At 39.8% G+C, this 69,622-nt stretch overlaps 5 protein-coding genes across 6 annotated transcripts; 3 read left to right on the forward strand and 2 right to left on the reverse strand.

Moving 5' to 3' along the window:
- Positions 1 to 6,723: 6,723 nt before the first annotated feature.
- On the reverse strand, positions 6,724 to 8,648 carry LOC111229823. Its single transcript, XM_022756295.1, has 3 exons — positions 8,562 to 8,648; positions 7,701 to 8,173; positions 6,724 to 7,569 (listed from the first exon to the last, which is right to left on the reverse strand). The coding sequence occupies exons 2-3, from the start codon at positions 8,163 to 8,165 to the stop codon at positions 7,360 to 7,362; spliced, it is 675 nt and encodes a 224-aa protein (XP_022612016.1). The 5' UTR covers positions 8,166 to 8,173; positions 8,562 to 8,648; the 3' UTR covers positions 6,724 to 7,359.
- Positions 8,649 to 12,312: 3,664 nt separating this feature from the next.
- Positions 12,313 to 27,504, forward strand: LOC111229609 (neuroplastin-like). 2 transcript variants are annotated; one of them, XM_022756002.1, is made up of 10 exons: positions 12,313 to 12,669; positions 19,132 to 19,479; positions 21,281 to 21,449; positions 21,540 to 21,634; positions 22,390 to 22,523; positions 23,497 to 23,770; positions 25,483 to 25,504; positions 26,270 to 26,346; positions 26,514 to 26,544; positions 27,338 to 27,504. In XM_022756002.1, the coding sequence occupies exons 1-8, from the start codon at positions 12,579 to 12,581 to the stop codon at positions 26,328 to 26,330; spliced, it is 1,194 nt and encodes a 397-aa protein (XP_022611723.1). In that variant the 5' UTR covers positions 12,313 to 12,578; the 3' UTR covers positions 26,331 to 26,346; positions 26,514 to 26,544; positions 27,338 to 27,504. The 2 variants fall into 2 exon arrangements, with proteins under 2 accessions (XP_022611723.1, XP_022611724.1); XM_022756003.1 differs by lacking the exon at positions 19,132 to 19,479 and having other exon boundaries at positions 12,323 to 12,669; positions 26,514 to 27,504.
- A 5,450-nt stretch (positions 27,505 to 32,954) lies between these two features.
- LOC111229813 (potassium/sodium hyperpolarization-activated cyclic nucleotide-gated channel 1-like) lies at positions 32,955 to 46,389 on the forward strand. Its single transcript, XM_022756285.1, has 8 exons — positions 32,955 to 33,610; positions 37,843 to 38,266; positions 39,132 to 39,293; positions 40,231 to 40,449; positions 41,596 to 41,742; positions 42,322 to 42,562; positions 43,667 to 43,831; positions 44,822 to 46,389. Exons 1-8 carry the CDS (start codon positions 32,955 to 32,957, stop codon positions 46,387 to 46,389), a joined length of 3,582 nt encoding a protein of 1,193 aa, XP_022612006.1.
- A 3,547-nt stretch (positions 46,390 to 49,936) lies between these two features.
- Positions 49,937 to 57,243, reverse strand: LOC111229769 (pyruvate kinase PKM-like). Its single transcript, XM_022756239.1, has 11 exons — positions 57,215 to 57,243; positions 55,705 to 55,883; positions 55,490 to 55,581; positions 54,041 to 54,172; positions 53,728 to 53,914; positions 53,349 to 53,619; positions 53,106 to 53,256; positions 52,860 to 53,012; positions 51,663 to 51,829; positions 50,625 to 50,806; positions 49,937 to 50,494 (listed from the first exon to the last, which is right to left on the reverse strand). The coding sequence occupies exons 2-11, from the start codon at positions 55,853 to 55,855 to the stop codon at positions 50,388 to 50,390; spliced, it is 1,593 nt and encodes a 530-aa protein (XP_022611960.1). The 5' UTR covers positions 55,856 to 55,883; positions 57,215 to 57,243; the 3' UTR covers positions 49,937 to 50,387.
- A 4,226-nt stretch (positions 57,244 to 61,469) lies between these two features.
- LOC111229755 (poly [ADP-ribose] polymerase 6-like) lies at positions 61,470 to 69,290 on the forward strand. The gene is made up of 22 exons (XM_022756224.1): positions 61,470 to 61,541; positions 62,527 to 62,604; positions 62,974 to 63,068; positions 63,160 to 63,220; positions 64,748 to 64,838; positions 64,926 to 64,992; positions 65,127 to 65,297; positions 65,370 to 65,511; positions 65,692 to 65,823; positions 66,775 to 66,870; positions 66,988 to 67,080; positions 67,170 to 67,295; positions 67,400 to 67,465; positions 67,584 to 67,651; positions 67,758 to 67,806; positions 67,961 to 68,073; positions 68,189 to 68,261; positions 68,395 to 68,464; positions 68,550 to 68,629; positions 68,743 to 68,806; positions 68,920 to 69,004; positions 69,143 to 69,290. The coding sequence occupies exons 1-22, from the start codon at positions 61,470 to 61,472 to the stop codon at positions 69,237 to 69,239; spliced, it is 1,989 nt and encodes a 662-aa protein (XP_022611945.1). The 3' UTR covers positions 69,240 to 69,290.
- The last annotated feature ends 332 nt before the right edge of the window (positions 69,291 to 69,622 follow it).

Raw genomic sequence — 69,622 nt, forward strand, 5'->3', positions numbered from 1 at the left:
ACAGATAGTTTAGTAAGACACAGAATCTAGATGTACTGTCATATAACATCAGGTTATATTACAGTATTACTGATGCTCCTGCATTACAAATTAATTAATGACGTTGTGCTTAGACAAAATATATTTTTCTCACCTGAGACAAAACAAACAGTCTGTGTGATTTAGCCATGAGTTCTTCTGATGAGTGTATTGTCGTGTTGGTTGGTGTGCACCATTTCAGGTAAGTTTTATCAACAGTAAAAAATGTGCCTGTCCAGTCTGTCATTGCACAGACAAAGTATTGGCCATCAAGGAAAAGGAGATCCAACCATACCACGGGAGGGAGAAAGCTGTAGAAAAAATTTTTATCTTCTGTTGAATTACAGTTTCTATAGATCGCCATCATCAGCAGAAAAGCTATACAGGCAGGAATTACAAAAAATGCAGCTGCAAACAGAGAGTTCCACTTTGGGTCGCAAGGGCAGGCAAATTCCACTTCCACTATCTTCTCTACAAGAGCCAGGATGAAGGCAAAAACCATGTTTGACACAATAGGACTGTGTCCGAGCTCCTCACTGATTCTTGATACCACCTTTGTCATAACCTCTCCTCCTCCCATAATGAGTCCTGCACAGAAAAGACAAGTGCAGATGTAAAGTGAGAGAAAACACCTATAATTAGAACTAGAGTGGATACATAAACTACTGCCTCAAACCCCCCACCCCCACCCCCCACTCCAATCAAGAATTTGGACTTTATTTGTGCTTCAATGACTTTTCTCCCTCAATGGAAGAGTCAGACAAAGACTCATTTTGGTGGATGGTCAAAATTAGCAACATATATTTGCACCATATGAACATTTAATCTCTCTATAAGTGAAGCTCTATGAAGTTAATCTCATTTTTTAATTGTGTAAAATAAAACAAACATGAGAGGAAGTAAATACTTTTACTATCTTATTTTAAAGATGTGCCATGGCATTATGTTATTTTCATATTGTATTTTGTTTGTACATTGTGTCTCCATTTTCAGTTTTTCATTTGTCTTATTTCACATGTATTAACTACTTTCCTTGTTCCATTATATTTATATTTTTACTTATATTTTTTGGGGTTTTCTGGGTTTATATTATTTGTTAATAGGTTCACCTTTTTGATAACTTACACTGATAACACAAGAATTTAACAGAATGTAACTCTACTGACAGTTTAAGATACTCAGATTAACCAGTGTGTCTACAGATTAGAGTTTGTGCAGTAGGTGGCAGCATAATGTTCTGTCAGGGGATTGAGGAAATTACACAAAGACCATGAAAGAGTGCAAAAACACCTTTACACACACGTTTGTCATAAAGTGATATAAAAAAGCTGATGTCAGTAATACAATGAGATTATTGGATTTTCACACAGCAAGAAATAGATTGAACTAATTCATATTTAAAAATAAAATGTTTTCATTGTTAAAAAAGATTTATTTTCACCTTTTCAATTGAATAAAGAAAAAAAGATCTAGAAAAATATAAACTTTGTATAATTTGAGACTAAATTGAAGTTTAAAGTGTTACTGTAGACTAATTTTAAGATTTTCAAGGATTTCTAAAGACTTTCAAAAACCTGGAACCAATCAACTATAACTGTATCTGTAAAGTAAGATTAAAGTTTTAACCAACCTTATAATTGAACTTGAGACAACCTTGAGAAATGTGCTCTTTGAAGAAGAAGAGAAACTGTCTCAAGCAGTTTTCCCCCTTTTATCCTCTGCTTTGGTTCTTGTGTGGGAGTTTACTTTCGTTATTGTTTGTTAACCGGTGACTCCTCTGTTGTCCTCATCAAGTAGTTTTTTTGTTTATGTTGTTCCAATCTGAAAAGTAATTTAACACTGAAAAACAACCACGCTTATAAATAAAATTGGTAAATGATCTACTACAACAGGATGACTGGGTTGTACGTCTAAAACCCAAATGCTTGCTCATATGATTTCATATTATTAGGATCACTTATTTATGTGCAAAATAAGAAGATGACGTAGGGATGTTTTTTCTAAAACCTTTTCATGCCGTATAGATTTAATTATATCCTGGGTGACAGTCAAAGTGGAGGGTGTGATTGCTGCAGTAACCTGTGGGCTCTTCCGTACACTATACATTAGCTTTGACAATGAAGCATTTGATTCATGTTTAAACTGATGCCTTTGCTGTTAGAGTTTGGTTTTCATGCACCCTAGATAGAGACTTTATAGAGATGTATGATAAGTAGCTGTCCAGGATGAACGTACCGTGAAAAAATCTCCAGATTTTGCTGCAAGTCACTAACTACAGTATCATGTCAGTGATTGATCAAATGTGTGGTGTTGACCTGTGTGTGCGTGTGTGTGTGTGTGTGTGTGTGTGTGTGTGTGTGTGTGTGTTGTAAGTGTCGTTGTGTTGTGGTGCAACTGACTGATAAACACAAGGCAGCAAAAGATTTTTAGTGACACTTGGTAATATGAAGCTTGAATGTTATTTCACTATATTACTTTATTAACCAGACCTCCCAGCATCGACATGCTTGAGAGTTAAAACTCAGAGACTTCTCATAGTTACAGACCGGATGGAGCTGTGTGTCTTTAATACATGTGAAGGTGAATCCATGTTGTTTTCTTTCCATAATATGAAAAACAGTATTTAACAATGATGAGAGCGGTGCAAGTTCTGCATGTGAAACAAAGGACCTAACTCTTCAACCTGAGAGAACCCAAACAGACAACAGGCCACAGAGGTTGTGTTGAAATAGATGTTTAAATTTGAAAGCATTACTAAAGGAGTTCAATCAAATTAATCATAAATTTCAATCAAATAAACAAGACAAAGCTTTACACAACTTAAAGTTTTTTATTAAGCTGAACTAGATTTTTGAGCTCAAAACTCCTACTTAAGCAGTTAAGACATGAATAGACCAAACTAAGACAAAGGTTTACAAGAACAGCTGATATTCATCAAGATAACATGCTGGTCGGTTCAGAAGAAGAAATTGTACGCGTTGACTTAAAACATTTTAAACAGCAGCTTTTTCACTCATATTGTCAAGTTTAACAAGAGTTTACTGTTAATGCAAACAAGCAGCTAGAATACCATATAAGAAAAGAAATGCATCACAAGATCTAGATATGTGAAAGAAAAATCTCCTATTTATTATTAAGCATAGCACTTGAAAAAATAGGCCTATATTACAACACTAAACACTATATTTTGTCAACAATACACAGACCTAAAGCATTTCCAACATTTTTGTGTATGTGTGTTCAATAGACACATATTTGCTGGTGTATTAACATGCAAATGCTCTCAGTGTTGCACAGAGATTACCCCATCATACCACAGGACCATACGGTATTTTGGGGAGAGTAGGCTCCATCATAGCACGTAAAGTGTTATAATGATGTGTGTTCAATGGACACGTCTTTGCTGGCGTGTTGATTGCACTTCCTCCTACTGAAAAACCATGGAAATGCCTGCAGTAAAGAAAAAAGACTAACTTTCTTCCCCTTTCCCGTTCCCATATTTATGCACATTCAATACATGAATCACAACATACAGCAGCATGCTTTTTGATGGTAAAAGTGATAAACATTTGCTTTTTACAAATGAATACCGTGGACTATGACAGACAAGGAAAGGATTTTTTTTATTCAGTATCTTGAGAATGACGACACTATGAGGTGTGGAAAGTTTAATGTGGCAGGTTTTTCGTAGTTTTCGTTTCCACTATTTATATTCAGCATAGCATAAGCAAAAAAGCCTACATAAAAAAATAATATAACATATATAATTAAATTAATATATCATTTGTCTTTGTGAATTGAGCCATGAGTTTTCTGATGAGTGTATTGTCGTGTGGTTGGTGTGCATCATTTCAGGGTAAGTTTTGTCAACTAGTAACAAAATGTGCATGTTCCAGTCTTAGTCAATTGCACAGACAAAGTATTAGCCATCAAGGCAGAAAGGCGATCCAACCATACATAGGGAGCGGTGGTCGGTGTCAGGTACAAGAAATATGAGCCACACCTCGTTTGCTGTGTATGTAATAGCCAAATGGCTCCTCAGTGCGTGCACAGAGCTTAGCCCATTATTACCATAGGACAGGGGTGTCCAAACTACGGCCGCGCGGTCCAGTTTTTATTGGCCCGCAGCAAATACTCTGAAATATACAATATAATTGAATATGGCCCGCACAAGAAGCTTGAGCTCAACTCTGTTGCACTTCTCAGTTTCAACACTAGATGGAGCCAGCCACGGAAACGGTGCTTCTCCACTAAACAAAATTAAGCAAAGAAAAACTTTTACCGCGAGTCACCAGAAATGACAGCACCGAAGAAACGCAAAATAGCAAGTGAGTGTAGAAGATTTCAAACACGGTGGGAAAATGAATATTTCTTGAAAGAAATCAACGGAAAGTGTGTCTGTTTGATTTGCAATGAAGATGTTGCTGTGATTAAAGAGTATAATCTCCGTCGGCACTATGAGACCAAACATCAGAGCTACACATCGTACACTGGTGCCGAACAAACACAGAAAGTCAAGCAAATGGCAGCTAGCCTGCACGCTCAACAACAGCTTTTTTTTCGTGCTAACAAAATACAGGATACAGAATACCACTCTGATGTGCGCTGGCTCAGCTCTGTGCTGTAGCGGTTTTATTCGCTGAGGTCAGAAATCGACCAGTTTTTGAAAGAGAAGGGCCGACCTCTTCATGAACTGAGTGACCCTCTGTGACTGGCACACCTGGCATTTTTAGTTGATCTTACTCATCTGCATACACTGAACAAGAACCTACAATGCAAAGAACAGCTGGTGCCACACCTGTATGCGCACATGAAAGCCTTCTGTGTAAAGCTCCGCCTGTTTGAGACACAACTACGAAGCTTTAATGCTGCACACTTCCCTGCGCTGTCTGAAATCAAGTCTGCTTTTCCAAAGGCCGACCTTTCTGCTAAAAAGGAGAAATATGTGTCTGTGATTGCATCTCTCGTGACAGAATTCAACCAGCGTTTCCAAGATTTTTCTGTCATTGAAAAACAAATCAAGCTGTTCTCGACCCCCTTCCTGGTGGATGCAGAAGAAGTGGAAGAGAGTCTGCAGTTAGAACTGATTGAAATGCAATGTGATGATTCTCTGAAGAGTCAACATCAGCTTCTCTCCCTCCCTGACTTCTATCAGAGTTTGGATAATGCCAAGTTTCCTCTGATGAGACGCCACGCAAAATGAATGATGAGCCTGTTCGGCTCAACATACATATGTGAACAAACATTTTCTCTGTTAAATCAGAACAAAAGCAGACTGAGAACCAGAATGACTGATAGCCATCTCTGTGAAGTCCTTCGTGTCTCAACCACCAAACTTTCTCCTGACATGTCAGCCATCCTTCAATCCAAAGGACAGCATCACTGCTCCCACTGAGTGCAATGTTCTTCACATTATAGGTGAGTTAGAAATACACACGGTATTCATCGGTCAATATCTCACCTCTAGTGTGTGGCCCGGCCCTTTGTTTATTTTTCTGTGTTTGGCCCTCACTAAAAAAACTTTGGACACCCCTGCCATAGGACCATGTGGTATTTTGGGGAGAGTAGGCTCCATCATAGCACGTAGTGTGTTATAATGATGTGTGTTCAATAGACACGTCTTTGCTGGTGTGTTGATTGCACTTCCTCCTACTGAAAAAACATGGAAACCATGGAAATGTCTGCAGTAAAGAAAAAAGACTAACTTTCTTCCCCTTTCTGTTTCACATATTTATGCACATTCAATACATGAATCACAACATACAACAGCATGCTTTTTGATGATAAAAGTGATAAACATTTGCTTTCTACAAATGAATACTGTGGACTATGACGGACAAGGAAAGCACCATATGAATATTTATCTCTCTATAAGTGAAGCGCTATGAAATTAAACTCATTTTTAAATTGTGTAAAATGAAACAAACATGATAGGAAGTAAATATTTTTACTATTTTATTTTATTTTTTTATGTATTTAATGTGCCATGGCATTAATGTTATTTTCATATTGTATTTTGTTTGTACATTGTGTCTCCATTTTCAGTTTTTCATTTGTCTTATTCTACATGTATTAACTACTTTCCTTGTTGCATTATATGTATATTTTTACTTATAATTTTGTTTTTTCTGGGTGTCTATTCTTTGTTAATAGGTTCACCTTTTTGATCTGTTCAAAGATAAACTACTCCCTAGTTTATACCGAACAGTACCAGATAAGGAGCATACATGTGAAGCAAATTCACGTTCATGGATATACAAAACCAGGCCACACAAAGCCCAAACCAGGTTACACAAAGTGCAGAATATGATTTTTCTGTTACAAGTGGGTGATACCGTCCTTTACATGCTCCACCGGGCCATTCTTACTTGGATGCCATCAGGCTGTAACATCTCAGTCAAAGGAAGTGGACTAATTTAATAATTATCGATTTTCATTATTAACACACATGAATATTTCCCTAGGGGATAAATAAAGTAAGTATCTATCTATCTATCAATCTATCAATCTATCTATCTATCTATCTATCTATCTATCTATCTATCTATCTATCTATCTACCTACCTACCTACCTACCTACACAGTGAACACTGAGTGATACAGAACTGCAGTATTCTTAGTGACTGCAAAAGTGAGGTAAAAGGGGCAAACAAATGAATTTCATAGGCACAAATCATAAAGAGAAAAATGATTAATTGTTATTACAGAACTTAAAATAAGATGAGAGAAATACATACAAATATGTCAAAAATGTCAACAACAACTGGCTGATAAAACAATGTAATACAAAACATTTACTCAGACTGGTTACAGGAAACTTTATATTGACAGTTTTTGCATGGAGTTAAGCATAGTTTACAAAATGAGACAGATACAGAAATCATCTTTACAATTCTACTATTTTAGTTTGTTGTGAAAGCAGCTATTAAAGAGCTAAACTTCATTCTGAATCCTGAAAAGCTCAAAACAAAACATGTCTTCTTAATTAACAGCCACGTGGTGTAGCTCTCTCATTCCAGAACTTATTTAGTTACACAATATATTTGTTTATTTAAACAATAAAGTTTATTTATACAATATTAACACATATGGAAGTATGGTTTGCGTTATGCAGCCTGACATATGAATTAGCCATACTTAGACATGCTTGGAGACACAATGTTTATTTTATTTTACCATAACAGCCCAATGACTTACTGCCATCAACATGACCATGTGAAACTGCCAATCAAAAGTTATTCAAAGGTTTAGCCATGATTTTTACTTTTGATCGTATGATCAGATCAAATCCTCCAGCCTCGTCCATTTTTGAAGTTGTATCTGTTTTGTTTTCTAGAAGGCCTACTGTTCTGCAATTTGTCCAAGTTGAAGGCCACCAGAAGGAGAGGCACTGATCAAAGAACCACTGTTGTCCTCATTTTTTGAAGCTTCAAGATCCTGACGTTGGTTCTCTTGAGGGGGTACGTTTCCCTGGGTCTTGTTGCAAGGTTCGATTAACATTAATATAACTGATATTATGGTGATAGAGATCATAGCCCACATTCCAGCTTCCTAAACCGCAACCATAGGTCGAAAAATAAAGAGAGAAAAAGACAAGGGGAATAAAATTTTTATCACAAGTGTTAACAAATTTTGTAGAAATGTGTTATTTTTCACATATGAGGCATCAGGCTGGTGCTTACCTGAGAATGGGCATAGGTTTTCTGGGTGTTGATCAACTCTTGTGATGAGTTGCCGTTGTACGGTGTGCACAATTTCTGTCGAGAAGCATTGTCCACCACTACAAACCTTCCTGACTGGGATGACTTTGCACAGGCAATGTACTGGCCATCCAAAAGCAGGAGGATCCACCACAAAAAGGGGGGAACAAGGCTGGAAAGCACAAGTTTTATCCACTGTTTCCAAGATGTTTTACCCTCACACTTACATCCCTGGATTCTTATCATCAGCACAAAGGCCAGTAAGGCAGGATTAATGAATAATGAAACCACAAGTCGAACATTGCGGTTGGAATCACAAGGACATGCAAACTCCATCTCCAGTAACTTCTCCAAGCCAATGAGGATGAAACCAAAAACAGTATTTGATCCAAGAGGGCTCTTTTCCATTAGACTCCTCAGTCTAGAGCTGATGCTTTTCAGTGACATATTCAATTCTGCATAAATGGAACAATAAAGATATAATCATGAAAATAAAGATTTTCGAGATGCATCAAGTAATATTACAAGTGGTATTGTGAATGTTTTCGTCACCCCCACTGATACTGTCATGAATGAAAAATGAAAATCTATAGAGAGTGTCTGTCAGATTTTGTACACGAATTTTTTTAACTTCTGTTGCCTTGGGAAATTTTTTACAGACTGATCTGACCTGAGAACCATCTCCTGAACAAACAAATATTCACACAACTACCTCCATAAAGCCACTGTTTACTGTAGGTGTAATTGCAGCTTATGAAATTCCATTACGTTTGTTTGCACTATAGAATCAATCAGACATAACTGTCTCTCAGTAGGATAGTGGTTGTTCTAAGTTTCACCTACCTTATGTATTTTTCTCTCTCATAAAATAAGTTTCAACTAAAATACTTGACGTCCTCAGCGACGCTCGTTCTCAGCTGCTCAGTTCAGGGGTATGTGATAGAAAATTGACATCCTGCGAAAACTTGTTCTTGTGACCACACCTTGCTCATGTTTCCTTTTCCTTTGGCATTGTCAGTTCTGCAAATGCTACAATGTACAATGTGTTTACATCAGCAGTTAAAAAAGAGTCCATCTTTTTCCTCAGGAAACCTTTCACAGGAAACCTCTTGAGGAAAAAGATTGACTCTTTAACGTCTGCAGTGAAATGCTGCATGTTTTATCAGTCAGGGATATCCGCTATATTAACGCTGTCACACGCTGTTTTCCTGGTTCCACAGTCCCAGTCATTTTGGACAAATTTCTTAATTTACTGCCCTCACTCCCAAGCTCCATCACAAGAATCGTGCTGCAACGACACATCCCATGGGGAGTCTGAGTGCAGCAAAAATGATTTTAATGTCCTTTTTAATGTTTTAAAGGACTGTGGAAAGTCTGTTTTTCTTTCTGGCCCCATTCCCACCTTTGGTCATGGAGCTGAGCGCTTCAGCCGTATTCTCAGCCTGCACACCGGGCTTCAGTCAGCATGCAGGATTATGACCGAGTCTGTATTATTGGTGATTTTAATATTCATATATGCTGCCCTGGTGATGCACTTTCTTAAAGTCATTTGATTTTGTTTTATGTGAACTTTGACCTCCAAATGTTGTCTATGTTTATAATTGTGTTTGTTTTATACAAAATGAAAATACTAGTCACCATACTTAAGCACCACTTAGCTTAGTATTGAAAGATCATCTATGTGAAACCACTTCCATTTATCAGGTTTCACACAGCTCCCGCTGGAGCCACAAACAGCTTTATACAACTTTTCTCACATGCAGTTGTACTCCCTAATGGCTGTACACAGACTTTGACCCCTTTAAGGAAGGTATTTGCTGTGTGAGCCGTGCATAAAATTACACTCTTGTAGTAAATTAAATATACCCCTGCTAGAGTAAGTGATCCTCAAATTCAAATGCTACGAACCACAAGAAAAAATGTAATCAAGCTGCTTATCAGTACTGTTCACGAAGCAAGATAATTTTCCATAGTTCATAGTTCCTCTCCCATCTTCCCCATCCTCCCCATGTGAAAAATTATTTAAGTTGGCCTCTGGCTGATATCTTATATGTAAATATTACATTTTCATCCTATATTGATCAGATCTTGGTTTACATTTACATTCATTTGAGGTTTCAGTTAAATCTATGTATATGGTTCTATGAACAAATATCCCAAACCAAAAAATACTACAGTTAGTTAGTCTGTCAAAAAAACACAAAAACAAAACAAAAAAAACCAAACAAACAGAATGCTACTCTGTATTGGTGGGATTTGATTTACGTGTTTTAATCTAGACCAGTTGATGTCTTTTGAGTACTATTAAGTCTCCATTTGATTTTAAAATAGTTTTAATTTTACTTCATTTGACTCAGTCAACTCAGGAAACAAGGGTTTGGAAAAATGCTCTATAAATATTAACAGTATTATTCAATAGTAAAGTTTAGGATAATGTTTTTTTAATGGTTTCTGCTCAGATTTCTAAAACTAACATATATGAATTATTTCAGGACATGGGTGCAGCAGTTTTATATGGACTGGTTACATACACTGCTCTGTACAGTTAAACAAACCTGGGCCATTTCACAGTGTGTGCACTGACTTAACACTAGATGGCAATACAAGCGAGACAGGTTATCATGCCGGTGAAGTTGGCTTAAATAAGTTTTAGTTGTTAAGTATATGCTATGTTCTTTAACATGTTGTAAAAATGATATAATGAATCAAGTAGCAGCATCAGTCTTCAGCAAACAGCTCACATCTTGTGGAGGAAATGATTGTTGCAGTAGTTTACATATAGCTTCTGTTGGTCACATCTGTGGGTTCTGTGAAGACAAACATGCTTTAAAGGTGCTATATGTACATTTTCTCTGCTATCAAACATTGTTTCTTGCTGGGAGGGGGTGGTGGTCATGGTGGTGATAATGGTCACTTGCCAAGAGCTTCAGCCATTGTTGCATTTACAAGACAAGAGGTTAGAATACGCCCTCTGAGCAGGGCTACTTCTTCATCCTCTCTGCTGAACTAAGCCCCTGATCAGACCTAGCATTAACCTCCGATGTGAACGCATCCAAGATGCATTGAGGATGCATTTGAGATCCGATCATTCAGACCACATTCAGAGGTGGTCTGGGCCACGTGTGTCCACATTCCATCAGCAGTGTGAACACACACATTGAAGGACAATCACAAGTGGTCAATTGAGACACATGTTAATGCCAGGTCAGAACAGGGCCTAAGGTTAAACTAGATGCTGCAGTGAATAGTAAATGGAAGCAAAAGAAGAGCTGACATTGGCATTGTTTTCCACCACTGGAGACAGCTCCTGGCAAGTAGAGGAATGGATCTTGATACTGAACTCTCAATGTTTCTTCTAGACTAGTGAATAAACGTTAGTTATTTAGCAATAGCAAAAACTTGCATATAGCTCTTTTAAAAAGCTTTAGTGAGAATTAGCAAACAACAACATGGCTGACAGTGTATAGGCTTACTACTTTCTATGTTCTAAGGTTCATGGTAAGATACTGTACATTAGTGGTGGAAGTATTCAGAAGTAAAAATAGAAATACCAACCCATACATTCAGGTCCGCTATTCAACATTTTACTCAAGTAAAAGTACAGACGTATTAGTAGCAAAATGTACTTAAAATGTTAAAATTAAAAGTAGGCCTACTCATTATAGAGACTCTTATGTTAGTAGCTCACCCCAATAACTTACTAGTTTCATTTTGTACATACAAAAATGGCAAAAACAGCCTATGTGAGCACTATCTTTTTGAACTTTGTTGTCTCACAGCCATTTGTTGAATTAGACGGTTTGTATAGGTAGTGAAAAGGAACTCACCAGATAGATAGGCAGTTGAACATATCTGTCATTCACTTATGGATATTCGGACTAAGTGTAATGAGAATTTATTAATTGTATTTTGGCTTATATATTCCTTCATTATTCAATTTACAGTGCTCCCATAACTAATAATAGGCCTGCATTGAAATTAGTAAAATAATTGGTGTGATAGCTGGAATGGACAAAGAATATGGCTGTTAAATAGAACATGTATATGTGGCAGATATTGTGTGTTGTAGATGTGAGCGTGACCTTACCCTAAATTAGTTCAAAGAGAAATAGGATTAAAAGTCTGCTTAAAGCCCATGGAGGAGCTGCTGAGGTCAAGGCTTAGTCAGCCTGAGAAACCGCTTTGACCCACGACACAATTTAAGGCCTGATGAGGGTTTGTTAGGCACTGAATACTCTATATTTGGAGGATCCTTTAGCAACACCTGAGAAATACCTCTCTGATTGGTTGACAGGTGTGCCGTGAAAAAAAATCACTGTGCTATTCAAATTGCAGGTAACCACAGTAACAGGATTTACTTTACATTAATTCAGTAACTTCAGGGGAAACTAGTTTGACCATGGTTGTGCTACAAACAATTTTAACAAAGTTATTCGCTGGTGAATGACTTTAGTAAAAACTAATTGCGTCCATTGGTCCATTGTTTCAATGTAATTGATTTCTGCTCCACTTTATGATTGGACGTTGTGTGAAGTGCCTGCTTGTCTCCGCGCTCCTCCAAGATCTCGCGGGATTTGGGATTAAACGGGTGGTTAAAACAAAGGTGGTTCCTTCGCTGCACCGGGCTGACAGTACGGCGCTGCTCAGGTAGCCAGCAGTAGTACTGTAGGCTCCCGCTAGTCTACCTAGCGACAATTTCCCCTCTCTCTCTCCCTCTCTCTCTCTCTCCCTCTCTGCGTGACACGGCTGGAGTGTGTGGAGGTGCGTGCTTCGGACGAATCCACCCCGCATCATCACCATATCCCGCTCTGGTCATCTTAGGGCTCGCCTACCGGCATTTTCCGTGTCCCGTCTCCGAAGATGATACCTGGCAAACGAAGAGCTGCAGTCATGTCCTTCTCGGTGGCGATACTTGGAGCGCTGATGCTGCAGTCCGTCTCTTCCCAGAACGGTAGGAAACGAGATCTTCCTATAGAAAATACATGACAGTAATCCCTCATCATGGCGAAATGCGGTTTTCAGGGAGGGAAGTCGCCTGCATTTTTGACATTGGGACATTTTTAATGAATCATTACGAGACGTCTTTGCCATTAAGAAGGCTGTCCAACACGAATATCTTTCCTGCAGCCAAGTCTCAGTAGATAATCCCTTAACGCTACACTAAAAGAAACGGATACCAGTCGAAGGAAGCGCTCTATTTTCTCTATTGCTAACCGAGCGTTTGAGATGATGAGTCAATAAATCATTAATGGGATACAATCTGTGTTCGTTAGGCTGAAGTGGGCCACACGGAGGCCTGTGCGATGTCCCTAAAATGTCCTTTTGAAGTGTGGAGCTGAATACAGAGTCGCAACATGAGTCGTTCAGTCAGGACAAGTTCTACTCATTAGATTGGGAGAATTAGAAAAGGTGGATGGGGAAATGGTGTCACACTGAAGTTCAAAATCTGTCCTGCTTTCCTATAAGAGATGAGCACACACTGAGACACACCATCAACATGCTGTCACGCTTGGGTCTGCTCAGATATGCAAGGATACAGCTCAGTGGATCAGTAACTCCTCTCCTGCAGGGTGGGATAATTTCCCTGCATCAGTCCAGGTCTTCCTAACAGAGAAAAACATGTATGTAATTAGACGTAGGACCTTGGAAGTGCAGCTCTTTAAATAGTATCAGTCCATTTTGCTGCATACTTCTATTTTTAGAGCCGAGATGCTGCACTGGGAACCATGGCTTTAATGTCCTCTTGCAACAGTGAATCTGTTAACTCTTCGTGGAGATGTACTGCACTGCAGAGTGGCATTGATTTCTCAGAACACTCCTACTTGTCCAAATGACCCAGTGCTAATAAATCTCATCCCCATCAAACAGATCAGGGGCAGTGCAATCTCAGCTGAGTATTTGTAGCTGTATGTGTGGAGTGTTGCCTGTGTCCCTTTTGCAAGCGCTGTGTTGAGAATGAGTGAGAATTTATTCAGCTCTGGCCTTCCTTGGAGTTCAACATGTGTAGGAATGCACCACACATCTCCCCCTATTCTGCACACCCACTCCTAACATCTCTTCATCAATCAGTGCTACAGCAGATAAAGCTCAGAGCCAGTTAAATGTAATGGCTTTTTATCTGACAGAAACCTTGAAGGTGTGATCTTCTCTTGTCTTCTTCAGTGGTTTCAAGAGAGTCTAGAGAGACTTGATGGTTGAGAGAACGTCATAGTGTACTATATATATATATATATGTGTATTATACCATTACTGTATTTAATTTCGTTCTATGTAATTCTTTGTCCAGCTGAGTCTCGTCATGCCAGATATTAATATACACAGTTGCCAAGCACATCATAGAAGCCATTTGTATCTGCAAATGGTGTTTCATCTTTTAGGCTACTGAAGATTCCTCTAAGGATGTGACTTTCATCCAAGGCTGAGCGATATGCAAAAAAAAAAAAAAAGAATCATATTGCAATTATTTTCTCAGATATTTCAATTGCGCTGAGTCATGATTATAATTTTTGCATTTCATTTTCACTGAAAAAATATAAAAATTATGACAATTAGATTTTTGCTTGAATCTGTACCAAAGCCAAAAAGTCCCTTCCATGTGGAGAACATGATATGTAAGGCAAGCAATCTCTGTTGCACCACAGCGCCTCATTTATTATGGTATGTCGTGACACATTTTACCTTTTTATCAAAAAATTGCAGCTGCTGCGATTTGGATCCTGCATTTGGCCTTATTAGGATTTTGATAATATTTGGATTGTTCATACTTTCATCTAAATGTGGACTGGCTGTTACCAAGGAAGCTGTTTAATAGAATCATTCAAACCATTTCTCTGTAGTTTCTCATACACAAGCCACCAAAACAGCAAAGAGCTATGGTCTCAGTTAATGAGCTCAAACAGTGAATTTTGTTATTTTAGTGACGAAGAGAGTGCAGTGAAGGTTTGGGAATTATCCGTTTGAATTCATATTAATGTATGAGTGGACATGTCGAGCCGCTATAGCTATAGTGCAGTTATCCTGAAAAATAACCAGATGGACAAATTATTCTCTGTTAGATCTGCAGACAGGAGCTGAGGCTACTTCAGTTTTCAATTTAAAACCTAAAATGATATTCAGTCGCAGAGAATGTGAATATATTGTGAAATCAGTTCCAGATTAAACTTGATTAGTTCAGCATACGAGGCTGTAGATTTGTCAGCAATGGGAAAAGTACAAATAAAGGTTTTAGAATGTAGTCTGATATTAGTGGATTAACTGAAAAGTGTATTGCAAATTTTAAAAACAAATGTCAGTTATATTCATTATTGATAAATCTGATGATTAGTTTATTATTTTGTCTATTTAGTGTTTGCTCAACACATACACAGCTTTAAAAAAAAAAAAAAAAAAAAAAAAAAAAAGGCCCATTACAATTCCCTAAAGCCCAAGGTGACATCTTCATGTTGATTTTATTTTTTTTTAAGTGAGTGAAAAACCCACAGATATGCAGTTTAGCCACACAAGACAAAGAAAAGCACAAAACCCTTACAAGCGTGAGGCTGGAACAACTGCAGTCTTGGCAGTTTTGCTTGAAAAATGAAATATTGAATTGATTCTCAACACAGACGACAGACTAGTTGATTAATTGAGTAATTGTTTCAGCTCTGATTTACAGTTCTGCCACATTAAACATCAATTACATTCCTACTGTTATAAAAGTAGTGACTTTCTCAGGTCAATTAGAAACGCAGTATCATTTTTTAATTCAATTCATGAGGCCATTTTTTAAAGCACATAAGGACTAAAGTGCATCAAAGTACATACATGGACATATGTAGCCTCTGTCCCTATTCCCCTCTGGTCTCCAGTTATCCATCAGGACTCACTAACTAATGTTTCTAATAGAATATTCATATAACATCCAGTTAGCTACTCATTATGTGTTGCAACAGTCTTGGTACATTAACTGGGACTGTGGCGAGAACTACTTCATCTTACACTGGTTTAAATGGATTCTTCACAATATACAGAGAAAACATCTGCAAGGAAAGACTCATGATTGTTCGAGGGCATCTTTTGTCAGGTTGTGCAGTTTGACTAATGAGCCAGAAATTAGCGTCCATTTAAATCCCAAGTTATTCTATTAAAAAATGGAGTGATAAGGTTAATAACTTCAAGTTTTATTTTCTGATTTAAGCACCACATTAACCTCTTTCTCAGTCTTCAGTCGCTAGGCGCTGACAGAATGTGGCGGAAAAAGGCAGATTCTGATTGGTCCTCTCTGAAACATCCAAGTGCCTGATTGGAGAGAAGCACTACACATACAACCTATATATGATGATACAGTGACACAGTCTTTTTTCTCCAGAGCTTTCTATTTTGCTAAACACAGTATGTGACTCTCAAAGGCTTTTACATAAAAATAACACTACGCCATAAAGCCACCCAACAATTGTTAGAGCTGAAACAATTAGTCTATTAATCAATTATTCTATTAATCAATTAGTCGATAGGCAGAAAGTTAATCGCAGCTATTTTGATAATTGTTAATTGCTTTTTTTTCAAGCTCAATCTCCAGCTACTGTCTGGTTTCAGATTCTCCAGTGTGAGGATTTGTTGCTTGTGTCTGTTCTTGTATCATTGTGAACAGAATACTTTCATGGCTATTGAATGTTGGTCGGACAAAACAAGAAATTCAAAGTCTCTTTGGGATCTGAGAAATAGTTATGTGCACATCTCATTTTCTCATATTTTTATAGACCAAACAGTTGATAGATTATAAACAAATACACAACACAAATCTACAGGAGACAGTTGGTTTGGTTTTATTTGAATACACATAACACACCATTGCCCATATTCACCAACCATTAAATAAGCAAAATTCAAATGTGGATATAGAAGAAATTGAAAAATAAATGAAATAAAAACTAGCTTTACAGACATTTTAAGTAATTCGAAACAAACTGGAAATAAAAAGATTGAATAAATGAGAATGAGACCATGTATTTGGAGGCAATATTAAAAAAAAAAAAAAAAAAAAGACAAGGTAGACAAATCTAAAAATGATAAACATCATATGGCAGTAGAGAGTAGCAGGTTTTTCGGTGCCCAGCTTTGGGGCATTCATGGAAAAACAAATCAAGGGATTGATTGATAATAAAAATAACAGGTAGTTGCCCTAAAATAAAACGTCGTTGGCTGGGACAAAAGAAGCAAGCTTAAGATATCGCAATGAGCATTACTCATTATTCTTTTGACATTTTGGAGACAATTAATAATAATAATAATATTAATGAAGAAAGATTAGATGACTTGATAAAGAACATAATTGTTATTTGCTCCAGTCACTTTCAAAGATTAAGAATAATTAGAAAGATAAGATTAAGAAAAATTCAACTGAATCAGAATAATCTCAGTGATCATGAAACAAAAATGAAAAAGTCAAATGCTGCCTTATGGTTCTAAGTAGAGCAGTAATGATTAGTTGATTATTGATTAGGCAATTAATCAAGAAAATTGATCTGTAAATATTCTAATGGCTCCAGCCTCTTAAATGTGAGACTTTGCTGCTTTTCTTACATTATAGTAAACTGAATATTTTGAGGTTTTGGAACAAAAATGAATCGATTAATCAAGAAAAGAATTAACAGATTAATCACCAATGTTAATAATCATTAGTTGCAGCCCTAGTTCTGAAATCACACACTCATGAGACACTCATGTAACCACATACCGAGACTAAACTAACATCAGCTTGACGTGACTGACGTCATTCAGACGTGTAGCTACAGTACAGTGGTGAGCAGGGACAGTGTTGGTGGCTCAGCACTTTTGACACATCCAGACGATCTGAGGTGGCAGGATTTGTGTCTCAGCAGTTCCATGTTCAGAGCGGAGGTGTTCAGCGCCAGCCATGTTATTTACTGGTACTTGTATAGGCAAGAATCAATGCAGGGCTTGATGAACCAGTCGTGGGCTGCACAGCGAGGTTATGATATCAGCTGGGGAAAAAAAAAAAGAAAAGTGATTGTCTGTCTTGTGATGATCTGCCTGGTCTGGTTGGCTGCCTCTTCCTCTTCCTACTTTGTTGCCGTAGAGTGCTTCTATGGAAACGGAGGGGGTCTATCACAATGCGCCCACACGCTCCCCAGAGACCCAGAACTGCAGCTTCTATAAATCTCCTCTCAATCTCATGTGTTCTTTCCACGGTTTCCTATAGAACATAATTATGACTACAGCCTCCCTCCTCCTCCTCCTCCTCCTCCTCTCTTTGACCAGCCGTGATCAATTGTTTCACTGTTACTGTGTTTGCCTCTGAGGGGGAGACGTATCAATCCAGTATTAACAGTGCAGTTTGCCTGGTGTCTGTGTGCCCGTTATTGAATAATGAAATGAAGAAGCTTTTCTGAGCACGAATGATCATCGTACAGACAACATGTACTGAAATGAATGACAAGGTCACTTGGAGGACTTTTGGATGTGAGCGCTGTGTGGGCCAGGCACAAAATCATATGACGTCATTAATTGGACAAAACCAAGTGAGAGCAGCCTTGCAGGGACGTCCCAGCAGGACTGAGTTAAAGCTTCCCAGGAATAGCAGTGGTAATGGCTTCTCCCTCCCTCCCTTGGCTACCCAAAATATTGATATGACCCCTGCTGACAGTTTGATGTCTGAGTTATTGTGCATTACAGCTGAGCCAATTATGAGATTAATTAATGCAGCAACATTTGATAATTGGTGATTGATTCATGGTTTGATATTTTTTATGCTAAAGATACCTCCAATTTCTTTGTTCTTCTTCTTTTTTTTTAATATTTGCCTTTTTGTCTTAGTCTGCGATAGGTTTCCTGGTCAGTTTGAATTAGAGCAGTAACTATTAGTCAATGAATCGATTAGCTGATGGACAGAAAACAATATTTTATATACTCTAATCATTTTGTTTTCAATCAGAAAAGCCAAATATTATCCAGTTTAAGCTTCTTAAATCCTCACAGTGGGCTTATGTTCTAGACTGTTCTAACAATTGACTGAGAAAATGATTAGCAGACTGATCGATTGATCGAAAACGATTGTCAGTTGTAATTTCAATATGTCAAAATGGGCTCAGGAAAATTGTGATGGACATTTTATAGACCAAATAATTATTTGATTAATTGAAATAAGCAGCAGAATAATTGATGAAGAAAACAATCATCAGTTGAAGCCTTTAATAAATAAACTTATTTGTTAAATATTTTTCTTAATTTTTCTATTTTAAAATGTAATTTGTGTGTCAGTGTTCTTTATTATTTCACATGATCTGTTTTTTTTCTTTCCTTTTCTCGTTCCCTTTTAATTTACCCTGTTGTTTTCTTGCCTTTCCATCCTACACCTGTTTTCCTTTCTTTGGGCTTTGTCTCTGGACACGCTTCCCCTGTAAACCTCCACCAGCGGGCTTTGTGAAGTCACCTCTTTCTGAGACTAAGCTCACAGGCGACACCTTTGAGCTGTACTGTGATGTGGTGGGAAACCCCACCCCAGAGATCCAGTGGTGGTACTCTGAGATCAACCGAGCCGATTCCTTCAGGCAACTGTGGGACGGCGCCCGTAAGCGGCGGGTGTCCATCAGCACGGCCTACGGCACCAACGCCGTGAGCGTGTTGGGTGTCTCTCGTCTCACGCTGGACGATGCCGGGACCTACGAGTGCAGAGCCAGCAATGACCCCCGACGTAACGACCTGCACCAAAATCCAGCCACCACCTGGATCCGTGCTCAGGCCACTATAACGGTGCTGCAGAGTGAGTGGTCAGTGTAGAGGAAACATGCCCTCCATAGTTAGCAGCCAAATTTAACAGTTCCTGTGTGATTCAGCCTCCCTCAAACCTCCCCAGAGGACTGCTAGCTTCCTCCGTAGGTGCCATCCTCCCCTACAGACCCGGAAAATGAAGAAAAACACCATCAACTCGTCCTCATGTTATCTTTTCCGAGCAGAGTTGAGTAGTATTTCACGTTGTACTCTTCCCTTAGATCAGTACATCCTTCAGCCTGTAGAGCCCAGTTTTCCTTCATTTCCTTTCTACTTTACTTTTCTCTCCCTTCAGCTTTCATCATTTCATTTCAAATTCATATTCAATTTCAGTTTTTCTCATGATTATTAATTTTTGTTGTATATCTGCTTGATCTGTTTTTAAAGTGTTGAAGTGTGCAGACTTTACTACACTTACACACACAAAGCTGTCCAATATTTGGTGTGACCTTGATCAAAGTCACAAGTTTTATTTCAACAGTTGTAGTGCATCTTATTTCTGACTCTTATGAGTAATAACATTGGTTTGTTGCTTTCCCACTTGGAGCAAATAATCAATGTGTTATACTTTTCTCAAGTACAATTCTTGTGGTCCAGGTGCGTCTTTCCTCACAAATTATAATGCACCAGAATCTTTACTGTTACAGAACAAAATGTTTATTTATCAATATATAAGTATAAATGCCTATTCATTCATCAGGTACTTCCAGATTTACACTAGCAATTAGACAAATTTAAACGTTTTCATGCAGTCAGTGTTGTTTGGGTTTAGACAACGTTCACCAGCTGTGAGTTTTGATATGATTGAAGGGACATGACAATAAAACCGTACTGAGCTGTACAGTATATACAGTATGTGCTGATCAAAATGAGTGTTTCATGGTGTGAATGCTCAGATTGAGAGGTTCACTGGTGTCTACATGTCCAAATACAAACTCTCCAATTCAGGTCATTATTGCTTAAAAGCTCATCCAAGCAAGGATTTTCTACAGGTTGCATTTCAGCTACATACAAGTACATGTAATTAAAGAGTTAGTTTTTTCTAAGGAATTCCTTTAGAGCTGCTTAAAGTTAGTGCTAGATAATAAGAGGACCATTGGGTGGATCTTGATGTAGAGTCAGCTTTACTGTCTGCTAACACGAGTACCTCTTTCATAAAAGCTGAATCAAGCTTAGCTCCACAATTAAATTCCTCATGATATCAGCCTCAGCAGGAATGTGCTTCATGAAAAGGTTTAAAAAAAAAAAAAAAAAAAAAAAAAAAAAACCCTGATAAGGTAAGAATACTGTAGGTTTACATCATGGCCATCAGCTTTAATCATTTCAGCTTTTCTAAAAGCTTCTAGCTGAGACCACAGAGTTTCAAAAATGCATCCGAAACTGAACTGTGACACTAATTGAAATATTTTTTGTGAAGTACTCATTATTAGCACATAAAAGAAATTTAATTGGAGGCTTCTTACTGAAATGCACCTTGGGAGTTGTAATTGACTTATCAACTTTTTTTTATTTTATTTTTTTTTACATACACACTCAGAGAACCAGATATTTGCTAACGCAGCTGGTCATGTGTTGTATGCATAACTCAGCCGAGAGAGTTTCACGTCCATCTGAGTCGACACAGAAAATGAGTGGATTTCTTTTTTAGGAACACTGGATTCCTCCCACTTTGCCACTCTATTCCTGTTCTGTATTGTATAAAGTGTGGATGGCTGTGGTGTCTGTCTGAACCCTCTGTGTGTTGTTGTTTATATCTTCCAAAACGTCGTAGCTGACCTGGGTCTCTTTTACAGAGCCGTCGATCACCGCCTCTGAACACAACACACTTCCTGTGGAAGGTGACGCTCTCACGCTGCAGTGCAACCTGACCAGCGCCCACAGTGCTCACGAGGAGAGCTACTGGATGAAGAATGGGGAGGAGATCCCAGAAACACGCAGCTCAAATAGGAACACTGAGTACAGGTATGCAACTTGTGTGTGTGTGCATGTGTAGTAAACACAGGGTTTAGCAGCCTGGTGTGGGTTCATGTGAGGTGTTTTTATGCTCTGCAGGCTGAACAAACCAAGGGGAGACGACGCTGGAGTGTACATGTGTGTCTACACCTTTCAGATGGCTCCTCCAGCCAACGCCACCATCGAAATTAAATGTAGGTGTTGATTTGTGAGCTACAGGCGTCTTTGTGAGTTTCAAGGCCACATTAGGAGATGTCACCAGTAAAAATGGCCAGAGTGGCCTTGAGCAGTAGCAGCCCTGTCATGTGAGGACCTGTGATTTCAAGCGGCTCTGCTGGCTGCTCAGGGGCAGCCAGCGCCCTTGACACCTCCATCTAACCAATGCCCGGCTCAGTGGCAGCAGATGGTGTCTTGTTTGTCTGATGGCAAGGGATTATGTCTCAACAGTAAAATCTGGTCAGCCTTTTCTGCTGCCCCCCATGCATTACTATACAGGCAAATTGGATTTTAGGACAGTTTGCTTTTATTTTATGGAGAATTTCTCTTCATTCAGGCAGAAAGATTCACAAGCAGGCAGATTAATAACATACAGAATACACAGAAAAATACAGGTAGCTTAATGTCACTTTGGATCACATGTTCAATGAAATGTGGTGAATGAAATTTGTGATGTTCAGATTTCACTTTTGTTCACACAGACGTTAGTCAGGTTTCTTAATGTATATTCTCCTGATAATAAATGAGTTGAAAAGGTGGACTAGTAAATATATACGTATAAAACATAGATGCAGTAGATAAAAGCCATAAATTTTCAACCCATTTATCGTTTCATGCAGCTCTCATGACTATATTTACATTTCGTAAAGGCTGCACTCACAGCAGACTTGGATTGTTTTTGTGAATTACTTCTTATTATAACAAAGAATCCTTGATATTTTCTTTGTTGTAGCTGCTCCTGAGATTACAGGCCACAAGCGTAGTGAGAATAAGAACGAGGGCCAGCGTGCTGTACTCTACTGCAAGTCTGTGGGCTACCCTCATCCTGTCTGGACCTGGCGGAAATTTGAGAACGGCGTTTTCAGGGTATGTTACATGAATATACATTATATTAATGTTAATTTATTCATTTCCTTAAATTTCCAAAAATGTTAAATTGTGAAATTCATAAATGCTGTAGTTTGTTTCATTGGGATGCATTTAAAACCTGAACCAGCAAAACTGAAAACTTACTATCAGAAGGCTCTGAGCCTTTCTTCTGATTGGCTGTTTTTTTGCATAATCTAAGAAAAATATAGCAGATTTCAGGTTAACACTCAGAGGAACCAAATCCTGCAAGGATGGATGTTGGGTCCAGGTGGGCGGGGCTTGGTGACTGCTTTGTTGTGACACCACAAAGTTACAGAAGTCCTGACTGCTTGTCTTTAGGCTCAGTTTCTGAATACAGGCTGTGTGCCTTTCTCCGTGGACTGAGGCTTTGATACTTTCACAGTATAAATATAGAACCGAGACCTGCTTTATAATCAAAGAAGACATGGAAATCTCACTTTATGCAATATGAGACCTTTCATTTAATTTGATTTATTTATTTATTTATTTGAAAAGGACAGTGCACATTAATGAACCTTTCTGTAAATGTGCCAGTGTTAGCCAACCGGCTAATTTTCAACTGCAGTCCTCTGGCAGGATGTCTAAAAACCACATATTGACCAGATGTTCATCAGTCAGATTAATAAATAACACATATTAAAAAGATACATAAAACAGATATAAAAACAACATATATCAAACAACAACAAGTTAGCATAATACCATTTAAGAGTGTTCACATGTCTGACCGCTTAAGAGCCAGTCCTTAACATTGTGGCTAAATTTAAAATAGGAAGTGCAATTTCTTAGCTCTGCTGGCAATGTGTTCCATAACGTAGAGGCTCTCACAGAGAAACATAACTTTAAGTATCTGACGCTTACAGAGGAGCAGTGTGAAATGTTGATTATGGGTTAACCTCATGATCGAAACTAAACCAATAAAAGCATCTGTGTCCTTGTCCCTTGTTAGGAAATTGACAATTCAACTGGACGCTTCTTCATCAGCAGCAGAGACAACTACACTGAGCTCCACATCATCAACCTGGACATTAGTTTAGATCCAGGCGAGTACCACTGCAATGCCACCAACATGATCAGCAGCCGTGACGAGAAGTCTGTGCTGAGGGTTCGCAGCCACTTGGCCCCCTTATGGCCTCTCCTGGGGGTTTTGGCCGAGATCATCATCCTGGTCATCATCATCGTTGTTTATGAGAAGCGTAAGAAGCCAGAGGATTTACAAGACGGTGAGTCACCGGAGATGGTGCTTCGGATTGTTTTATTATTCCACTGTTGTTAATATATCTGAACAGACACGGGTTTTATTGTGTCGTTTTGACATAGATCTCTCCTGTGAATTCTTTCTGCATCCAAAAACTGCATCCCACACAGAGTGAATGTTGGGCGATGAGGCACACTTTCTTTTCTGTGTATGCTTAAGTCATTCCTTCGCCAGAGACACCGACAGAGTCACCTGACTCTGCATTGTGCCTGCATTCAATAATTCAGTCTGGCAAGGTTGACCCAATAGGTAGACACTGTTGCAGGAGGTCACAGCTTGTCAGGACAATTTCAACCATTTAATATTCATGAGAAATATGATACTGCAGTGTTGCGGAGGTGGACAGTTTAAATTATTAACAGCTTTCCAGGGACCTTGTGCTGTCCCCAAGCTCCTGCAAGCAAGACATCGTTTACCAACACGACCTGCGTGTGCCATCCTGGAATTTTTTAATACTACTGAGTACTTCATTTTCAAGAGACTAGCTATATCATAAATTATGCATTAATGGTATTTGGGTGACCTTTTCCTCTCAAACAGAATTTTGATATTGTCACATGCTGATTGGGCACAACGTGCAGTGAATAACTGACGGCTCTCAGTGACTCTCTGACAGTCACTGCACAGGAATATATTGCCGCTATGGCTCATTGAAATGGACTGCTGTAGAATTCCTAGTGTTTAAGCCACATTGAGAATCATAGCCTCACAAAATGTATGTAGATTGCGCGAATCATGCATCAGAATTCATCTGGAATTATTAATAATTCATATTTTACTTGCATTTCTTTAAATGAGGGTTAGCTTTGGCTGTTGAATACTTTAACAGATTGTTGTAATATCTCCCACCCTCCACTTCTTCCAAATTGCATAACCTAAACCATGCTTGTGGTAAGTGTGAGATTTTGCATGCCATCGTGAATTTCAATAAGCATTCAGCCTCATCTCGTTCCAGTTCACAGCACACAGTTCTGTTTAGCTTCCTCTACCTTCACCATTAGTGTTAAGTGCAGTTTGAATATTTCAGTTTTAAATATTTGACTTTTGCAAACGGTGACTTCATAATTTTTGCATCAAACTTAATAATTAGCACAGCAGTGAAATGGCATGCGAGTCACAGTAAAGAATAGAAACTATTTTGTGTGTTACACTGCTTTGAAGAATTATCACCTACAGTAGAGGACTGATATTGATGGTTCTCACTGATCTCTTTGAGTGTACAGATGTTCTTTGTGGGCGCTGCTTGTCTATGCATGACAACAGTATTTTATTTTTTTATCTTTTTCTTTTATTTGAATTTTGCCTGTGTGTAATTGTTCTCTCTTGCACATGCGTTTCACTGCAGCATTGTGCTGGATTTAAACAGCATTCTGTGTGTTCGTGAATGACCTCATTTTCCTGCAGCATGTCAGCGTATTGTTTACTATATTGTTACTTCATCTCGGTCGTGCTCATTCCATTATAAAGTCTGCACGTACAGCTCAGCTGAAACATAGAAATCTTCAAAAGCCTCAGGACTAAATGCAATGTGTGTTAATCTCAGCTGCTGTTGCATCTTTCTGTTTAAAAAAAACCCAAACAAAACAAAAACACATTTCACTTCATCAACGTGTACAACTTCCTTGCGATTATTATATCTTGATTTTCATTTCTCCATATTTTCCCTTGTTGCCTCAGATGATGACCCAGCTGGACCAGTGTAAGTACAAACCTTTTACCTTCACTTCATGTTATGTGTTCAGCCTGGTACAGTAATGTGTGTTTTGTCGTAGCTTAGCATCATGTATCTCCTCCTGACTGTCTGTAGAGCTCAGTGCACAGTACACCCCGAATCTGGGTCACAGATAACTTGGAGCATCATGTGATGCTGCTTTGCTGCTTTCAGATAAAACACAGGAAAATATATTTAATGTCAGTCAAGGACACTTTCGCTGTCACTGACAAGTTATCATTTGAATTGTCCTGCTTAGGAAATGCAATGATGCCAAAGTGTTTCCCTTAAAAGAAGGAAATAATGACAATTGTTCAGAAGTATAACTGGACCCAGGTCTGGTATGCTCCACCACTGTGAAAAGTAGAATGTGTTTTCATGTTATCAGCTATTTGTTGTACACTACAGCTGAAGTCTGCCACAAAACACACTCTACAAGTGTTTTCACGGGCTGAGTAGGACTAACTGTGTAAAATCAGTGGAGTGCCACTTTAAACTGAATTAGTATAATGTCAGGCTTTATGCAAAATTCCCATCAGGAGCTGGCACAGCCCAAAAATGTATTCCAATCAACAACCATTAGTATCTCATTTATAATGAGGTGAAGCAGAGAAAAGCAAACTCTTTGTGTTATATGATTAAGCAGTTTTTAGAACTGGAATCAAACCATGTTTTATAGTCACTGTTAAGCACTGGTATACACATTTTCATTTGAGTCGTGACCTGATTGTGTCATTTCCCTTTCTGCCAAAGGAAAACCAATTCGACCAACAACCACAAAGACAAGAACCTCCGCCAGAGGAATACAAACTGAGCAGCCTGTCTGCTGAGTAAGTATTCAATTATTAAGAGGAAGATAAATATGTATCACCAGCCTGTGGCCAGAAATCACAAGATGATCCACTAAATGAAATTATCACAGAAAGCTCTTGTGAACCAAAGTAAGACTAATGTCAGACTGGCTAATGAGTTGGATTTTTTTTTTTTTTATTTGCAGGTTTCATTACACAAGTATTGACCATATGAAGGTAAACAGGAAGGGAATCCATACCAGTTGTTAATAGGACGTATCTGCCATTGAAAGTATGGTTGTGGAGAAGTTAAATGAGGCATGCCTTATGATTTTGTTGTGTGAGGGTGCGAGGTCAGGAGGTAATCAAAGCATTATGGAATTGTTAACATTATAACCATTGTTGCTGCATGCTGTTGTTGACGTTTATGATTTTTCCCTCTTATCCACTAATTTTACATTTTTAATACTTCTAAAGAAATGCATGCAAGATGCTGACCTTCTGTTTGATACAGAAATGGCTTTTTTTGTTCTTTTTCTCTGAGAGTGGCTTCATGTAGATAATGCGTACTGTGTGATCTAGAGGAAAAACAAAACTCGGCAATGTAAAAGAAACTACCACCATAATCTGGTATGACAGTTGTGTACAGTTTTATCATTCCACTGCATACCATTTTCTAAGTTTTATCATTTTATCAGACGATTTATATTACATTTTAAGGGCTTTGCAATGTCCCTCTAAATTTGGTTAAGGTTTACTTTACTGTATGTACTGTATGTATTAAATCACTATAACTATGTATCAGATCACAGTTAATATAAAGACTATTCATATTATATGATGCACTTAAATGTTGAGAATAATGAAAAACTGTATAAACCTACTTTAGGAAATCTGTACTAATCATTCTAACATATTGTTTTATAATTATGTGTATTGTACAGCATGGCTATTATCCTATGCAATTATTACCCATATCAATATATTGAAAATCATTGCAGCTTTTCATTTCTCTGTGACAAAACTTTAGACTAGTAGGATCACCATAGGGCGTTGATGGCATACTACACAGCTGCATGAATTCTCTACAGCTGACGTGGGAGGTGGAGAAAGAAGGCCCACGTCAGGACTGACACATGTGACGCAATTCCAAGATCCCGAGTCATTTTTAAGAATAAATAATCTGGAAAAAGAAAATTTGTCTGTTGAGTCAGTTTCTTTAGAAAACAGACAAGACATTCAGTCGCACCATTCATGACGCACACAGGCCGTTCCATGGGAATGCAGAGAAATAAAAGCACGTGGAGAACAGCACCATCTAGTGAGAGTGCGAGTGACTCACGGCACTCACATTGCACATGGTGAAGAAGAAGAAAACCCAGAATTTTAATCAGTGATTTGTTACAAATAGAGGAAGTTCTGCTAACTTGTGTTTGACGGATTCAAGTTTAGATGGTTAAATTTCAGAGCTAATAATCATGAGATCAGTTGACAAAATGTCCAGTGGATTACCTTAACTCATCGGTTTAAGTTATTTAAGAAACATAGACACATCACAACATGCATTGCATTGTGGTTGAAATTCCCCAAAAATACTTTGTTTTCAAATTTTTTAAAAACGGTACACAATATAATGCTGTATGTCGTTTTATGACTGTGTCTCTGAGGTGTTGGGTCTCTCCTCTCTGTTGCAAACTTTGGTGAAGACGGGTACAGTATGTGAATCAGACACTACTCATATGGGTGACATTGGAGAGCAGCGTCCCTGAGCTGAAACTGTTATGACTGATAAAGATGCAGCTTGACACAATAAGTGATTACAGAAAAGGAAAAAAAAATCATGCCCATTTATAAACTGAAAATGCCAGGTGGGTTTAACATACTGATTTAACTGAAGTTACAGAACAGAAGTCAAAGTTCTAAGTTAAACTCAAAGCTTAGACTTAAGAAATTAAGTTAAGTATCCAACTCAAAGTTTCTCAGGTTTTCTCAAGTTTGTCTATTTTGTGGTGTAGACATACAAAAGTTTCTTTCCTCTGCACATAGAGTCACATTGTTTCGTTGTTTGTGATGTTCAAGCTCCAGCATCCTTCGATGTGAAAAGATGGAGAAAAAAAAGTGGACAGGATTATAGATGAGTGGAGTTGGAATCGTTTCCTACATTCATTAAAGGCTATACCATGGACACTTAAATTATGTCCACTGTATTTTTCAGGTAATTTGGGGGTTTACAATCCACATTTACAGAGTTTTTAAGCCTAATTCAGAGTCTAATTACTAACATTTTGTATGTCACAAACATAAATGAAGATAAAGGGATTTCTTATTTCCCCACCAAAGCCATGCTCCTGGCATTGTAGGGAATGCTTTGCATTTGGGGAAATAAAATTTAAAGAGTATGTATTTTCAATTCAATGTTTCAAAAGAATATACAAACTGTGGAGAAAAGAATAATTCAACTATATATTCATTATTGAGGTTGTAATTAGTGATGGTGTGGCAGTGGACTGTATTATATCGAAATATCTTTCTAATATTCTTCCTGCTTCACGTTTGTGCAAGCAGTGGGCAAAACATTAGAAACACCTCTCCAGTCTCCACAGTCCAATTCAACACCATTAGAAACTACAACCTCAATAGTAAACATAGAAATGAATGAAAAACTGAACATTATTATCTTTGTAAAGAAGAGTTGATGGCTGAGCTGCTGTATTGGATTACATTAGATTTTAGCCACTGAGTGTATTTTCATATTTTTCTCCTGTGTTATTTTTGAACAGCAGCTGGCAGCACATTCAACACATTGTGGTGGAAATTGCAGCAAAGAAATGATTGCAGCAGCACAGCAAAGGGGGGCGCTATTTTTATTGTGCTGCACCAGAGTCAGGTCTGACTGATGGACACCATTTCTATTACCAGCTGAAGAATAATGAAATACTATAATGTGTTTTCATACCTTTTTAAACTGCTCTGGTAATTGTCTGGACCTGATTCCTAATATGTAATGCTGTGTCCTGGATTAATTTGTTAGTTGCATTCAAATAGAAATCAAAAAAAGTCTGTTCTAGAGCACAGAGACATCTGTGCCTTTGTGAACCCTAAAAAAAAAAGAGAGAGAGAGAAAAAAATGTCAGAAAAGAGGGAACACAACATCTGATGAAAGTGATTTGTAGTTCTGTCTGTAAGGATTAATCCCTCATTCAGGTAGTAAGATGTTAGGTGAAGTTTAAATCAGTCTGATGGACTAGTTCTTAAACAGGCCAGCGGATTGTGTTTTATAACAAATCTAGCAGCTTCTCCAACTTCATTGGAAAATGGTTTAGGTGGAAAGGTTAACAGTGCCTTCTTTTGGTCTTTTTGTGGTTTTAAAGATTCACACAGCACTACTCACCTCCTCCGCTTCATCAAATGAAACTGAATTCGATGATTAAAAATCTGATTTTTGTGATAAATGGAACAAAATCAGTGACGCCTAAGACCAATGAAATCATATAAATGAACAGTACCATACAGTGATCTTTGTTTAGGTGTACAGTTAGTAAATTATTTTCCGGTGCACGTTGCTGATATTGCATATTGTGGGACCTAAAGCTTTTTTTGTGAGTGATAAATAAATCCATGTGACAACATTACTGTATGTCTGTAGTTATCCCATGAGGGTGTTAAAATCATTCTACACATTAAGTTCATGACAAACACAGTTTCATGTGTGATAAACTGACTGAAGCATATGGAACAGTTTCAGAATAACTATTTTAACAAAACACATGGGGCATACAGTAACATGGAACATGTCTATCAGACGTTTCATTTGAAAAGAGGGTACTTGGCTGAAGTGCAGGTAGAGAGTATGCACAGGAATTTTACATGTGTGTTTTTCTGGCGTGGCTTCCACCTGCGATCACATTTGATCTGGGTGTAAAATGACAGTTTCTAGATGTTGCTAAGCGCATGTCACAAATCTTCTGTAGTATTCAGGTGAAATTAACACAAGAGTTGCCCGTGATGTCGAGTCTTGTGCTTGTGAATGCGCACCTGGTCAGTGCAATGACGTATATTGAAGAGAAAGTGATCGCGCACTAAGATCTAATGATTCTGATATTGACGTCACGACCGCTTGGTTTTTCTCCAGGCAAATTCAAAACACGTGTCAGATACAGCCTTAGATATTTACTGTGTACATCCCACACATGGTGGTAATCTGCATCTCATCAACAAGTAACAAGGACACTCCTGAGTTCATCATAACCACTGAACATTAGAAAAAGTGAATCAACATCAACATATCTATCTGTATAAAGGCTTTATGGTGTCTCATGTTTCAAGCCTTGAACTTGCCTTCAGAAAGACCAAGTGTGGGCTAAACATTGGTGAGAAAACCATTAACATGTGGCCAGGCCCACACACACAGTACATCTCCACCAAAGTTACAGGGGATACAAATAACAAGACAGTTCATCCTACAAGGTTTTGCTGCCTGCAAACATTATAGAGAGTGATGACTGAATGTACTAAATAAAGCACAGAGTGTGAAATCCTAATCTGGGCAGTTCATGATAAGGAGACTCCAAGCTTGAAGTGCTGACGCCAAGACACAGATTGTTTTGGGCAATACACAGAATAGTTAGTGATGGAAAGAGCCACAAATAACAAGCAGCAATAAAGAAAACAGGATAGTGCTGACAGATACATGAGGTTACATACATTTATTTTATGAAATGCCATTTTACAGCTCCATGATTTGTGACCATTGATGGGAATGATATAAGTCAAACAAATTAAGTGACAGAAAAGTATAGTTTCTGTTGCACATAGTGCCAGACATAGACTGTATATCATGGGCTGTATATGCAGTTTATGGCAGCATAATGTCAGCATTGCGGGAACTCTGAAAAGTGACATTTATCACTTTGTCATGAGGAAATATTTTTGGCAGAATTAAACTGTTCACTTCTCTCTGTCATTTTGCATTAAGCCATATAGAATCGCTGTATGGTTTAAATCAGCTCAGTGAAGCTCACACTGAATCATACAGCCGTAATGCATCCAGCTGTTAACAACCTTTCCTGAAATTAATTTACCATGTTGTCTGTGCCAGGGAAGTGTGTCATCACTTTTCCGTATGACCGAAAATGTCTTCGTCAGGGTATAAAAATGAAACACTGCAGACACAGAGAGTGTGAATGCATCAACTATGGAAATAGGTGGCCAAACAGGTTGGAGCTCATTTAGTTTTAGATTCAACAAATCCACCATTAACAAGCAAAGTATTGAGAGTCATGCGCAGTGACTTCTCTTCACCGCTGAAGTTTGTATAGGTTCAAGGGCTGATCACAAGATGTGAGGATGTAAAATTAGAAACAGTCAATTCAGCCCCTTGTAGCATGTGGTATGTTGTCTTCAAGGGGTGATGCAGATTAGCTTTCACATCACTGCTAAAGTTTTTCCTCCTTTGTTTGTTGTAATTTGAAAAAAAGATTTTGCAGCTTAGTTGAGTGAACTGCTGTATGGACCTGTAAAGTATTGTATTTATTTATCATATGTCTCAAGCAGAGTCCTGCACACTGTAAATGCACACTCTTACTATATTTGAAGTGATTAATGAGCTGTCAGAGACTTTAATGTAAGACTGTTTTTATCCATTTTGTGTAGCTGAGGACACCAGGATGGACAGAAGACTAATGCAGCTTATAACAATTGTAAGCAATGACACTGACACTACGTGACCAGGCGTGTTTTAATATACAGTTATATTAAAACGAGAACCAACTTCTGTAATCCATTAGTCCTGCCTAAATACATTATGCACATATCTAAAATACTGTTCTTCGTGCTACAGGTGTAGGCTACAAATAAAGTGTCCAACGTATAGATTCCTACATGAATTTGCTGCAGATTATGACACAGTGCACCACTATTGTTTCTTCAGCGTGCACACCATCCAACATGTTTGCACGGTGATGCATATAAAGACCAGCCTGTGCATTCTCCGTTTTCTCTCAACTACAGTGAGCAACTCCAAGGCTGGATCGCATCCTTGAATCATCCCCCTTCCAGTTGTCCTGACTGGGCGGGGTGAGCGCGTGTGCCATCCTGGCTCCTATGGCAACCCGATAGATTAGCTCCATCAATATTCACGTTATTGGAAAGGCGCGGGAGGCTGATGGATCAGTGATGTCAGAGGTCTTTGGATGCCGGTGCCAGCTGCGTGCATGTGTGTCATCACCTTGCACTGACAGAGAGCTCCGATATTTTGGGGAGGTGGAGATCATGCTTTGTCATTGAGGAGCTCAGCAGCAGCAGCAGCAGCAGCAGCATTCTCCCACCCCGGCACGTCCGACGCTCAGCATGCTGCATCCTGATGCGCTCTCGTCTGCACGCTGTGGGGTTACCTGGATTTACATGCATTTCCCGTTTACCGCTTTTACATGACCGTCGGATTGAAGCGGCCACGTATTGTTGACGCATCTCAATGTTTGAACCGGGGGGAGAGAGGCACGTCCCGAGTGTCAAATAAGATACGACCTGTCCTGCGGATGCGCCGTCTCTGTTTTGCCTTCAGTGGTACCCCAAGTGTATGAGATTGGTGATTTATCCCTCTGTTTTCACAGGCTACCCTTAGAGCGCATTTCTTCTGCTTCTTGAAAATGGAAAGATTCCAGTCTTCCATGCGCAAACGGCTCTACAGCTTGCCGCAAAACATTGGGCAAAAGCCATTCGTGATTGACGAAGGAGACAGCGGCGACAAGGACACTAAGAGGAAAAGTATTCGGCTAAAACATTTGTCCTCTCCGTCTCCTGCAAGCAGTTGCAAGAGCATTGAGGAGGCCAGGAGCGAAGACTTGGAAAGGGACGTTAGTGTGAAGACCAACTTGAACGGGGACTGTCGCTTATTTAGAGGCAGCATATCTTCCATCACCGGGCGGCATCCTCCCGGGTCAGACCCAGCGGAACAGCGGCGCCTCATCCCCGAGGCTGACGCCGGTGTCAGCGAGAGTTTCCCCGGTGAGCACGGCCCCGGGGCCCAGCAGCGGGCAACGGGTGGTCTGAGTGGCGCAGCCGGGCAAGCGTCTGTGTTCGACCAGTCAAGTTTCATCAAGTTGGAGGGTGCCGAACAAATAATACCTGAAGATGACCGGCTGTACCAAGCCGGCTTCATGCACCGGCAGTTTGGGGCGATGCTCCAACCGGGTGTCAACAAGTTCTCCCTGCGGATGTTGGGGAGTGAGAGGGCCGTGGAGCATGAGAGGGAGCGAGTCAAGTCTGCTGGCTTCTGGATAATCCACCCCTACAGTGATTTTAGGTAAATTTATGTGCAAAAAAAAAAAACTTTATTTACACTCAGTGGTGTCTTACAAAAATAAAAGTGCTGCAGTGTTCCTGTCAATTAGGCTTGTTTGGCCTACAAATGTGCGCTAGAAAAACTCTGATCATATTGAAACCTTAATGAGACATAAAACACCATTAAAGTGTAAACTTAACACCACAGAATAGACACACACTAATTCCCCATACAGCAGGAGTGTTTTGTCTTTGGTCACTGTGATGATATTATGATAACAACACAATAATCAGGAGTGTGAGCCTGTGCAGGTGTATCCTAAGCTGAATGTGCTTCAGTAATCCTTACACACCTTGAATAGATAAATGGCTTCATGTCTGGAAATGATCTTTTTTTTTTTGTAAAGACTGCACAGGCCATTCTCACAGGGAATGTGATATACCAGGAGAAGGAGTTGACTGGCATACAAAATCCTCTTATGAGCACAATGACAGCCAAATTATATCATACATATGTAGGATGTAAGTCCCTCTTTTGCTTGGCCCAGATAAGTGTGTGTGTGTGTGTGTGTGTATTTGACTCCATCTACACAAGAATAGGCTACATGGTTACCTAACCTACTCATTGTGAGGACAGTCTTCTCTATCTATGAATTAAATGCACCAAACTAAACCAACCTGTAATTCCCTAATTTACCAGCCATGCTGTGCTACGCATACATGCATGCACGTTCTACATCTCATCGCACGCTGCATACGAACCAGCATTCTGTTCATCACTGCCATCAAGGGATTTTCATGACATTTAACCTTGAGGCTCACTGTCATCATATTTTCACTGGCCAGTTGTATGCCGATGTGTGTCACTGCAGGGTTTTTTTTCCACTCATCTGAATTACACTTTTTTATCATTTAGCGAGGGCAGTGGATTACAGAGAGTGCAGCAGGGGCTTGGAAATGGGGTAATCAAAATAGGGTAACATGATCATTCAAGATATTAGAAGCACACATCAGTGCAGATTATTACAGCACAATTAGTCTAATGGAGCAGAGATGGTGTGGACGGGGAGGGGACACACCACAAAACATTTAACATACACAGAGAGAGAGAGGGAGAGACAGACAGAAAGAGAGATTGAAATGAAAATGATGTTGTGAGGAATCAGGGCGCCCAGCTGTTAACTCTGTGTATGAGGTATGAGGTGTGATTACTCCATGCTCCGTTTGGGTCACACTTTGAGCAGGCGCAGGGTTTTGGTGCCTGCTGTGGGCCTCTTAAGGTGAACACTTTATCCTACTGATCCCATTTTAAGCTGCAGGTGTAAACCTTTGCACCATTTAAGATGATTTTGGATTATGAGACACTGTTTGCATCCAGCCGTCTAAACAGTCAACTTCACTCCCTGATATCTGCAACAGTTGTGGGCTGACACACTGTGAGTTTCCATGACCACTGTTCATCAACCCACTACAGTGCGAACCATGTATCTTCTCCTTGGATCTTTTTATAAACACGCTCTCTCAGCTGTTTATATCATAAGTTACTGCTGTCTTTTAATAAAGCTTTCTGTGGCTACAGCAGCAGACATACTGAACTGGCACGCTGTGTAAATATGGTTAATATGATTGCTGGTGGGCCTGAGCCACAGTACAGGTGTGTGTTAAGCCACTGAGCTGCATGCAGGCTGTTGTGCTTCAGCTGCACTCTGGCAGCAAGAGATAAGTATCTCTAGTACAAATGTGATCCCTTTTTCAGCTGTCCTGATTGATCTAAGCTCCTTTCACCATTTTAAGCCTTTTTGTGTTCACTTTGCTTGTAACTCCCCTCTCTTTGTGCTCTCATGCTTTTTAACGTAGTTGCACTCTGACCCAAATAGTGCAAGATTCCTATCTGGGCCTCTACTGGTCCAGGGACCCAACAACTGTCATACTTTATTTTTATTTATTTATTTATTTTTGATGGTAACTCCAGATTACACCAGCAAGTCGTCTGCTCTGTGTGGGCTGAATGCTGCGTGCACAGTCAGCTGATGAGCAAATTGGATGGTCTGCAGGGGACAGCAGTAATGCACTGTCCCCTGCAGACCCTCTTTTTTTTTTTTTTTTTTTTTTTTTTTTTTTGGTCCAGCTGTTCCAGGGTTCTGCAGCACAGTGACGTGTGCAGAGCAGTAATGCTAACTGCTCAACATCTGGCTGATGGGAGCTGACTTCTGGAGATGACATGGATTCCCAGGAGATAACGGTGGATTTAGCCAGAGAGGGGAAGTGCAATTAGGACCAGTGTGTCACTGCAGAGACAACAGGCAGATGAAGAGAGGAATGCAAATGCTTTGTTTGGCAGAGAACAACAGAAAGCTGATTAGAACAAATGGCCACCCTGCCCTCGCCGGTTCTCTCTTTTTTTTTTGTGATGTTCTCCTGTGAAGGTTGGCTGTGAGTAACTGGGATAGGCAGAACTGTGTTGAAGTCTGAATTTGTAGGTTGTGATGAGGCCAGGTCACATCCTGACTGCTGTCGGTTGCCTCTCTCTCCTGGACCCTCGTGTGAGCCCAGAAAATGTCACAATGTCAGGAACACAGTTAAGCTTCCTGCGAGTCCTAGATGTTTCTTTATGGAGTGGTTTGCAACAACCACGTACGACATCATCACCACATGCTACACATTTCTCTCACCGTCAGTCATGTCTAAAGTAAGTAATTGTACCTGTTAACGACATGGTGAGACGTTCATTCAAACAGTGCTTTTGAGAACATTACATTTCCACTGATCTACATTCTCTTCTCTTGAAGGTAACAAGCGTTCGGATCACGCAGCATAGGGTGGTTACTGTGTGCAGCCTCACATGCTACAAGCACGCTTAAGTGGAGTAATACACCCCCACCCCTCCTGCAGTTTGTGCTGGCTCTGTAGGTGTGTCAGGCTCCTGTCGGATCGATCAGTGGTTAATTAGGTCTCTGAAATGGATCCGTCATGCAATCGCACGCATGCATGCTTTCTCAGCTCACGTCCACATACATACTCAAGCTGGTAATTGGTATAAACAAACACTCTCCATATCTTGGCTGGTCTTTGTGTGGCTGAGCTGTGCATCACTGTGCCGCATGTTTCCTGTGATGCTGTGAAGTGCTGGCCAAAATAAAATACTGTAAACACTAACTAAAAGCAGCCCCCCTGTTTTCACACAATTATAGATGAAATTGAACACACTGCTGCTGATACTTGAGGATTTAGTTAGTTATGAAAATCAATATTTCCTCATGAGCAAGTCAGATGAATTCCAATAAACCATTTTCCTCTCCGTCCCTGTGGCCAGAAGCCCGATATTGAACCGCATTAGCGAACCACTGTTGTTCTCTTGAATCAGCACATGTCTTGCTTTGTTAATGTTTCTGCTCAAGCGGATTGTTTGGATGGTTTCTGCTCATTTGAACATAAGTCTCCTGGATTTTGAGTTTTAGTTTGAGACTGCAAGTTGCACAGGGATCAATTTCTATTTGAAGTTCCTACACGTCCAGAATTACTTAGAATATGCAGCACATACTCAGTATGCACACAGACACAGTTGACTCAGACTAAATTTAGACTACGACAAAATCGGTGTTTTTTTTTTTTTTTATTTCGTTTTTTGTTTTTTTTAAAGATAACAGAACAGAAAGTTCAAGTTACTGACAATAGTATTTTTACCAGGGCTGCGACTATTTTCATTATCGATTAATTTGCCAATTATTTTCTCACTTGGTCTATAAAATGTCCAAAGATGGTGAAGAATGCACATTATATATTTCCACAGCCAAACGTGACATATTCATATTACTTCTGTATCTTTATCAGTCCAAAACACAAAGATATTCAGTTTACAATCATATATGAGAAATAAAAGCATCAAATCCTCTTATTTTAGAAGCTTGAGGTTACGTTTGACATTTCTGCTTGAAAAATGACTGAACCGATTGATTGATTATCAAAGTAGCTGCTGATGGGGAGTTTAAAGGGAATTCTGTTCACAGCCTAATAAAGGCATAGACTGCACTTAAAATCTGCAGATTTTTTTGTGACTGAAAGCACATTAATGCATCCAGTCTCCTGGAGGTCACTAATACAATATGACATCAAATATTCAGCTCAGTTATTCTGTCAAAGGTATGAGAGTGAAGTTTGGGATGACTTCTCTCAGGACTGTTTCTGGGACTAAGTGACTTTGGCCTGCTGTTATTTTGAAATTTGAGTCGTCACGTTTGTCACTGTGTGTTTCAGGTTCTACTGGGATCTGACCATGCTGCTGCTGATGGTGGGAAACCTCATCATCATCCCCGTGGGCATCACCTTCTTCAAGGACGAGCACACGCCGCCCTGGATCGTCTTCAACGTGGTGTCAGACACCTTCTTCCTCATGGACCTGGTCCTCAACTTCCGCACGGGCATCGTCAAGGAGGACAACACGGAGATCATCCTGGACCCACAGCAGATCAAGATCAAGTACCTGAAGAGCTGGTTCGTTGTGGACTTCATCTCCTCCATACCTGTAGACTACATCTTTCTCATCGTAGAAACGCGCATCGACTCGGACTTTTACAAGACGGCCCGAGCCCTGAGGATTGTCCGTTTCACCAAGATCCTCAGTCTGCTGCGGCTGCTGCGCCTCTCCAGACTCATCCGCTACATCCACCAGTGGGAAGAGGTAGATCCTGCAAGGATGAGCTTGGATCTTCATTGAAGACTTCACACTAGTGCACACCTGGTGTCCTTTTGATGCTCTGTGATGATGTGTAGCAACTGGTCGTCAGGAATTAATCAGAAACATTATTGATAACTATTTTAGTGATTTTATGGATGAAATTTGTGAATATTCTACATGTCTTACAATAGTAAATTGAATATCTTTGGGTTTTGAACTGCTGGTTGTATAAAGAAAAGTGATTTAAATGCAGCACATTTGCCTCTTAGAGCATATGACAGGCATTTGTCACAATTTTCTGACATTTTATTGAACAAATGGATGAATCACTAATGAAAATGATCATTAGTTGCACTATAAACATAGTGAGATTTCTCTTACGCTGGCAGATTTCTTTTATCTTGCGCCCTTTTCTGGATTATTACATTTTTGCTTTCTGTATCAAGGGAAAACAGATGATGCTGCTATTTGTAAAAACAAATGTCTACATTCTTAAAGCTATGGCGTTAATTTGTTGGTTCTCCTCTGAGGCTCACACACACTCACACACAGTCAACTTACTTCATGACAGATATTTCCCTGCATTATCTTATTTTTATAATTCCAACTGAGGCTCCATTCCCCACAGTCCATTAATGTTGCTTGCAGATGGTTATGCAACACTGAAACAGCCTCTGGTGGTCTATAGAAGATTAAGAACAGTGTGGTCTGGTATAGGACCCCTGTATTCATCGGCCCACACAGCACCTACTGTGTATTTCAAATCCTCTGATCGCATGAGAGAGGACAGAAATTTTCTAGATTTATTTACAAAGAGATGTGTGTTGTGTTGTTTCACTTGCATTAATGCTGATAATCTGTGCCACAGGTTTTCCATATGACCTATGATCTGGCCAGCGCCATGGTGCGTATCATGAACCTGATCGGGATGATGCTGCTGCTGTGTCACTGGGATGGCTGTCTACAGTTCCTCGTGCCCATGCTGCAGGACTTCCCTCCTGACTGCTGGGTCACTAGAAACAAGATGGTGGTAAGTGGATTATTTATGAGTCAGACAGCATCCAAATGTGTAACTCTTAGAGGCCCTTCAGAAACCTCCCTACTGTGAGTAAGAGGGTCCTAAATGAACACAATTTGTTTTGGTTTTCCATGTGAGAGATTTTCTGTATTTTTGTCGGAGCTCTCGTCTCTGGTTTGAAGTGGGCGGCTCTCGGCTGATAAAGGTGATGCAGTATACTCCCCATGCACCAATCAGGATTTGAATCAAAACGGTTGGTTGTTTGATCACTGTCAATCAAACTAATAAAATCACAATCATGGATATTGAATGTTAGAAATACCAGTTTTCAGGGACTTATATTTAGAGCTGCAGCGATTAGTTGATTAATCAATTAGTCGATCAACAGACAATTAATCAGCAACTATTTGATCACTGATTTATCGTTTGTGTAATGTGAGGATTTGAATCTTTAAATCTTTGTCATATATGTAAACTGAATATCTTTGGATAGTGGACTGTTGGTCAAATGAAACAAGCTATTTGAATCTGTCACCTTGAGCTGTGGGAACTTTTCTGACATTTTAAAGGCCAAACGGTTCATTGCTTAGTAGAGAAAGTAATCGGCAGATTAATCAGTTATAAAAATAGTCGGTAATTGCAGCCTAATTGTATTCAGGTATTTACAGACAGTTTGTATTAATTGTCGATCTGAGCACAGAATGTATTAATGGGCGAATTGGTTACTGAAATAGACACATATCAAAAGATCAACCAGGACAGTAGTGAGAGTGTTGTAAGGTGATGTTACAGGACAGCATGAGCCCCTCAGTAGGCTGCACAAAGCCAACAATCCTGGAAAATCAAGGCCTCGTCCCCTGTTGATCTTAAAGTCTCGGACTGACGTGCTGCTGCATTAATGTTGTGGGTATTGATAAACTTTCTCTCTCCTCCTCCGCTTCCCTTACAGAATGATACGTGGGGTCAGCAGTACTCCTATGCCCTGTTCAAGGCCATGAGTCACATGCTGTGTATCGGGTACGGCCTGTACCCGCCTATCGGCATGGCTGACGTGTGGCTCACCATCCTCAGCATGATTGTGGGCGCTACCTGCTTCGCCATGTTTGTGGGGCATGCGACTGCACTCATTCAGTCCCTGGACTCCTCCAGGAGGCAGTACCAGGAAAAGGTAGGTGGCCTTTCTACTTTCTTTAAGTTAAATTAGTGGTGAAATGTTACTTTACAATTTTATAATATATAAATATATAATTAAGAAGAAAATATTATTTAATGGCTTTAGTTATTAGTTACTTTTTATATTAAGGTTTTACACACAAAACCTATGATTGATTTATAAAATATGACACATTGTTATGGATTAAACTACCTAAAAGTATATAAAAATAAATAACTATAACTCCACCTTAACAAACTACAATAATAAAATGCTATTTACACATCATATATATATCACAGGTGTCATGTTTCTGTATAATGAGTGTTTTCACTAACACATGATTTTGAAGGCAAATTTGTAATGTATTTTTCCACTGTGGTGTTGCTACTTTTACTGAATATTTCTTCCACGGCTGATTAAAAACTGCTGTGAACATGGTGATGTTAATAAGTGATGTTGTGGACAAGTGAAAAAGCATTTTATCCAGAAGTGATTTGAAGATTAAATCCACCTTTTTTTTTTTCTTTTTTTTTTTAAAGGTGACATAAATCATTGCAATGCACAGTAATCAAGGGTCTGCATTACATTTAGGTGTGAAAGTGCCCCACAGAGGGAGACTATTACTACATGAGAAATGATAGAGCAACGGGGAAAATCTATGTGTAAGATGTTGCAGCCACTGTTGTCCATTTTGAACATAGAAAATGACAGACCACAGTAATTAATAACAGGTAAATCCAGATATAAAAAATGAGACTTGGAGCAGGACGTGACATACATAGGTTGGGTAAGCACTGACCATCTTTGGTACTTTGCTGGTACATCACTGAAGGACACAGTAGTTAATGTTATTAGCTGCAGTCTGCAGAGCACAACTGTATTTGTCAGATGGGGCAGAGGCACAACATTGCACTGTGGGCAGGTTTCACAGATGGCCTGACAGTTGACTGTTAACATAATGAGACACATTATAGTCCACCTCTGAGCCAACACATTAATCAGTTTAATATATTCATTTTGACATGACTTTGCATTTTTTCTTGAACTCTAATGCAGTTACACTACATTTACAACTACACGCATTTAGTGGAGGTTGGTCACTTAAATACTTTGAATAGTTTTACGATTTTGATAATTGGACTTGTGTGGTCGTTGCAGTATAAACAAGTGGAGCAGTACATGTCCTTCCACAAGCTCCCAGCCGACATGCGTCAGAGGATCCACGACTACTACGAACATCGTTATCAGGGCAAGATGTTTGACGAGGAAAGCATTCTGGAGGAGCTGAACGAGCCACTGCGAGAGGTCAGATTTCATCCATGCTGATGTTGTCTTCATAATGATGCTGCTGATGGCGCTGCATCGTAACGTCTATTACAGCTAAAAGACAAATTACTAACACGTCACTTTATCTCCTCCTATGTAGCATTTATAAGCAGTAAACAAACATGTAAGAAATAAAAACCCAACACATAATATGACACTGAGAAGTTATAATTATAGTTGCCAAATACTCTGTATTAATAAACACTTAAAAACTGCTTATACCTACCTTTTATAGTGTGTAATAAACTATTTATTATTATGTGAATTAATGAAGTGAGCATCCTTGATCTAAATTGTGTACACTTAATTATTTATGTCATCAAATATGGCTGTGTTACTTTGCATGATAACGTTAATAGTCATGTAATCTGATTAGTAATGGCTAGAGACTATATGAGGACAGGCAGCCTCATTAACAGAGCACTAAGCTGTTAACCACCCTGCTTTTATTATGATTGAAATGTACACACACAGTAACGGCTTTGCCTTTGATGAAATCTAAAACAGTTTTTTTTGTGTGTGTGTGTGTGTGTGTGTGTGTGTGTGTGTCTCCTGCAGGAGATCATCAACTTTAACTGTCGTAAACTGGTGGCCTCCATGCCTCTGTTTGCCAACGCCGATCCAAACTTCGTCACCTCCATGCTGACCAAACTGCGCTTCGAGGTCTTCCAGCCGGGCGACTACATCATCAGAGAGGGAACCATCGGCAAGAAGATGTACTTCATCCAGCACGGCGTCGTCAGTGTCCTGACCAAGAGCAGCAAAGACACCAAGCTGTCTGATGGCTCTTATTTTGGAGGTAATATCCTGCTGGGTGTCCTGCATGCTGATATATTCTGTAGCTGGCAGTGTGTCAGTTCAGTTTAAATGTATGTGAAGGAGTGGTGATAGTATGATTTGTTTTTTATTATTTTGCCCAGGCACTCAGCAGATTAACTTTGCAGACTATTACAGCTGGGAAAATTTGTCCACATCATCTCCTTAAAAGGGCTCACGACTAAGAGGAGCAAAGCTTTGTGATCTTTGATTCCATCTGTGGGGTTTTCCCCTTTTGTTAACATCATATTCAAAGCTGAAATCCAGAGCTTTCTATTTCCCGTTGCCCATGCTACGTCGTCTCCACCTGTCATTGTCGGTATCCAGGAGATGTCGTTGATCAACTGCATTTTCTACCAGAAGAGGTGTGACAACCCAACAAAAACGTCTGATGCTTCTAAGCATATCTCGGTGTTTAACCATACTCCAGCATGCATTTCACGTACAAGAATGATATGCTAATCACAAAACTTCATATGTTTTAGCTTGAAGCTGCTAAGCACAGCTAAAGACACACAGATGAGAAAGTAGTACATGAGGACAGAAAGTTTGGGTCTAAATCCGACACATGGCAAATAAATATGTCAGAAATCCCATGTTGTCACGTGTGATAGATTAAATTGATAAACAGGACAGAGGAGAGAGAGAGTGTGTGATTCTGGGTGTGTGTTTGTGACTATATCCTCAATATGTCTGTCCTGAAAAATATGTCTACTTTTTTTTTTTTTTTTTTAAATGGCGCATTATTTTATTTTTCTGCTCTGGCACGACAGATGAGGTCAGGACAAACTGTAAGCTGCAGAAATTGCATTAAGTGCTCCATCTGTGGGCTTCAGAGGCATCGGCCTTTTCATGTTTTATCGTCTCACACTAATAATACTATTTTTGCCTTTCCGTTTGTGAATGGATCTAAAAGACATGAATTTTGCTGGACTTCCCTGCAAAAGGGCAGAACAATCACCTAGCACTTCATATTAATGACACATTTTTTTTTTAATTCTTGATATTAATCTCTGACTTGCAATCAGCAGGAAACCAAGCAATGGCACAAATAATTGAACTTTTGTTTTTTCCTCCCTCCCTGCAGAGATCTGCCTGTTGACCCGAGGCAGGAGGACAGCCAGCGTGCGAGCAGATAACTACTGTCGGCTGTACTCTCTGTCAGTCGACAACTTCAACGAGGTGCTGGAGGAGTATCCCATGATGAGGAGAGCCTTTGAGACTGTGGCTCTCGACCGTCTGGACCGAATTGGTGTGTCCTTTGCCAAGAGATAAAACCTGTCTATAACATGTTTTACAGTTGCATATTATTTATTTTTCTTCTTTCTTTCTTCCAGTGGGGGGAGAAGTAGCCTGGTCCTTTACACCAGTAATGAATGTAAAAATTACTCTTTTACAAGGAAAAGTCAGTACAGATGTATTATCAGCTAAATGTTCTTACAGTGCTCTGTAGAAAAATGGCCACTTTCAGTAATACACTATTACATTATTAGATTGTTAATACTGATTAATCTATTCTTAAGTAGCATTTCAGTGGTTTAGGTGTAGCTCGTTTCAACTAGGTTAGGTCGTCCAGTCACAAGAAAAATCTGAGAGGTCATGAGATGATTAATGAGGGTTGGAAAGAGGAATTTGGAATATTTTTGGACGTGGATTAAATGTTGGAATATTGGATAATTTTAGCTCTTTGGGCCTTGAAAATTTTTTTATTTCAATTAATCTGTGCATTTCAGAGGGAGAAATGTGTCTTTGGTGTCAATGCTAATAAGTCATGGACGCATAGCATCGGCCCTCAACCACACATTGTTTTTAAGGGGTCACAAGCCAAAACCAATGGTTTAGTCTTTAACAATGTGTTGTATAGTTTATAGTGTAGTGGAGTAAGTGGAATAAGTCCATCTGAATTATAGAGGAGGTGAAATATGAAGTAGCATAAAATGGAAATAGTGAAGTTAACATGCACTCAGTTACTTTATATGACTGTATTCTTCACATGATTTGTTAAATGCAAGTATATTTTCAATAATACCAGTTATATCTTTTAAGTGTGTTGGTGGTAACACACTTAGAAATATATCTACATGTCCCTCTGACGTAGTTAGTTGATCACAGGTAGAGAGAGGAGCTACATAGTTTTCTGACTGTGATGTGGAATATAGAAACAAATGGTGTCAATATGTGTTGGAAAAGTCTTCGTATCAATAATCTATAGTATGGCATGGTATTTCTCTTTTCTTAACAGGTAAGAGGAACTCAGTTCTTCAGCATAAAGTCCAGCATCACCAAAGTTCTGGCACATTAAACCTCCAGGAGAATGAGATCATCCAAAGAATAGTGCAACATGACCGTGACATGGCCCAATGCACACAGCTGATCCAGACCAGCACGGGACAGGGCCTAAACCCTCCTCCTGCTCCCCCATCACCCACCCCGGTCATCTGGGCCCCGTTGGTTCAGGCCCCGCTCCAGGCCGCTGCAGCCACCACCCCTCTGGCTCTGGCCTTAGCCCACCACTCCCAGCTGCCTCCCATCCTCTTCCACCATCCTCTGGCACCAGGCTCTGGTTCTTTTAAGGACCACACCAGCCATGCAAAGAGAGTCCATGTTGGAGCCAACACCTCCAGCAGCTGTGGTTCAGGGCCCGGCTCTCCTGCCAGCTCCTTCAAATTCCACTCTGGGATCGAGACCCCCACACTGGCGTCCTTCAGGACACAGCATCTCTCCACTGGGCCTGTGTCACCCACACTGACCTCCCAGCCCATCTTCACCAGCAGCCTGCAGCCCCTGACCCCTCTGCCCACACACCAGCCTCTGCCCCATCCTCCCCACTCCGGCATGGCCTCGGTCTTCCCCTTCAGCCAGGCCCCCGTCTCCTACACCTGCTCCGCTCAGCTCCACTCCCAGCCTTTCCACGGTGCTATGACCACCCCACCCCACCCGATTGGTTTACTCCAGCAGGGGGTGCCAGGGAGACTAGCAGGGAGATTCCCAGCCCCCTCCGCCTCCACCATAAGCCCTCTGATCTCCAGCTCAGTCGGCCCCATACTAAGCCACCTGCAGCAGACCCCTCACGCCACACTGCAGCAGATGGGGTCTATTCATGACAGAGTCGGCAGGACATCCAGCGGTCTGAGCCTCCCGCATTTTCCCTTCATCACCAGCACCCAGTCCTCCAGTGGATTTATGCAGCCAGTATCTGCAGTCGGAGGCGGAGCCGCTGCCTCTCTGGCCCAGCACAGCCTGACAGGCCTCCAGTCTGTTTTCCTCCCCCAGGTTCTCCCCGAGCACTCGGCCCTCGCCTCCCTGGCCCAGTATGGCTCCGCAGAGGTGTCGCCCTGCTACACGCCTCCAGTCCACAGTCCCAGCATACAAAGCCCTGCGAGGGGACGAACAGTTTACCACAGTGAGCTCCCCCGCACCGTGGGCTCTCACAGCCCTCTTGCTCCTCAGACCTCATGCCCTGCCAGGCTGGCGTGTACCCTCAAAGAGAGGGCCGGGTCTTCAGTGGATCTCTTTACCCAGGAAATAAAGACTATCTCAGGCTCTCACAGCTCTATACACCAGGGAGGGCCTTTGGCCATGGGCAGCTCCTCAGGAGCGGCAGCAGGGCCGCCGAGCCCCTTCTCCTCCTCCCTGGCTGTCAGCAAACCCTACAGTCGGATCCCGGGTCAAGCCACTCCTGTCAGTCGGACACATTCAGGGCCTGAACCTCAGAACCAGTCTGCTGGCGTTCACTCTCCCCATGCTAGATCCCCCGCTAAGATGTTAGAGACTGAACACAAACAGTCCAAACTTCCCTCCAACTTGTGAGGTTCAGACACACCCTCCTTTAATGCCTGAACAAAAGGGAGATCATCTCCTTCCTGGCATTGTTTTAACCACCGCTTTGTCAAAATTTGAAGTAGGAGGGTGTGTTGTTCTAATCAGATTGGAGATCAGATGTTTAATTTTTAATCAGATGAATGGATCGTGGACAATAATGGACAATGATGGATATTTTTTTCTACAGGTTATTCTTTCTTTGAATATAGTAATAAATAAATAAATAATAAATGATGGATATATATAGCACCTCATGAAAATATCAATTGTTCTATGTATTATATTATAACCACACTCTGTGATTTGTTATGAGTATTTGTTTAAAACCCCATCGTCGAGGCAATTTTGTGTAACCTTATAGTGACACTCATTTAGTTGGAAGTTTGTCCACAACTGTATCCAGTTATGATTGAAACCAAAAATTATTATTGTCCTTTTTTTTTTATAATATCCTTTCCCACTACTGAGTGTGTCATGTGAATGCAAGGTTACCCCTGAAGAGATTAGAGGAGAGACAGACTGTGCACTTTGCTCGTTTCAGAGATCACCTGACGTAAAGGTTTGATGACGGCATGTCTTCCAAGATAGCGTTTCAGCAATATTGCACACCCACATGGGTCACACAGATCAGATCACATTCAAAAACGTTGAAGTAATGAATGTAATGCAATGTTTGTCTGTCTGAGTGGGAGAAGTGGGATTCATTTTGAATGTGTTGAACACGAAGGAGATGGTATTTTTTTTGTTTGTTTTTTTTTGGGGGGGGGGGGGGGTGGAGAATACGCACACATTTGCATTTTGTCCCCTCCACAGCTGTTCTGGCACGTGGCGAGTCGCACAACTGATGCCAACTCATTTCAGTCTGACAATAACTTCGGCACAGAACATACATCTGAGCCAAGGTTTGTGTGCCACTAGCATAGTATGCAATAATCTGTGGGGTTTTTTATGGGGATACAAAGGTACTGTGACTTGACGAGTGAGATTCTGTTTTTAGTGAGAACAGATAAAAACAAGGGAGTAAAATATTAAAAAAGCAATTGTGGATAATCAAACATCCTGAAACCAGCGATGCACTAAGATTGATCTGAATGTTTCTTGCACCAGTCAAAGGGCTAAAAGCAGTTACTTGGGCAAATGGTTAATAAGGAACCCTGATGGGTCATATTGCTGCATATTTACCTCTTTCATTGTTCATTATTTGATTGTAAAATTTGACATCTGTTGTTGAACAATTGCTGCTTTGTGATGCTATGCTGAATCAATAAGACGTGTATCACTGACTGCTTTTTTAAAACCAGACTCTTGAAATCCTTCAACTTGTTAATAAGTTCATGTGTTTAGATGATACTTCTCTCTTTCTCGGGACCTGCGGCCGGTGATGAACTGTACGCAGCAAGCTGGTCAGCGGGTCAAACCATCGGAGGATCCTGTCCAGTGGCCTTAGCTGCCTGGTTACTGACCTGGAGGTTTGCTGTGACTCTGATCCCCCCAAGGGAGGAGAGATACTATCAGTCACTAGCCAGTCACTGCCGTTGGGCTCGATCAATCCCTCATCACTATTCTCCTCCTGCCCTGCACCACCGCACCACCTGCCATGGGCTTCCGCTCGGATTCTTTGAGTGTGTTCAACTTAAAGGTGTGTGTAGGAGAGAAGGTGTCAGTCATTCATCTATTTATACATTTATTTCTCATTTTGCTGCCTTTTAACCACCAAATCTGATGATTCCATCACCCATGTATGTTAGGCATATTTTATTTTAGCTACTGAATTCAATGCAATAAAATGACATATGGTCAATGATGCTCATCCTAGCTGTTGATTTCTTTTCAAGTGAAGAGTGTGGCATGAAGGAGAATCTGTTAAAACGCTGGCGAAGTTTCAGACTTTAAGCCGGATTATGATTTGAGAAGTGCACGCCTGGTGCCAACATTCAAAATAGCCAGGGATTGTAATCCGTCAGATATCTGAGTCGTCAATACAAAGAAAATTATCTGCCATGTTCGTGGAGTGATAACTGCTGGATTAGTGAGTAAACATAGATATTTAATTCAGCGCTACTGCGAGGTTTGATTACAATAAGAATTGTGAATAAGAATAAGAATAATAACAAAGCAGACAAAGTTATATTATTCATGTCATCCAAGACAAAGAGTGGACAGACCTGATGTTCTCTGTCCTGTAATAACTCCACCAGATCAGCTTATTTTTTGAAGACTTCATTATTATTTAATAGCCTGATGTCATTTTTCCAGTGGGGTGTTTCAGGTTTGAGACCAATATTATAAATATGTCTCCAGGCACTGCACATCAACAATGCTGAGGGATTAAAAATTGAGTTTTCTGGACGTCAGATTTTTAAATAAAAACTGCTTGAATGACATGAGAACAATCTGCAACTAAACTCTCTTATTGTGAAAAGAAAGTAAATAATGAGCTGAGTTTAAAAATGTACTGGATTATTTCACAATGTCATGGTTACAATTTGTCTGCATTTGTTCACAGGACTTATTTCATAATGTCTTATTGAATTATTTAATATTGAACTCTATTGGTGTCTCCTATGGGGCTTTTAGTTTACTACACGAGGCTTTGTCTTGCATCCATTGGCTTCTGATACAAACAGCTGTACCACCTTTGTGAAAATCAGTTTTTGTAGAAACTCAACTTAGTGTTGGTCAATGATCTTAAGTGTTGGAAGATTCATACTACTGCCTGAGCCCTGACACATGGATATCAAATGAATGTCTTATTTGTGTAGTTGCCTTTTTATGTACCTTAGCACTTTTTCAGTTAGTGTTTAACTTCTTTATTGTGTGTCTATACACCACCTGGTATTAGGATGTATTGCGATCAGAAGTAAGGTGGGCACCAATAATATATATATTTAAAAAAATCTCTATTTATATTGTCTATTTATCTTAGTTATACTAGCTTTGTATCACTTTTAGTTCAATATAACTATAATATTTGGATGATTAAAATATTTAATTATTATTGAATATTAATGCATAGTGAACTACAGTTAGAGTTAAGTGTGACAGTGGTAGTGGAAGAAGAATTCAGATCCTTTACTAAAGCAAACATGGAGAAATACTCCATTACAAGTAAAAGCTCTGAATTCAAAATCATACTCAAGTAAATGTACAAAAGTACAATCACCCAAAGATACTTAAAGTATTGAAATTAGTGACATGTGAGTAGCATTTTAATGGTGTGGCAGGTCATGGATGAGCTCAGTACCTACATTATAACTATTGGGTAGCATAATTTACAGCAATGTATTATGTTTTATAAGATCATCATGTGATTTATATAAAAATGTAATAAATTAGTCACTACAGCTGTCAAATAAATGTAATGAAGTAAAAAACATGTTATTTTCCTCTGAAATGCAATGAAGTAAAAAGTATAATGTAGCATAAAAGGGAAATACTCAAGTGAAGTACAGATACCTAAAAAAATATACTCAAACTTGAGTAAATGTAATCAGTCACTTCCACCACTGGACAGTGAAGACAAGAGGACAAAAAACACATTTGACCCAAGAATTCCATTTAATGGATGGATGCCAGAAAAACTCACAATGACACACTGTACCGACTGTCAGTTCTGCATGAAACACTGGAGAGGACAACTACAGCACACATCTGCAACTGTTCATGGTACCTGGACAATAAAAGAACCAAATACTAAGGAAATGACAGTAAGCACAATAAGTGTACAGAGGAGTTTCCACTAAAAGGTTTTGAGTTCAGTCTCTGGCAGCAGGATTTAGACAATGAATTGTACATACTGATGACAGGAATCATGGAGTTACTCTGTGAACGACACCATCAAAAGTCCTTTGAAAGTGTGGCCTGGATTTGACTTTGTGCTGGTTACAAAAACCAAGAGACAAGGAAAGTCCGACACAGGGATGGGAGGCAGGTTATAGGAGAGGGGGAGTGGAGGGGGAGTGATTACTAATGTCCTTGGATGAAGTTCAAGGCACCAGCACAACTCTCATGGTGTTGGTGTAACCGGAGCCTGGACGCCAGCCGGTCACAACAAGGGCCACATCACCAGACTTGAAGAATTTGCGGTGCTTGCCTAGAGACAGAGAGAAAAGGAGCCATTGAGGGAGATGAACAAAAATGCTCTCATACCTACTGGCTTTTCACTCCTTCCAAATAATTTCATCATGCTGTTAAAAGTTTCAACAAAGCACAAAAATACTCACCAACTTCCAGGGCAAAGTTCACACGCAGGTCAACGTCCTCAGCCCAGACGTCGTTGGCGGCCTTGGTGTAGAGCACAGGGTAGATGCCGCGGTAGAGGTGAGCCTGGCGGGCGGTCTGGCCACAGCGGGTCACGGCAATGATGGGGGCACGAGGCCTGTACCTTGACAGCAGGTGAGCAGACCTGCAAGCAACAGATACAAGTTATAACAAAGATGTAGGACTTTGTTCATACTTGAAAATTTCAACCCCAACACTGGTCTGAATGGGAGCCAATGGAAACAAGTTGTACGGCAAACTTTCTAGCAAACAGTTGCCCATTTACACAGTTATGGAGCAACATCATTCATTCATTTGGAGTCATGTTTGTATCCTCCTGCTGAATGTTCACTCTGCTTTAAGCTCTGTTCCACTGTGTTAGCTGCTACTTGTCTGTTAGCTGTGCTGTACAGTGAGTTCTTAGAAACAAACACAGCTGCCTGCTGCTGCCTCAAAACAACACCATGAGAGTGGTGACTGTGCTAAACAGTGAGCTGAGAGATGCTGTAAAGCTCCACAGAGTTGAGGAGAACTGCAGAGTCAGGAGATAAAACTCATCACCAGGTTCATCACCAGAGACACCTACAAGTAGCCATGTGATCCATTGTTAGTGCAGAAATAATAACTAGAACTGCTTTGATTATGCCATTATCATTATGAAATCCACCCAGCTGACAGTGGTAAGTCTTCTATATCATGTGCTGTGAGGATGAACTCCCAAACGGAGAGGAATGAACAGGCAGTTAAAATTAACTTGTAAAATGTCAGGGTTCAGATCTCAAAAGGTCACAAGTACAGCACAGATTGTGAGTGCAGTAAAAGCTGGCACACTTCATACGAGCCGTGGGCTTGTGTTACGGAAGAAGCGGAGGCGGAGGGATGGAGAAATATTAAAATGCGCCAGCTTCTTTGTTCACAGTGGGCGCCGTGGATGATACTATGACTCAGAGCTTTACGGAGGAGTTTTACAGGAGGTGGACTTCTCCTTCTAGAAGTCTCACCTGCCAGACTTGGTGAGAACGATGATGGCGCTGGCACAGCACTTGAAGGAAGCCTCCACTGCACCGATAGCGACGGACTCTGCGGGGTCACGGGTCAGATGAGTGATGCGACGCAGCTCCTCGAACATCTGCCTGTGGAACATGGCTGCCTCGGCCTCACGGGCAATCTGAACATGGGAAAACAAGAAAGGTTTTAAAAAAAAGGACTTCAATAGTATCAGGCTGCAGTCACACTGCTAGTAACAGCAGGAGTTAGTTTGTATTTAAACAGGACAAAAAGGGCTGTTATCTTTAGTGCAGAGGTCTTCATACCTTAAAGCATACTGAGACATGAAGCTAAACAACAGCGGCGGCCATGATGTCCAGGGACTGTTGCTGTGCACTGCAGATCCTCAGACACATGCTAACTGAGCAATACAATTACACAGTTAAAGCACAATGCAAGAGACAAGAAGACATGTTGTTTGGCAGCAGATGGGTGGAGGGAGGGGTGGGTGCAACGGGGGATACATAAAGCAAGTTGAACAAATACTAAACAAGCTGTCAGTGAAACCCAAGCTGATACCACTGATGTGTTCGCACTCACATGACAAAGCAAACACTATCTTCAATAGAAGTGTTCCTGTCTTTCATACTTCTGCGAGTATTTCACAGTCTAAAGTGGATTTTGTCAGTGTGTTCTTTACCTATGGTCAATACATGACCAAATGAAACTGATACAACAACAAAATTCTTCTTCAGAAATAGTTTTTTTTTCTCTTTTAGGTGCAACAGGCAGCTTAGGTCTCCCAAAACAGAGGGCCTTTGCACATAAGGACCTGAGAAAGAAAAGCTATTCAGTTACCAGCACTGATGCTTAGCTTGATCATGTGAACTTAGCTTCTGTCATTAAAAACATTGCTGTTCGGCAAACAACTCTCAAAACTCAGATGTTAGAGTTTCCTAAGAGCACAAAAATGCACCACATGCTACAGTGTTAGGTTAGGAGGCTTTTATACGGATAATCCAGGCTTCCTCACGCTGACAGAGCTGAGTGAATATAGCTGCTGGTTTTTACATTAAATCTGCTAACCAGTGTAAACCATGCTGAAACACTAGTGTAGGCCAACATTGCTGTTTGAAGATTCCTTTGTCATGCACCCTTACAGTCAACATAATATAGCACCTAGGGAGTGGGATCAGAGGGTGGGCTCTTACCAGGTGCTGTGTGCGCACAGCCTCCAGGGGGTAGTCTCCCTTGGCGGTCTCACCGCTCAGCATGATGCAGTCATTGCCATCCAGCACGGCGTTGGCGACATCACTGGCCTCAGCGCGAGTGGGGCGAGGTTTCTTGGTCATGCTCTCCAGCATCTGTGGGACAAAACATTACAGGTCATGCATGTCTGTACACACACTTTGAGACACGTTTCTTTTTAAAACAGAGCACTGCATGATGCCACAGACCTGTGTGGCACAGACGATGGGCTTGCCGATCCTGTTGCACCTGCCAGTCATCATCTTCTGGGCGAGGAAGACCTTCTCTGTTGGGATTTCAATACCCAGGTCTCCACGGGCAACCATGATGCCATCACTAGCCTCCAGGATCTCATCAAATCTATCAGACAAAAAGACAGAGCACTCTTAAACAATCATCTAAAGAGTCAGATCTGTGCTGATTCAACCGTTAACTGCTGCTCCTCCACCCACCTGCGCACACCCTCGTGGTTCTCCAGCTTGCTGATGATCATGATGTGCTTGCCCTTCTCGCCCAGCACTTTCCTGACGGCGTGGACATCAGCGGCCTTACGGATGAAGGAGGCGAAGACCATGTCAACACCCTGCTCCACGCCGAACTGCAGGTCCTGAATGTCCTTCTCAGAGACAGCGGGGAGATCAACAGCAGCTCCGGGCAGGTTGACACCCTTCTTGCTGCCCAGCATACCGCCATTCTCAATCTCACACATCAGGTAGTCTTTGCCTTAGGACACACACAAAATGTAGAGAAGCTTAATTTCCAGTTACAGCAGAAAAAAATAATTATAAAAAAACAAAGATAGAACAAATAGGTGATTATTTGTGTGCCTACCAACTTCTTTGACCTTCAGGGAAATCAGACCATCATCAACGTAGATGTGGCTTCCGACCTGCACAACCTTGGTGATGTTCTTGTAGTCGAGCCACAGAACTTTCTCATCACATTTCTCCTTGTACTGGTCGTCGAGTGTGAGCTTGATGGTTTCACCCTTCTTCAGCTCAACCTCAGCGGTGCCACTCTACACAAGCCGAGAAGAGAGTGTGTAAGTTTGCACATCTTTGCAGAAAATGTTTACATAGATATTTTCTACAATAAATCCAAAAAATGTCTCCCTCTGAGCATTGGTAACTTGGCAAGAACTCACGCCCTTGATAAGTCCAGTCCTGATTTCTGGTCCCTTGGTGTCAAGAGCGATGGCCACTGGTCTGTATTCCATAGATCCTGCCCCGAAGCTCTCAGTTGCCGTACGGACGTTCTTGATGGTCTCAGCATGGTACTATATGATGCGGGGTGACAGTGAAAAATTATTACACTGGTGAATTGTAATAGCTAATTTTTACAAAGCCGTTATAATGTTTTCATTAAGATATCAAATTCTTAAAAAGTAAATAGAACAGCAGGTGGAAAAAACTTGGTCACACAGACAAACAGGCGACACGGCACCGGTTACATAACTATATCTAGTCAGTCTTGAACGACAACTGCAACACATTTTTAGGACATGACATTGTTCCATTTCATTGTACATAAATAGCTGCACACAGACTATCAGGTATTACATGAATGCTTTCCAAAATACTTGAGCTGTAGCCTCAACAGCAGGATGTTTGACAAATTAAATCAAATGTCCTGCTTAATGTTGTAGACTTGTTCAACTGTTACACTGTCTGTCCACAGCCATGGATCTTAGTATATGCACACTAGTGTAACCTGAACATTACTGTCTTCAGTTAATAATGAACGCCTCACTGTGGCCTCTCTACATGCCTTCTGCTCGTACTGTTGCTGCAAGCCTGACTCTCAGAGAAGATCTATTTATAGCTGTTCTGACAACTGACACACCAATAAGGTCAAATTTATTTTGCCTTGCTCATACCAACTCATATATCCACTTTGTTATGATTTTCTTGAGTTATGATTATCAATGTTATTATTTTCTGTTGCTGTAAACCTGGCTAAAATGCAGAAATCTTTTTTTTTTTGTTTTTACTCAGCAGTGCTGAGCCATCACACCACTGTGTAGACGATTCAAAATCCACTGTGAGGGTTGAATTACACTGGATAAAAAATCACTGTGGCTAACCTTTAGAGATCCAAATATCAACCATGGGTGTTCATACTACAGCTAATGATGGATCTGATTGCTCGTCCACTCAGGTGACAGTGAAAAAGGTAAAGAGGCATGACTTTTAAAGGCGAGGGGTCAGTAGTATAAGGTCGGCCAAAGACTTGGCTGTGATACAGTTGGCTCGCCAAATCACAAGCTACAACTTAGAGCCAGCTCTGAAGGGGCAAGTACAAGCTCATAGATCATATTACAGCCGCAGACAGTTACCAGGCCACAAGAGTAATGTCACGCTGCTGCAGCTGTAAAGGGTAAATCCATACTGACTCACTCGTAGAGGGCAAAGATACTGCTGCTGCGGTGCTCTGCCTGGGTTCAAACTCCCAAGCATGTTGCACTAATGGACATGTCCAAATCAGTGATGTCATAGCAGGTGTTCTGCGTCTGATATCTGGTGTAAAATCACCTGCTGTAACAATCAGAAGTGCAAAAGCCTAAGAAAGTTTAAGGAAAAGAAACTTCACTCACTTCATGTGTGCCGTGAGAGAAGTTCATTCTTGCAATGTTCATCCCAGCCTTGATCATTTCCTTGCTCTTCTCCACAGATCGGGTGGCAGGTCCTGCATCAAGACAGGTGAATGAATGGAAATATGGATGTTTCAAACCTCAACACATCAAGATAATCATTGGATGATTTGTGTACTGAGAAATAAATCAGTGGGATTTTTGTAAAAGTGTCTGACCGATTGTGCAGATGATGCCAGTGTTGCGAGACACAGCAGGTTCAGAGTCAATGTCCAGCAGACACAGGTGCTCAATGTGGTTGTCTGCCATGGCAGCATGCAGCTGCTGGCTGTGCATGATGGAAGAGCCTGTATCCTTTGACTTCGACATGATTGGATCCGTGTCCGCAGGAAAAGTCCTGGGGAGAGAGAGAGGGAAACAAGAGAGGTGATTGATTAGGACCTCACACCTCTACCTGTGACATTTCTGATAAGTTCTACTGAATACTCTGACTTTTCATCTAAATGTTGACACAGTGGCTTCACTTTAAACCAAGAAGTTGCAATAGAAGCTGCATATGAGCAACAAACGATCGCAAAAAACGGTATGGAATCTAAATCAGACGCCATGAGGGAAGATAAAATTAGAATGTAGTAATTAACTCAGTGGAAAAGTAAACATTTATGATAAGCTGTGACCTCTCCATGGATCAAAAAAGTCGCTGTGTGGGCTGTGGCCGGACAGCCTGTGCAAAAAGCAACAACAACAGTGTGTGTGAGCCTGACTGCACTCTCCCACATTCCAGCAGGAGTTTATGTGCAGCTGAAGAAGAGGAGCTGGTCACTTCTGACAGAGGCTAAAGGGGATTCACACACACAAAGAATAACTCCAGGACTCCAGGAGGAAAGGGAAAAGCATTATTTATGCTGCCAGCAGTGAAATACTTGTTTAGAATTCAAACAATGCGCATTAGAGTTATTAACATGCATGACAAGTCTGTCGTCATGTCAATGCACGGAAACACAGTTTGTGGGTGTGTGAGCTTGGACACCATTCCGGCCTTCAGCATTCACCTAAAATAACATGGCCAGCTGAGAGTATTTATGGACTGTCAAAACATATCACCCGAAAAAAACATATTAGAAAAATTATAAAATACATAATGATTAAATAATAAAAGGGATATAGATATATATACAGTATATATATATATATGTATATATATTACAATGTACAGACAGACTATCTTACATGTGGTTATGAATAATGCAGTTTAGAAAATCTCAGTTTTTATTAATGTCACAGCTAATTGCTAAAAAGTAAAGTAACAGGTCAAACATTTATTTAATTGAAAAGGGAAAGTTTCTTGAAGCATGCAGTTTCAGAAGACAATGCCTAGACAATTACCCCCTTTATTATTATATATAAGTTCAAACTTTACTTTTCCCAAGGCGGGTAATCTAACTTTATTCCAAACCAGTGTGCATGATGTGCAGATCAAAATCACACAGTAGAGACAGTATATATGAAAATATTTGAGCTATCTATAAACATTTGCATTTGTGCAAACTGAATAAAATGAATAAATCACTATAAATACAGTATCTGTATGGGATAGGGTATAATTGAATTCAGACAAAAAGTTTGAAATGACAAAGTAAAAAACTGATTTCAACATGAACACGTTCAGTTAAAAACTAATCCCAAATCTCCTCTGTCACATAGTTGAGGCTACTTGCTGTTACTCACCTACTGGGTGAACTTTGCAGAGACCAAAGCGCCACTGGTTCTGCTGGAGCGACAGTATTTATTCCCCTCACTTGCCGGGACTACTTTCCTGTGTGACCAACACCCGGTGACACAGGATATAGGGCGTGACAGTTAAGGCAATATGCCAGATTTGTACAGCGAGTTAAATATAGCCTACAATTTTTACATAGAAGTAGTTATCTAAGGTAAATGTCAACCTCAATATGAATTTTTAGATAAAAGTACTGAAGTTGGTCGAATATTGAGGGAGGATACAGTGCAGGTACAAGTGTTGTTGGTCTGACCATTCACAAAACTCTCCGCTAGTACTTAAACATGATCCTGGGTCATCGAATTGGAGCCGAGGCACTAGAAGGGCATCCAAGGGAAATGTCAAACACACCAAACTTCAGAGAGAAAAATTCAAAATCGTTGTCAATGATCCGGATCAGCACCAAAATGTAATGGGTTCTTCTCCCACTCTTCCTCCAATTTCAGTGTAAATCGGTTCTGTACTTTTTGCATATTCCTGCTGACAAATAAACAGACACTGATGATCTCCCAGGCTAATTGCGACGGTCACGTGATGCTGTTTAGATCATATCTAATGACATTAATAAATATAAAGGAAAAATAGATCCTTATTACAGTAATCTAAAGAAAACCATTATGACATTTTGACTGTAGGCTAATTTGAATTTCTTAAAAAAAAAATACAGATTATTTTTCCCTTACCCTTTTCTGCTTTATCTTATGTTCTTTTATGACTATTATTATCATCATTGTGTTTTTTATTCTCCTTTTCTTTACTTTATTCTTCTCAGACCAAGGGTTTACGTCTTTGGCATATTGCAATAGCCTGTTAGATATTTTATGGTTATATGTGTTTTTACCTTGACAACTCTTCTGACAACAGGCAAAATCACAATACTCATATTACATGAATTACTTGTCCTTCCTGCCCTGACCTCTGACCCTTGACCCCAACTTTTCCTCTGACCATGATTTGACACATTTATTAACCTAACTTACTGTCCTAATCTTTCCTTTAACTCTAAACACTATCTCTTAATCTGTTAGAGGCCTTTGAATATGTACATACTTAGAAAGTTTAACCAGTTTGATATTTTTCACTATGAGAACATTGAGGACAGAAATACACACATTTAATTTGGTCACTTTATCTTTCATACTACACGTTTTTTCTGTTAGCCTTCATGTCATACCACAACTCTAGGTTGCTTTATGAGCTCAGCTGGGGTGGACTGGTGTCTGTGTTCTTGTGACATGATATCCTACAGAATGACAATCCAAACGTCCAAATCACTGAAGAGCTTCATATACACTGATGGAGTTTCAAAATGAGAAGATAGGTGAATGACATGCAGTGGAGCAAATGACATCTGATGAGTGAAAAGCGACAGGAGAGGCTGATAGAGATGCAAACTTAGTATCAGCCTGTTTACATATTATACAGATGCACAAATACATGCATTAATCTTAGTCAGGTATAGTAACAAATAACACACTTTTACCAAAAAATAGAACACAGTAGATACACCTCCCTATATCTGATTATCATTCTGCCATATTAATTATATTATGGTATAATAATATATATACACTGTTGCTCATAAAGTTGACATAAAATATTTTTTACCTATTTCCATGAAATGATTGTGACAATGTGATTTATTTCATTTCACCTGGGTAATTGGGACACATAATGTAATCATTGCACCTGGTCAAAAGTGATTACTGATGCATTTAAATAGGAATAAACAGAGGATTGTGTCTGAAAACAAAATTATTCCAACTTTATTAGTGTATATATATATATAATATATATATACACATATATGTATAATATATGTGTGTGTTTGTGTGTGTGTGTGTGTGTGTGTAGTTGAGCCATGGGCTTCATGAAGCACATTAGGAACATGTTGTACCACACTGTGAAACTAGATTCCACAGTGCCATCCTCAACATGTGTGTCCACTCTCCTCAATACAGTCTAAATGTGTTCCACCCTGCTCAGTAACACAATCATTTTATCTACTGACAGGTTTACTTCTTTTTTTTAAAAAAAAAAAAAGTAATTTGTACACAGAGAGGAATAAGGCACGTAAATGTTTAATGCCCTGTACAGCTGTTAAATGAGGTAAACATATAGTACATACAGTGTCATTTATGACTCCTAAATATTCTTGGGAGGTGTGGATGCTGTGATCCTTCAAGAATGAAATCTGACTCTAAACTGACTTTCACCCACCTCCTATCCATGTAGCCTAAGAATGAATGATTAACAACCTAACAACAGCAGAGAAATCCCTGCAGTTAAAGCCTGAAATTAAAACAATACATTATTATTGTCAAAATTACATTCTCCTGTCTCCTGCTAATTTAAATGAGGAGTTTGACCTGTCTCATTTCCTGTGACGACTTGTGGAACATTTTGTTAAAGCAATGTCTATTTTTAAACCATAATGACTTATGACTGATATATTTTCATTGTTGTGTACCACAGATGTTTATCCATTAGTTTTTCTTTCTTGTCCATGTTGGTTGAAAACTATATTTCTGGGACTGCCCATCTGGCTCTCATTAATAAATGTTTGCTTAGACATATTTTTCTTTTTTGTGGTTAAACATATGGGATTTAATGTTGGTTAGATTATGAGATGTTCACAGGAGCACGTAAGTAGCTGTTGCTTTGACATAATCGTGTATGAATTGTTTGATCTCACATAGTGAATTGTTAAACACATTTAATTTTAATTATTAGTGACATTTCAAAGCTTGATTTTTGAATATTAACTGCAAAGCCAATAGACAATTAGCCAATATAGTTAGCATAGATCTGTACATCAGTATGAACTGGGACTCTCTCTCTCTCTCTCTCTCTCTCTCTCTGTCTCTGTCTGTCTCTCTCTCTCTATCTCAACAACAGCTCTCTCTTGTGGCTGATTGGTTGAATTGTCTTGAGCCAGTGACACCCTGCGGCAGTTAACTCTCCTTGACAACCATCTCATTATCTCTTAAATATAAAGGAACTGTTGTCAAGTAGTGTGTGTCAAATTTTATCTTATATTCTTCTTTCTAAATTCTCTGGCAAGGCTTGATAAATGTTTTACTTTGAAAACTTCAAATTTTAAACCTCTCATTCCATGTAACTGTTTTCTTTAATATTAAACAAATGTATTTGTTTATATGAACAGTGTGACTGAATTGTTAGTTCTTGTTTTGATATGGTTTTTCACAGCAGTTTTATGGTGTGTTTTGTTGCATGAAGCCCCATCTAAGGACGGGCATAGCAAACTATGCTATAAATGCTGAGGTATGTGACACTGGTCCATGACACAAAAATGCGTATTAAATCAAAAAGAACTGCTTGTGTTTTCTTGTACATGTCTCTTTTGATCTTGATCTCAATGACACTCCCTGGTGAGGATAAATGAAGGACTAACACACATATCTATTGCAGTTTCTCAAGGATGAATGTTTGTTCTCCACTGCTGCTGCAGTAGATATTGTTCAGAGCTGGTTGCTTCATTGTGAACCTCTTGTTCATTTATCTTGCTGGCCTGGCAGATAAAGCCTGAAAGTTATGATTTAACAGTGGGTGTATAAAATGAGAAGAGGGTGGGTACAACAACACAAAAACTACAATATAATCCAATAGCCCTGCAACAGATACTACACTTGTGAAACTTATAATGTTCTGCTGATAGTGTGTCTGAGACCGGTTGACTCACCTCAGCAGAAACTCCATTTGCTTTGTATTTGATTGCATTATATTCTTAGTTGTTCATAGACATCCATGACAATTACAGTATACAGTGTAAGGTACAGGGATTCACAATATTGTGCCCACCCACTCGCGTCTAAGTGGATTAGTCTGAGAAAAGAACTTGTTGAGAGAAGACTTGCACAGATGTATGCAGTCCTAGAAGTGTTTAATCTGGCCAGACTGCAGAGCAGCAGGCAACTGCTAACAAGGGTAACTGCCGATTAAGGTCAGACTGCAGCGCAGCAGACAGACAGGAAGACTAATAAATGTCAAACATCATCCAAATCACCATGCTTCAAATCTGCCTCCAGGGATCTTTGTTCCCATCACAGCTTAAAACTGAAAACTGAACCTGAGGATAGCATGATTTCTTTGGGGTCCCCCCCTCCCCCTTTATACTAAGTGATATACTACAGTATATAAGCACTGGTGGGTTTGGCATCAGACAAACATGGACAGTGTGCTATGATAGCCCTGGAGCTGCAGGCCTCATCCTCCGCCTCTTCTCTGTCTGGACCAGGTTCAGCTGATTGGGCTGTCAGTATCTGCAGCCAATCATGTGACTCATGAAGTCTGAGACTGAACATGTGGGACTTCCTGCTGTTCAAAACCAGAGGGGGAGAGGACAGCCAAACACAGACACCAAGCCGAGCTATCAAACAGAAATATTCAATTGTTTTGGTCGTTTCAGGGTCACATACAGACCTTTAGGAGATTTTCATACTCGATGGAGTATGTGGAGTTTTTCTCATTGAGGAAAGGTAAGAACTTAATTTTGTGCCTTGTACGTCATCAACACCTCATTACCAGTATGTTCTTGTGTCTATTGAAGAGGTAGCTGAACTAGTTTTTCTTTTTAATTGTGTCGGTCACAGTGAGGTGAACAGACTGTCGATTGTTGCTAAAGAAGTGCCAAAGTACTGAAAGCATGGTGAGTCTATAATGTTCAGTTTCCCTCTCTTTTTCATATGGTGTCTTCTCATGTCACACAGTCTGGATATGTTTTTAGGGCAGTAAGTTGTTTACATGGACAGCCAGTAGACAATAGCAACAATTCTGGTCAGTTTGATATTTTTAGCAAAGATTAGCTTCGATTCTTTCTGTGAATGTGAATATTTGTTGATTTTCTTTGTCTTGTATGAAATGAAAACATCTTTGCGTTCTAAACAAAACAAGTTGATATGTCATGTTGGGTTCTGGGCAACTTTGATGCCCATTTTTCACCCTTTTTTGTCCTTTTATCAACCAAACAATTAATTGATTAATCAGAAACATAATTTTTAGATTGACTGATAATGACAACAATCAATCAATAAAATGTGACACACCAAGGAGATTGAACGTGTCACATATCCTCCAGTAGATGTAGTGTTATATCCTGTAAACCACCTGAAAATGTGTAGAAATGAGAGGCAGTCTCGGTAGCAGGTTAGCTGACTTTGTTTGGGTTGACAGAAGGAACTAATGAGCTGTGTAAATAAGAGGATCTTTTGATTGACAGCTTTTCCCATTAACCACACAGGAGACTGAGTGCCAACACTGGACAGACAGCCAAAGTGACGAGGACAGTGACACAGAGGAGATCCCGTGTGGAATACATGTAAGCATCACTTCCCGCATCCTCGTAGTGCAATGAATATTATCGTAGCAGAATTCCAATTGTTATGAAAGATAATTAGCTTGAGAAAATTGTTGAATGTGAAGTTATGATTAAAAAGCACAATTTTATCAGATGTTATGTTGTTGTTGGAATGGAAATGGCTCCTTTTGGTTTGCATATTGTGGAGTAAATTTTGCTTATGAATGCTATAAATGATAGTGTTACCCACATTTCATATCTTAAGAAACCTAACAGTCTTCTTCTCAGCTATTGTTGAAGAACTCTGTGTTAGTGGTTTAATCCTTCAGCCCCCTGTGGTGCTGAGCTGTTTGGACCATAAGGTAAGTGTGTTAGTGTTTGTCCCCGCAGGAGAGCTGTGCCACTGACCTGTATCGCCACCCCCAGCTGGAGAGAGACATTGAGGCGGTCAGGACTTTGTATTCAGACTCTGCAGTCTCTGTCAGGTCTGAACATCTTTTCTTATCCATGGCCTGAAAAGGAAGGGATCCCTGCTGCTTTTCTGCATTGTAAAACTTTGTCCTTCTCTTCTGCTAGGGAGTATGGGTCAATAGATGATGGGGATGTTGACTTGACAATTAGTGCCAACTTTTTGGATGTAAGTTAAATTTACAGACCTGTTCCAACAGTTGCAGTCAAAAGTTTACATATAGGCTACTTGTAAGGGAAAAATTCACAAATTTGGTTTATTTTACAAACTAATTGTGCATCTTCTGAAAATATAATAGACAAAAGCTCGAACATCAAAAATATAAAGACAGCACAGTTAGGATTTGGTTGCATGTCCCTTCCATGTTTTCACCTCTATCAGCTGCAGCTCATCAACCTGCTTCTGGCAGAAGTCTGTTTGGATCTTTGACTTCTCTTCTTGGTTGAATTCAACCAAATTTGTTGGTTTTCTTGCATGGATTCATCTTTTCAGGACAGTCCACATATTTTTAATGTCGTTCTGGTCAAGACTTTGGGAAGACCATTCCAAAAGCTTCATTATAGGTTGATTTTACCCTCCCAGCGCCATTTCTGATGTGTTTTTAGGGTCATTGTTGTGTTTGAACACCAAGTTTGCTTCCAAGATTTAAGGTCCCATATTTGATACTTTTACTGTTTTTTATTTGAACTTTTGATATCCATAAAAAGATATATTTTTGGTACTAAAAACAATCTCAATGTAGTTTTACATCTCCTCTCTCAGGTTTCTCTCTGGAGCTCTAGTAACAACAGGTCGTGAGTCAATCAGAAGAGAGGAGGCTCTGACCTCTCTTCTGATTGGTTGACTGTTTTCTGAGTGATCGAATATAAATATAGCAGCTAAACACTTGAAGAAATCCTGCAAGGCTGGATGTTGGGTCCGGATAGGCCAGGCTTGGGGCACAGCTGAGGGCGGTGACTGCTTTGTTGTGACATCACAATGTTAAGGAAGTCCCGATGACTTTTTTTAAGGCAGAGTTTCTGATAACAGACTGTGTGCATTTCTCCATGGACTGAGTGCTTTGATACTTCCACAGTATTAATATAGAACTAGAGAATACAGAACTAGACCTGCATAAAATTAAAAAAGAGATGGAAATCTCACTTTATGCAATATGGGACCTTTGACTTTATAGCTCCCAATCTTCATTATTCTGTCTGCTTTGTGCAATGCATCAGTTCCAGAGCATTGCATTGGAGCATGATACTGCCATCATCATACTTGACAGTAGGCCCAGTGTTCTTAAATGCATCAAATGCATTTCCTCCTCCAAACATACTTCTTAGCATACATGCAGTCAAACAAACCCTAATTATACAGGCACAAAACTTACCAATTGTACTAAATTATAGTCAACTGTCTGTTTCATAAATTTATGACATTTTATAAATTCCTATGTCTCCAATATTCATAATACATAGTATTGAAGGTTGCTGTTCTGAGTATTAATGACCCCTCAAATTTGTCATTTTCAGAAGACACACACCAAATATATAAAGGAAGCCAAACCTTTTTGTTTTGTGTTATTCTATCACAGAATATGGAGAGTTGTAAACTTTTGACCACAACTGTTCATACATTTACTTTATTGACACAATTGCTGTTAAAACATTTGGGCCTGTTTAATATAATGACACTGTTTGTGTGTGTCCACAGGAGGAGGTGGCCAAAGCCTGGAGGATTAATGCATCGGAGCCCATCGTCATCCGTCTGCACTTTTCTCACTCTCAGTATCTGGATGGACCTGGTGAGCATCAGCGACACTGCTGCGAAATAACTGTAGTACTGTAAGTCAGTGTGATGGCTGATTAAATCATGTTTCCTTTCACTGCAGCACCTTCAGTTGAAGTCTTTCAGACATCCAACACGGATCATTTCAGCCTTCGGAAACAACTGCAGAAGTGAGTGTTTACATCATAATTTTTATGGCAGTGATGAGATTACTCAGTGCAATGTTGTAGGTTTTTAGCCCTCTTTATTTATTGTCCACCTGATTGCATAAAGAGCAGCTCTTCCAACTCTTGCTGTTCCCCAGTATTCTCACAGTCTTCATATCTCGGGAGTGGAAGCACCTGACAAACGAGAGCATCGTAGTAGAACAGAAGAGCAGACACAGCTGGTTCAAGCCAAGTGGAACCATCAAGAAAGTTCGTGCGAGATTCAGCATCTGGTTACCACTGTCAAAGTATGTGATGATTCCTTTATTGTATATCCATCATTGTTTCATTTCTGTTCTTGAACATCTGCTCACTTCTTATTCTCCTTTTACTCTGAACAGGTCAAATGATCTCAAGGAACCAACTATGAGAGGAAGGATACTTTTACCAGCAATGAAACTGAGTCGTTTCACAAATCATACAACCTCCTACACCTTCAAGAATCCCCCAGGAGAGCTCTTCACCTACACACCCAGTGGAAAGGTGCGGACTTCCTCCTCAGCTGAAGATACTGTAATTCAAAACCATATTTCTTTGAGATTTACTGTAATATTTGGCCACTGCTCCTGTGTTTGCAACGGTCCTCCCAGCTTATTAACTCTCCTATTCCCTCTTACGTGCTCATGGTGTTTAATAAAAGTGTTTGTCTACCTTCTTCCGCAGAGGGTGGCGATGTCAGCAGTCAAATCGTCAGCGCAGCTTAATACCAAACAGCTGATAGAGCTGCTTTTCTCCTCCCAGGCCATCAGGCACTGTAAGACCACCCCTACTCTGCAGCATGGCTTCTTAGTACAGGTAAAGCCTTGTCCTAATATGATGAATTATAAATCCTGTTATTATTAGAAACATAATACTATTTGTAAAGGTCGAGGTGGGTCTGTAAAGAGAGGGTTTAATTTAACTACAGTATGTGTTCACTACTGAGGTTGTACTTTGCAGTGGTGTTGTGCTGGACTGCATTATACTGAGAGGTGCTTCTAATGTTTTTCCCACCCCTTGTACAGAATATTAGAGTATAATAGAGTCCAGCACAACCAGAATATTTGGCAAATCTGTTTTATTGCATTGCTTTGAATTTTACAGGGGAATCTAATAGTGAATAGAAACACATGGTATGTGTTTATGACATCAGAATAGGTTCCACAATATAACATTGGTATTATTTCACAATTGATCTCAACTGAACCATTCAGAAACCTAAATTTCTGAGATGAGATAACAGTGAAGGAGTAATGATTTAATGATGATATAATGATTTATAATTTTGTTTGCTTTAGGATTAATAATAATATGGAATTTTAGTTCGAGTTTATATAAGGCAGAGAGTCAGAATACAAGCAATCTTTGTTATTTGTGGTGGATTTATTGAGATGTATATGAATAATTGCTGAATCACTGTTCAGTCAACAGCTCTTGTAATAACGCATAAGGGTTGTTGTAACCTTTGACACCAAGCTGCACAGTCATGAGGATCGTGGTGTGTCAGTGTTTGAGATATGCTTATTGTAAACTGTGCTTGGTGGAATTTGTTAGTCAGAGAAGAGACTGACTGCGACCTTGTCCTCATTGCTGTTTGGTATAATCAGCCATTGGGGGCGAGGAATGGTTAATTAGTTTCTATGATGTTTCTCACGAGGAGTCTGTTTCCTGGGCCCAGGATAAATACATTCATTTAAGTCAACGGAGACTGACCGGAGTTCATTTTTTCCTTATTCATCATCCTTTGCTTTTCATTCTTGCTCACAGATAATGAGGTATGCTGAGCAGAGGATGCCCACGCTGAATGAATACTGTGTGGTCTGTGATGAGCAACATGTGTTTCAGAACGGCCCCATGTTAAAGGTACACTGCTACAAAGAAATTAGCTGGTTGTTTAATGGCTGATCTACTGAGGCAAAACTTAAAATGCAGCTGACTGCTAGTTGGCTACCTTGTCACTGTTCTGTTTTGTGTTTGCAGCCTGCAGTTTGCACAAGGGAGCTATGTGTGTTTTCATTTTATACGCTGGGGGTTATGTCTGGAGCCACAGAGGATGTTGCAACTGGTGCAGAGGTTTGTAACAAACGCATGCACACTTTAATATAAAGTATGAGTGACCATAATGTAAGATTTATGTGTTCTAATTATCTCTTTTCTTGTAGGTGGTTGACCTGTTGGTCGCTATGTGCAGAGCTGCTCTTCAGTCGTCACGCAAGAGCATCATATTTGACCCGTACCCTTCTGTTGTTGATCCATACAACCCCAAAGCCCTGGCCTTTAGTCCTAAGGTATGAGCTGAACCAATCTAACTTATGACTGGCTTGATTTGAGTTGGACTATTTAGTGTGTCATTCTTTAAATTCTGAAACATTTGTATTATTTTTCTTGGCAGAGAAAGAGCTACGACAGGCTGCAAAAAGCACTGGACAATGTCTTGTTAATAAGGAGGATGGCACAGGTGACTGATCCTAAAATGAAATCTTGTGACGCAATTTACACAATTTACATCTGATCCTCCTTGTCAGAGAGTAATCTGACAGCTGTTGAATGTCTTACTGACATCAATTCACTTCCAGGGTCCACGTTGTGAAATCAAGAAGCAGATGGACAAAATAGATCCTCTCGCCTATCCCTTACTACAGTGGTGAGCGACACAGTCTAAACCAGCATGTCACTCTTTCATTCTATTTAACATTTGATAATGTTTCTTAGATTCATATCCAGATGTGTGTTTGTATGTTTGACTACAGGATTTTAGCAAGCAACAGATCACACATTGTCAAGCTTCCACTGAACAGGGTACGATAGAGCAGTTTACTGTTAGTCTGATGTCTTAACACAGTAGCTGCAAGTTTGACAGCAGTAGTAGTTAATAATTAGTAGCCAAATATCAAAACATATACTGTGTTTTATACTTTGTATAAATTCTACTCTGTTGTTGCTCTCTCAATAGCACCTGAAGTTCATGCACACACCCCATCAGTTCCTGTTGATCAGCAGTCCTCCAACTAAAGAGGCTCGTTTCCAAACAGCCAGAAAACTTTATGGCAGCACCTTTGCTTTCCAGTGAGTAAAACCAAAGCTGTGGCTCTCATAGATCATCTTCATATCAACATTGATATACAGATTATAGGAGTCCTGCTGCTTCATATGCTCATCTCTCATCTCTCTCGGCTTTCAGTGGTTCCCACATTGAAAACTGGCACTCTATTTTAAGAAACGGGCTGGTTAATGCCTCATACACAAAATTACAGGTAGAGCATGAAAATACCAAAGTCTATTAATTTTACAGTGTATTTCAACCCACAAAGATGTTATGTGTACATTTGGACATTTGAAACTTACTTGACACCAAGCTGAAATTCTTTTTTACTTCTTTTATTCAAGCTTCATGGAGCTGCATATGGGAGAGGCATCTATTTGAGTCCTATTTCAAGTGTATCTTTTGGATATTCTGGTAAGAACTCACACTTTAATGTTGGTCCTAACAGTATGAATATAAGACTATATGTTTCTGAAACATATCCTTTGTCCTTGTTCAGAGATGGGTAAAGGTCAACACCAAATAACCACCAAGGAAGACCTCATAAAGAAATACAACCGGATAAATAAAATCAAACAGGTAGATTATCATTCACATCTAGTCAGGCTCTCCCTAATGCACTTTATACAAGGAATCCTTCTCTTAATTTTTTTCTTTTTTGTATCTCATCCTGTATTCTCCCCTTGTTTTAGGAACAGCCAGGGCAGGCGAGGTTTCTGCAGAGCAAGAACCTGAACTGCATTGCGCTCTGTGAGGGTAAATATGAGATAAAATAGTGTAACAAAGAGCCTTGATTTGATAATATAAGGTGTGATTTTGTGACATTGTTTTGTTTTGTTTTTTTAAATGGTGTCTGTATGTCTTAACAGTCATAACTTCAAAAGACCTTCAAAAACATGGGAACATTTGGGTGTGTCCGACCTCCGACCATGTGTGCACACGTTTCCTCTTTGTGTGAGTAAAATGTAAAGCAGCAGAGACGTGACTGTGACTGTGACTGTGACTGCTGAGTCAGAATTTTTCTGATTATTTTGAATTTTTTTATTTTTTTTTATTTTATTTTTTTTAAAAACACTCCACTTTCTTTCTCAGGTATGAAAATGGTCAGGTGGGAGATGTCCACATTAACACTCAGGAAGCCAGGATCCACAGGGAAATTTTACAAGTAATTGCTTCAAAGCGGTGCTGAGAAAACAAATACATATATATGCACACATTTCTTTATGATTGGAGTGTAGAAAGTGAGAGTTGTTTTAGTTTGTTTGTGGCTAAACTTATTATGTTTGTTTTTATGGTTTTGACAAGTGAACAACGAGCTGCCTGATATTACATTTACCAGCTTTTGTTTGAATTAAAAGAACACTAATTCAAATGAACGAAAATACTTCACAAACTGAATAAGGCGCCTCGTATTTCTTTTATCATCCGTAATCGTATTAGATGGAAGAAACTGGTTTTTAGAATCATGTACCTGTAAAGCCTTTTTGCCTTATATCTTAATTTACAGATTGTTATAATTCAAATCTGTGTACCACAAGTGTCATACGTCTGTACTGTAAGCACATATTTTGT

This window comes from Seriola dumerili, unplaced genomic scaffold (assembly GCF_002260705.1).
Source record: "Seriola dumerili isolate Sdu_G_001 unplaced genomic scaffold, Sdu_1.0 BDQW01000242.1, whole genome shotgun sequence".
NCBI classification, from domain to species: domain Eukaryota; kingdom Metazoa; phylum Chordata; class Actinopteri; order Carangiformes; family Carangidae; genus Seriola; species Seriola dumerili.

What these genes read in the sequence shown, in the direction of transcription:
- LOC111229769 (XM_022756239.1), bottom strand. Translation starts at nt 55,855, where the DNA reads ATGTCGAAGTCAAAGGATACAGGCTCTTCCATCATGCACAGCCAGCAG. An exon ending in GGACTGGACTTATCAAGGGC is followed by an intron (nt 53,915 to 54,040) that starts GTGAGTTCTTGC and finishes CGGCTTGTGTAG; the next exon opens with AGTGGCACCGCTGAGGTTGA. An exon ending in CCATCGTCTGTGCCACACAG is followed by an intron (nt 53,013 to 53,105) that starts GTCTGTGGCATC and finishes TTTGTCCCACAG; the next exon opens with ATGCTGGAGAGCATGACCAA.
- LOC111229609 (XM_022756002.1), top strand. Translation starts at nt 12,579, where the DNA reads ATGATACCTGGCAAACGAAGAGCTGCAGTCATGTCCTTCTCGGTGGCG. An exon ending in CACTATAACGGTGCTGCAGA is followed by an intron (nt 19,480 to 21,280) that starts GTGAGTGGTCAG and finishes TCTCTTTTACAG; the next exon opens with AGCCGTCGATCACCGCCTCT. An exon ending in AATAGGAACACTGAGTACAG is followed by an intron (nt 21,450 to 21,539) that starts GTATGCAACTTG and finishes TATGCTCTGCAG; the next exon opens with GCTGAACAAACCAAGGGGAG.
- LOC111229755 (XM_022756224.1), top strand. Translation starts at nt 61,470, where the DNA reads ATGATAGCCCTGGAGCTGCAGGCCTCATCCTCCGCCTCTTCTCTGTCT. An exon ending in AGCATGGCTTCTTAGTACAG is followed by an intron (nt 65,824 to 66,774) that starts GTAAAGCCTTGT and finishes TCTTGCTCACAG; the next exon opens with ATAATGAGGTATGCTGAGCA. An exon ending in TGTATCTTTTGGATATTCTG is followed by an intron (nt 68,465 to 68,549) that starts GTAAGAACTCAC and finishes GTCCTTGTTCAG; the next exon opens with AGATGGGTAAAGGTCAACAC.
- LOC111229813 (XM_022756285.1), top strand. Translation starts at nt 32,955, where the DNA reads ATGGAAAGATTCCAGTCTTCCATGCGCAAACGGCTCTACAGCTTGCCG. An exon ending in ACATCCACCAGTGGGAAGAG is followed by an intron (nt 38,267 to 39,131) that starts GTAGATCCTGCA and finishes TCTGTGCCACAG; the next exon opens with GTTTTCCATATGACCTATGA. An exon ending in CGACCGTCTGGACCGAATTG is followed by an intron (nt 43,832 to 44,821) that starts GTGTGTCCTTTG and finishes TTTTCTTAACAG; the next exon opens with GTAAGAGGAACTCAGTTCTT.
- LOC111229823 (XM_022756295.1), bottom strand. Translation starts at nt 8,165, where the DNA reads ATGTCACTGAAAAGCATCAGCTCTAGACTGAGGAGTCTAATGGAAAAG. An exon ending in AAACCTATGCCCATTCTCAG is followed by an intron (nt 7,570 to 7,700) that starts GTAAGCACCAGC and finishes GTTGCGGTTTAG; the next exon opens with GAAGCTGGAATGTGGGCTAT.